General features: G+C 42.6%; 1 protein-coding gene and 1 long non-coding RNA gene across 2 annotated transcripts; both read left to right on the top strand.

The window, feature by feature from the left end:
• The first annotated feature begins 12,685 nt into the window (after positions 1-12,685).
• Positions 12,686-62,384, top strand: SH3BGRL2 (SH3 domain binding glutamate rich protein like 2). Its single transcript, XM_052781656.1, has 4 exons — positions 12,686-12,863; positions 35,228-35,413; positions 56,125-56,205; positions 57,340-62,384. Exons 1-4 carry the CDS (start codon positions 12,819-12,821, stop codon positions 57,352-57,354), a joined length of 327 nt encoding a protein of 108 aa, XP_052637616.1. The 5' UTR covers positions 12,686-12,818; the 3' UTR covers positions 57,355-62,384.
• Positions 62,385-64,855: 2,471 nt separating this feature from the next.
• On the top strand, positions 64,856-66,263 carry LOC128139382 (uncharacterized). Its single transcript, XR_008234355.1, has 2 exons — positions 64,856-65,754; positions 65,852-66,263. It is a non-coding gene; the product is annotated as an uncharacterized LOC128139382 (long non-coding RNA).
• Positions 66,264-72,089: the final 5,826 nt, after the last annotated feature.

The following is a 72,089-nucleotide window of genomic DNA, read 5'->3' as shown; positions in this document are numbered from 1 at the left end:
AGTGCACCCTGATCTGGGCTGCCTCCCAAACCATGCACGGGGCTTGATGGGGAGAGTGCTAGCTGACTAGGGGGAAAGCCATGGCACTGGCCACGGTCACAATTTAACAGTGAAGGAGACAGTTCCAGCGTCTGGAATGGTTTAAGTAAATAAACACAGTTTCCAAAAATAGAAACATAAAATATAAATATGGAAAACAAAACCACTGCTTTATTTTCATGCAAATGCTGTTAGCTTGTTCATTCCATTCATTTCATTTATGGCAATACTTACAAATGTGAAATCCTGGTCCTTCGCAGGCTGCATACTGGACAGGTATCACCAAAGGCTTGTGCACACCATTACGACTATATGCAAATCTCTTTTCATTAGCAGTGGTATTTCATTTGCCCTTTTGTAGACTGAACACCCTTTTTGAAACTGAAAACTGAAATTTCAGAGTCCAACTAAAGAGTTCTTAATGTTTGACTCATTTTCTGTAACAATATGTATATCTAATTATTAATTCCTTATTCCTGGTTAAGATCCAGTCATATGAACATTTATGAAATCTTAGAAATAAAAATATATCATCTATAAAAATTTTAGGATGGCTCATTTTTTCACATACAGAAGACAGTATTTACTTTATACATATTTTTAAGCAGGTTTTCTGGAAAAGCAGGAAGCTGAGAATCTTTCCTGTGCCTTCCAAGTTCACAGTGTCATTTCTGGGGGGGGGGAATATAATCCAAAGCAACTGAAAATGCCCTGCCATCAGGCTTTCCCTGTTTAATCTATTAGCCACTCAGCTGTATAATGTATTATCTGACACACAGTGATAAGCAGCTTAGCTGTCCAAGATCATATTAAATTTGTTCGGTTTAGCCTAATTCTGCAGCGCTCCATGAGGAGACACCCTGATGTCCATCTGGAGCCCTTTTGGAATCACTGCAGCCCTGCACAGGGATGGGGATCCTCCTGCATGGCTCATGGCCTTGAAGGAGAATATACTTTACGATTGTCTGGTCCTTCCTTCTTTTCTAAAACCCTTTCTTCAGCTTCTGTTCATGCACTTAAGAAATGAAACATTGAAGTGAGCCCATGCCCTAGAAAATAAAAATATCCCTATAGCAGATGATCCAGAAGTTTATAGGTTAGAATGGAACTGCCTTGATCTCTTGTTTAATGAGTTCTGCTGGAAAAACACATTTTAAAAAGAACTCCTACCCTGCATTTTCCATACTTTAAAACTACATCTTTTTAGTATTTTATTAATAGTTCATTGGAAGATTGACAATCACATCTACTCCTTATATTGTCTCTTTAATTACTTGTAAAATTCATGTCACCTTGCAAAAACCCCTGAATAATCAGGTTTCTCTTGAGTTTGCTGAAAGCCCCGACACTAATACACAGGTGGGGTAGTAGTCTTTCTTTGTCTTTTTTTGACACCCCTCTGAGGTCGAAGGGATAAAGACTCTGTAATGTCAGATCCTCTCAGCCCCCTCTCCACTGTGGCTCCAACTGTTCCTGGCACGGATGCGTGCACTCCGTTTGCTCTTCGGGGAGCTCCATCTGCAGCTCAGTGATCACAAGCTGAATTTTAACCAATAGATATAAATAGATTTGATGGGGGTGATGAATGTGATAGTCATCCCTAGACAGTCACTGCTAAGAAAACAGCGATATTATTAAAAAAAAAAAAAATCCAAAATGTTTGGCTTTGGCGGGGGGGGGGGGCGGAAATGGGGACAAACTGAGGTGGAAGGAGGCAGTTAAAGCAACTGTAGAACTTAAAAATAGTATTAACTGATATTAACATTGGCTAAATATAATAAATACAGGGCTGGCTAAAACGCAGGTCTACAAATATTGGTCGGTGACCTGAAGTAAGAATTGGTGAATACTGCTTGTGGTAGGAAAAGGAGAACAAGCACAAGTTTGTGCTTTTTTTGCTTGACTTTTCTATTCATTCTTTGCATGGTTTTAAACACAATCACAGCCCTCAGATCATCAGCTTTAAAAAAAAAAATCTGCTTAGGCTTCTTTTCCATATAAATTCTAAAATGCCTATTTTAAGGGGATTGCTTGTACTCCTTTTGGTGGGAAATTACATTCGACATTGGAGTTAAAGGTCATATGACCTCAAACAAGATGGGTGCCAGTGCTGAGAAAACTGAATAGAGTGGTACAATTTCCACAGGATTTAAAATTAACCTCATTGCATGATTGGCTTACATTTCTAATCCGATATATCAGGCTAAATATAGACTTTGAAGACAATTTCTTTCCATGCAAATAATCACTGCAGGCTAAAAATGAGTAAAAATGTAAATTAAGAAAGAAAAATGTTAAATTAAATTATAAACAAACTGTCATCTTGCTAGAACATTGACCTGAAACTGCACATATAGAAGACACCTGCAAGGGAGAGAAGACAAAAGGGAAAAAATAAATAGAGAAATTAGTATGTTTGAATATATATTTATAGAGGGAGAGTTTCTGATGCTGTCAGCAATTTCTGTCAAAGATCTACCTTCAGAGGCATCACTGTTGACTTTCAAACACTTCATGTTTTATTACTGCACTTTAATCATTAACTATGAATGGTGTCCCTGGATGATCTGCAGGAGCACTGAATCATTCATTATAACTAAAACAACCTTTTTTTTTTCCATTAAAATAAACAAATACGAAATAGTTTCCAAAAAATCAGGACAGCAAAACCTTTAGAAAAGAACTAATATTTTAGGAAATGCTACAAATAAATACTACAAAAAACTCCAAGGTCAGAGAAGGAACCAGAGAGTGGGGAGCTGAGATTAAGACTGCATGCAGGGTTTTTTGTTTTCTCCTCTAGTCTCCTAAATTCCTGAAGAATGAAATGTCATAAAATGTATTATGTAGGCAGATGCCATTCCAATTTAATAAGTCCATACTGATGTTTTGTAGATAAGAGAGCTGCTTCTGTGCGAGAACCAGCTCTGCGGCACTAAACCCATTTGGGAACAGTCTTTCATTTCCTATATTAGAGCAAGACATGAATTTCCATGTGACAGACAAAAAAGATTTGCTTCACTGACAACGGTTCCTATCTCTGTTGGAATTCAGCAAGCTCCAAACACAGGAGAAATATTATAACCCAGTTCACTTGGTTTTATTTATTTGTTAGTGTAACTTGTACAAAGTAGTATAAATAGCCCTTAGTTCCTGGGGAAGCTCATGTCACTGTTTTTGATCAGCATCACAAGAAATTTTCTCTGAATCCCTAAGGGGTTTATTCTTAATACATGAATTCCAGCCTCTGCGAGAAACTACATCTTCAGCCGTGATCTTCATTATATCCAAGTCCCATAAAAAATCAGTCTCATTGGTTCAGCATCTAGATGCAGGTTTCAGATAAACAGGTGAGACAACCCAGGCTTGGAAGTGACAGGAACATGGAGATATAGCATAAAGATACCACAGGTGAAGCTGAATCTGAGCAAGATGGAGATGTCCATAGCTATGGAAACCATGACTAACAATTATCTACTGCTTGCCATGCTTAATGGCTGCATCCCAGTGAGTGACAAAATGGAAAGATCCTAAAAGAAATATTGAAAGGGAGACTGTCTCTCAGAAATTGCTTTAAAGAAGATATACCTGCTACACACTAGGTCGGCTGCAACACTCAGAACCAAGCCAGGTTTCTTGGCTTGTAGGCCAGTGTCTCACCACTGGGTCATGCTATGGAAGGTTTGTAAGGCCCTCACCAGTCATATCCTAAAAAGAAGTCTGCTGTTTGGGTTCATGTTGATTCACAGTTGCTATCTCACAGCCTGAACCTGCAACCCATTTTGCTGAGTATCATTCATTCACACAGACAGTCCCATTTATTTCACTGAATGCTGTCTGAGTAAGGTCTGCTCAATGGGAGTAAGGACGGCAACCTTGGGCTTTAGTGATTAGATGGAGAGGCAGGCAAGTGAATCGAAATGAAGAAGCTGAACTGGCTCTGTGGGCATATGAAACAATATTTTTCCTTTCTGTGAAGCCTTCTGTGAGGTCTTTGCTGGACCCTTGCTAGTCTTTGACCCACTGATGATGTGAGTGATCTCAGGAGGAACCCCTCACACTGGCCTCCAGTGCAGCCTCTTCTGTAGTCCAAAAACTCTGAGAAAGGGTCTGTTGTTATGTCCTATTATCTAGGTTCCATTAAGAAATGCTGCATCCAGTTATGATACCGAAGTATCCATTTGCTGAGTTTAATATTTCTCAGACTTTCCTAGACTGCAGTCATCAACATTAAAGTTAATATTGAGTCAAAGTTATCTCCTGTTATTTTAAATAGAACTGGTTTTTTAAGTGTAGAAAGTAGACTGGTCATCACAGATACTTACCCACTCAGGGTCTGATACAGCTGTGGTATCATATTTGTCCATTTGTGGTCAAAAGACAACTTTCTTTATACAAGTAAGGAAATAATTCATTAAAAAAATAGGTTTTTAAAAATTGTAGCTTCTTTTTCAGGAGTTATCTAAGAGCAGCCTATGCTGACCAATTCATGGCTAAAATAGCTTATGATTGAGACAGGTATGCTGCCTAAAATAGGCTAGTTTGCATGCATTGCTCTTGTAAACCTTAAGACCTGAGGTGTATTTCTACTTGCCAAACAACCTGCTTAATAATTTTTTCTTTTAAAATTTAGTCCAATCTTCAGCATTTTTACAGAGACCAGGGTCATATTCTGCACTCAAATTCATCCCCAAAAGCGTCTGAGAGCAAAAGGTTGCTGTTAGGTTTATCATAATAGTCACTTGGCCATACCTTCATTAGTTATTTTATATCTCCTATTCTGAAAGTAATTCTAGTTCAGTCCAGCTGCATTTAGAAAAAATCAATAGCAGCTTTGACATGCTTACCCTTGCCATGCCATTAGTACAACAGCAGACTTGACCCTGCTGGCTGCATGATATGTCTGTTGCTTGGTGAAACAGAAAGTATGTTTCTTGAGAAGATGATTTTGATGAAACGAGCAAATAATATTCCCTGCAGCAAGATTAATTTTGCTAACCTCTCATAACTTCTCATTTGGCTTGCCATGTTTGTTTTACAGATTTCCGATGAAGACTGGTTGTGTGCCTTTCACCATCCTTTTCCAATTAATTAAAAAAAACGGGTTGAATTAGTTTTTTGTTCTTACCGTCCAAGTCATGCTCTGAATAGTCTGGAAGCTGTCCTAAGCTGTGCCTTTACTGGCAAAAGTAATACATACTTATTGTGTCAACCGGCAGTCCTCCCAATGGAAAAACATGGACAAAAAGAATGTAATTTGTTCTGCAAAGAAGAGCTGGTAAGGTCAAATGTGACCACGGGTAACAGTACTGAGTTTTGTAGCTAACTTTTGGGAAGTGCTAAAAATGTCACTTAGTATTTTCACCACTTTACATTTTAGAACTGAACAACAGTTATAGGTTAATTAGTCCTCTCTGGAAAATACTACTTCCCAACGGCTACCTCCCCAGTACCTTTATGGCAGTAGAAAATAAATCTCAGATAGCTTTGAGTAACAGCTGCACTGAAGATCTGATCTGGGAATACACGGTGCAAAAAATAGGACATGGAAATGCAAAATGCAACAAACTTTATGCTACGAATCTGAAAGGAATAAATAAATGTTAGCAAACTTTGCAGGGTTAGTTTACCAAAGAATACAAAAAGTGTATCATCTGCTTTGACAGGCAGGTTCATGCTTAGCACAAAAGAGCCCGGGTTGAGACTTGTAAGACTATGCATGTAATGGCAATGATTTGTCTATCCATCGCTTGAGACATTGTATGGTTTGTCATTTATTTATATTCTGTTTAGCCTGGCTTACATTGCCTCCTACATGCTCCTTTGCTCAGTGTGTTAGTTGCACATGTTGTATGTACGCTGACCTGTTGGTGCCAGGCCAGGCAGCTGGTTTCCGTCCAGTGTGCTCCTGCTCTGAATCCACATCTCTTCCACTTCTCTCCAGGCAGGAGAGGGTCCTCCCTGTTCAAACCAGCTCATGAAATTGCAGTCAGTTCCCATGTAGGTCAATGCAACCTGTCTGCAGCACATCCCTGATCACTGCTGCCACTTTTTCCTTTTCTGCCTTCTCCCTCCACCAGCTCCGGCTCCCACTTGCTAGCCCCTCTCCAGTTTGGGAAACAGGACCCGCACGCTTTCCCCACCCCTTCGTTCTCCTCGGCCCCTGCCCATGAAGCCTGCGATGCTGTCAGGGCAGCACTCCCCTGGACTAGAAGGATGCCAATAGGTTGGCTGCAGCCATCTGTGCTGCTTTTACGGAGTTAAATTCACATCGTTTACGCATCCCGTCTGCAGGGAAGGGCTCTGCCAGTCAGCGGCATCATGTCCAGAAAGACGGGATACACCCAGGACAGGGCAGGGACCAGCACAACAGTCCTGGCCACCCACACTGCAGGGGACACCCTTGGCTCTGAGCTGCAGATTAGTGTGGGACAAGGACCCTTCCCTGCTGGTTCCTAAAGGTCAGCTCGGACCTGTGCCTGAGTACAGTCCTGCGTCCCTGCAATGCGAATGCGGCCTCCATTTGTGGGCTTGAACCCGTGCTTGAAATGCAGTGCACACGTAATCGTTATCCTCAAATTTATGTCAGCTTTCCAAGTCCGAGATTTTTTTTTCCCCCTTTCTGTTCTGTAAAACATCTAACAAACTCCTAAGTACTATAAAAATAATAACTCTTCTTAGTTTATTTGGTGCATACCCTTTAGGAAAGTTGCCAGTATTCATGTACTCAGCTGCTTCTTATTCTCCACAAGATTATTCGCTCTTTGTCCTTGTATACATAAATATTATTGCTGACCCACTTCTCCTGCATCCTGCAAGAAATGAATCTTCTGAAGTGCCTTGTCAGAGTGGAACTGGACAGACATGGAAAACCAGCTGGAAAACAGCCAAAATGAATGTGGTGGTAGATTGTTTTTCCAAGGGCTTGGCAGAAGGTCCCCCCAGAAAAGGGCTGGCAGGAAGGTAATGCTCTATGACTGCTCCCTGAGTGCACTTCACATCTCAAGTGCTCGCTAATTTAGGTTTTGTTGGAACTGCAGATGGGGAAATGAGATTTGTGGGGGCTTTCATCCCTCATCCATCTGCAGTAATGTAGAGCACCAAAGGTTGTTCAAATTAGCAGAAATAAGGATGAATCCTTTCCCTAAATTGCACAAAACAAAGGAGAAAGCTGCTCAGAAGTTTGGTTTCACCAAGAAATGCAAGCCTACTGGGCTTGACGTTGTTGAGCCTGATTTGTTTGCAATATCTTGGGCTGAAAGAGTGGATGGGGTAGAAGGCTGGGCACCGACTGAAACCTGCCTGGAGTCCTGCTCATCAGTCAGAGCCACCAGCTTCAGCAACAGTGGGATCTTTAAAGACATGAGTAGAAAATGAACTCTGGCACTTCTTACACAATGTAGCTCTAAGTTTAAGGAATGATGAATGATTTAATACAGAGCATGAAAGATGTTTTTACCTCCAGGTTCAGTTACTGGAAGTCAGATGACTAGGCTACATCAGATGATGAATTTCACAGGGAAATGTTTTTCTTTTCAAAGGTCCTTAGTACTAGGAATTCATGGAGGGAATCAAAGCAGCCACAGATACTAACAACTAGTCATGCTTCAACTAAAGGGCAGCAGATTGTGACTTCAACTAAAGGGCAGCAGCTGAGAAGAATGGACTTTTATACAGCTTTGGAATTATATAGGTATATTTTGATTAAATGGCATGAAGGAAGATTTTCTCAGCTCTCTGTGCGTGGTTTGTTTTTTTTTTTGCTGTCGGTTATAAAGACATGGTGCAGAAATCATTCTGAAATCAAGAACAGCTGTACCTTTCTGCTTTCCTTAACATGCCACAAATTTGTGAATGCAAGAATCAAAATATTTTTCAAAATTGTTCTAGCTCTGTCTTTTCCCAAGAGCCTGCTTTAACACCTGTGCTTTGTACTAGCTTCAGAGTAATTCAAGTTAAAAGAGAAAAAACTTTATCTTGGGATGTTATCTCTAAGATCTGACTGTGGGGCAAGCGGTAAAATGCTCTGAATGTAAACCTCTTGCCACAGTCAAGGTTCTGGAAAGAACAGAGTCCTGCCTGAAACTGAGTTTGTTATTGGGAGACTTTGGTGTGATTTACAAAACCTCCAAAGATATTTTTGCAAAGGATAGGGTGATCTTGACTAGGAGCGGCTTGACCTGTTGTGCATGTAGAGGAGTCATAATAGTGTGCACAACCCACAACTGCAGGCATTCATGCAAAACTGAGGGAGTGTACCCTGGAGGTTCCTTCTGTGGTTAAATTGATACCTTAAAAATACAGTGGCTTCTAGGATGTATGTGGAGAATCAGGCTCCAAACAGCATTATCTCATACGCTTTCAAGCTGTGTCTAGCCAAGGTATTTATAGGCTGTCAGCCACCGCACCAAGTGCCATTACTCAACAAGTGGAACAATCCTGTACTTGCATCACATTACTTTGGCCATTTTGTATGTTTTAGAGCCTTTAAGTTATCTACTTTCTCTTGGGGTCTGCAGTGGGAGATCAGCTGATGATAGTCTGTAGCTCTATTGAAGCTGGAGCATTCTGTTTTCTCTACTATTTATCTTCTTCTTTTGCTGCTCCCTAGCATGATGGTCACATTTCTACCAAGGAAGATTGCTCAGGACCGTCAGAGCTTTTAATGACACTCTAAACCAGTAATTTTCAACATGTTTTGATACCTAGAATTTTTAAAAAGTCCTAAAGACCCCTTTAGAAATTTCAACTATGTGGATTGTTGGAGAGTCTATGTGAATTTACTACTTCTTAGCAACATTTCACGGAACCCAGAGAAATAACTGATGGGTAGCAACAACTCACAGACCAGAAAACTTCCAAAATGCCTCAGACAGACTGCTCCTTTCAGGTGACAGATGAAGCTATCTTAACCACTTTTTTAGTCCTGAACATAATACTCCATTTCTCCAGGATTTTTCTCCTATGCCTGTTGCATCTTGCTATACAAGTAATCTTTTATCATAATTAGAATCTTCTTTGTCCAAGGTCGTACTTTTATACTTCTGTTTTCACATACTTGCAAGCCTTGGTTTTGTGTGTTCTTTGTTACCTTAGCAGCAGTAAAGTTCTGTTTAATCTTCCATGAAGATCTGGCATAACAATGAATCATTCTCACCATTAAATCTTTAGAAACTACCCTCTGCCCCCCATAAATCTACATTTTCAACTCCAATCTCAGAATGCAGTGTTTCTGTACCTCCTGTAAACATGGAAAACTGCTCATAAATCATTTTAATGATGTTTTTAATTTATTACATTTCTTCTACTTAACTAAATGTTTGTGCCATTTGGTCTTCAAGCCTCTAGAACTGTACAATAGAAATGGAGTTAAAGGTATGGCCTCAGGACATTTACCAGCAGCGGCTGCAGGATGGAGGGTGACAGCCAGTCTTAACCTGTACACCACCTGAAAGTGCAAAATGTCATGTGGCGATGTCCAATAGGTTTTACCCTCCACAGAATAATAGTTCTCTGCTTAGAGCCATGTAAAGTAGGAGGCCGCTCTACAAGCTTTGAAATCTTCAACTTCTCAGTCTAATACTTCTTTTTCCTAACTTTCTGGATTACTTCCGTGACAGAACTAGCTTCTCTGTGTGTATGGAAACACTAGCAAAAGAGAGAAATGAAAAAGCTGTCTGGATTCTCAATGCCCATGCTACATCAGAGCTGATACTGAGAAGTTATAGGTGCAAGATTTTTAGCCCAAAATATTATAAAATTACTTATAAAAATTGAAGATTACAAGAAAATTCATTGAAATACAGCTGGAGATTGTTCAAAATCTGTTTCAAAGGGTGTTCGAAAGGACACATTAATTAAGTTGCTGCATTCGTGGTCAAGTAGTTGAATGCAGGCAGGAAGCCCCCTGCCCTGTCTTTGATGTTGTCTCTAAATATGTGGGCATAAGGATGCTGAAGCGTTGGCTTGAAGCTGTGTCAAGTGTGATGGATGGAAATTCTCCATGAGCTCTGGTGCTTTAGCTCAATTTGGTTCTATCAACTCCGGCCATGAGTTTGGCTGCTCAGGCTCTGTTTTGAAGTTCACGCTGTAGGAACCTACTGACCCAAGGGCTACAGGAACAAAAGGGAGACTCTAAAAAACAATGAAAAGAAAAATGTACATTGGCTTGGCTGGCTGGGGATCAGTTTGGGGCATTTGAAATGGAATGGTGGGTTTGGATTCTTCTAATGGGTGCTGGTTTTACTTGCTTTTACCTTTCCTGCCACCTCTTTTTTCCCGTAGCTTTTGAGAATTTATGCAGCTCAATAACACTTTCAAGTGAACTGAAATTAAAGTTGTTTGTTTTCCAGATAGGAAAGGAGACTAGATTTGTGGCTTTTGGAGCTGACAAAGTAGAGGACTCTTACAAGGAGAGGAAACAACCTTAAAAATACCTTAGTTACAGTTTTTACAGTTCCATTAGAATTTCTTAGTTTTCTTATTTACATCTCATGCTTTTTCCAGTTAGTGCCATTGCCACACGGTTTCTCTAGGTTACTGGTTATGTGTTAAGGCTCTCCCTGAGAGGTAGGAGCATCCTCTTCTTCCGTTTAGTGAGAGTTAAAGACATTCAGCACCCTTCAGAATCAGACTCTGCTATCTTTTTTTCTGTCTTGCTGTATTCAAGAAATACACCAGAAGGCAGGAGTTATTAATATTATAATTTAATGCTATATGTTAATGTTGTTAGAGAATCGAATACAACCAGCTCCAGTGAGTTGCTCTGATTTTATCTGTTTCATATAATAACAGTATGGCCAAACTAGAATATTAAACCCAATATTTTTTGTAGGGATTAAATAGGGAGGTAAGTCGGAAGTAAACACCTCCATCTTTTAAAGAAAACTTAGAGAAACACAGGAAAATGTATTGTCAGAAATAATCCTAGAGCGTGAAGGAAATTCACGGAGTAAGGTAATGGGGATTTTCCAGCAGATTCCTATAATCACTAACCTATCACAGAATTTTAACAAGTTGCCCGGAGTTACCTTACAAAACAACATTAAAAACGTTTGCCTCCTTTGCTCCTTTTGCTGATAGTTCAGTAGCAATTACAGTAAACACTTGTTGGTCACTGGTCTGTGGTTCCCATAGTAAGAGTTGTGCTGAGATGAAGACAGGAGCACTGAGCCAGAAAATCTTAACCTTTGTACCTAAGTTTACTCTGATGAAGTTTACTTTTTTCAACAAGCACTCTCATGAAAGCAAAGTAACACATAGTTATAAATCTTTGCAAGACTGGTATCTGAATTCCCATTACAGGATTGGACTTTATATTGCTGACATTGAGCTCTGCTCCAGAGGAGAGCGAAGTCAGTGGAAAGCCTCCCAAGGACTTCCACAAGATATAAATCAAGCTCAAAATGAGCACTGAGCGTCCTGATTCTTTTTTATGGCTCCTGCTAGGTACCTTCCACAAGACCTGCAGGATTTCAAAACAAATGGTCAATATTAAAATGTAAAGAAAGCTTTAAGGGCACATTTGGCAGCGAGTCGAGGTCTGGACGGTCGAAGGCTCACCGAGGGCGGTGGCGATGCAAAGGTGGGAGGGAGGCTGGCACCACGCGCTTCGCCATCGGGATGAAACGGTGGGAAGGGAGAGTTTAGTCAGAGGGAATGAGTAACCATCTGGCTGTGGGCGGGGAAGTAAGAGGATGAGGGTGACGACTGTAGTAACATGTGTAAGGCTGCCAGCCACGCGGTTCTGAGTCTTTAAATAAAGACAGGCCGCGTCCTCACAGACCCAAAAGCTGATGAGGGCCGCAAGGATTCCCCTCAGTCACTTGCAGATGAGCTGACTGATGAAGGGTTATTTGGGGTTATCTGCTTATCCTGTTGATTAATAACATCTGTTCCACAGCTGACAATATTGAGAACTGTACATCTCTACCAGGGAGTGAAAATAGACAGCGCTGTTTAACTCCTTTGAGATGCATGGGGTAGGAAGGCCCTCTCTCCCAACGGCCCACCTCCCTTGCGTTGTCCCTTTTGCCTGCCCCGGCAGGAACGCGCCTGTGTGGTCTGTCCAGCGCCATTTTCCACCCCTTCGCCGCCGTAAATGGCGGCCAGCAGGGCTGGACTCGGGCCGGGCAGAGCGGAGATGGAGGCTCCACGCAGGGCAGGAGTGCCAGGAGCAGCCAGGCAAGGCTGAGGCGTCAGGGAGGAGCAGCCCTGATGGCGGAGGGGACGAATTTAAGTGCGTTCACTGCTCATCGCGCGCCGGGGCCACCTTGACCTGAGGGCAGCGCACCCGGGGGGTGGCACGAACCCCTTCTCGGCCTCTCGAACGCGAACGGTGGCACTTGGCAGCCCCGGGCGTTGGGGGCAAGGCTGCCCGAAGCAGCAGGCTGCCGGCTTAGCTCGGTTTTGCTGGTGAAGCACGACCAAGGGCGCGCTGTCCCCCGCCCCGGGGAGAACTACAGCGCCCGTCGGCCCCTGCGCGCCGCCCCCACCTTTCCCGCCTCTCGCCGTTATCGCCTGCCTCCTGTCAGCGAGGAGCCGGACCCGGCTCGCCCGAGAGGGGCTGCTGCCGCGGGGAAGGGGGTTGCTGCGGGTGGCGGCCGCCCTCGGCGGGCGGCGGCGGGCTGGAGCGGGGCGGTCTCGTCCTCGTCCTCGTCCTCCTCCTCGTCCTCGTCCTCCTCCTCCTCCTCCTCCTCGACCCCGTCCCGTGCGGGGGAGCGGCGTCCCCGCAGCCTCGCTGCCCCGTCCCGTCCGCTCCCGCGGCTCATGAGGTGAAGATGGTGATCCGCGTCTTCGTCGCCTCCTCCTCGGGCTCGGTGGCGGTGAGTGAGGGCGAGCGGCGGGGAGAAGGGAGAGGAGCGGGGGCGAGGGGGGCTCAGCCCCCCCCCGGGTCCGGGGACAGCGCCGGGCGAAGCTGCCCGGTGGTCGTCAGCCGCCGCTCGCCGTCCCCGCGGTTGCCGAGCTGCCCGCAGCTCCGAGGGGGAGCAGGCCGGCACGGACCTGAGAGTCAGTAGGCTGCTGTGAAGCGCGGGTCTGAATTTGCCGGGGTTGCGTGTGCAGTGGGGGAAAAAAATGACAACTTCCCCCCCCCCCGGCCGCGAAAGGCCGCCAAAGCTTAACTTGTTCGCAAACTGCCTTTGGCAAATGAAGACCCCCAAAACCTCTTCGTAGGGGACAAGTGTTGGGTGTGTTTAAAGGGTCTTAAAGGGCATGAAAGTGGGCTAAACTTGCCTGCTTGGGAGGGGGGTTCAGCGCCCTGGTGTAGGGGGAGACGGCCCTGAGGCACGCTGAACCCGGTCAGGTGCGGTGCCTTGGTGCCTGCCAACTACCGCGGGTTTAAAAAAATAAGTAAAAGGAGAGCCTAGAGACAAACTTGAGGCCGCTAGCACCTCTCTGCATTAAGAAACACTCTGGAAAAGGTACAACTGTTTTCAAACTCGGTTTTGAAAGGCATCACTGCGTCCTCTGCTTAATTGAAGCTCTTATAGCTTTCTCTTGTTGAATTCATTATGCATGGACCTATGAATTTCCGTATTCTTATATATAGCGACAGCTCTGATTTCCATTAAGGCAATCTGAGCGAAAGCATTCTACTGAATTTGTTCTTTAATGAGAAACACCAGAAGGATTTAGATATAATTGCTATTCTTTATGCTTCAGCAGTGAAGGCAGTGGCATTTTTGTGTTGCAGAAGTATGTAGCACTGTATTTTCCCATCTGAAGGTTTATTGCGTGTTCACTTCCTTCAGCCTTTTCCTGCGTGACACTTGTTTTCAGTTCAGTGGCATGGTGACAGGTATGTGTTCTGATACATTTTGGCATGAAGTGTACAAAATGCTTAGTGGCTGCATTACAGCTAATAAAAACTAATTATCCATTTCAGTAGCCAACTGAGCAAACACAGAGTGTCTTCACAACTCTATAATCCATGGTCATCAAGCATCCGTAATAGAAACATCTCCTTCCCCACATGGGCAGTTGGTTCATGCTGTGGTAGCTCGGTATTGCTAGGTTTAGTTTGTTTCATGCTTCATAGCTTGAACAATAATGCATAGTTTTATATTTTGTTTTTGTTGAAGAGGGGGGAAAGGGCCACATAATTAGCTCACCCGAATTTCCTGTTCTGACCAGTCTGCAAATAGGTTACTGATTGGAGTTTTTCATTCTGTCCTCTCCTTCCCCTGTCTCTGCCTGCAAGGTACATATCCCGTCAGCAGCAGCAATATAACCCCCTTCACTATCTATTAACCCAGCAAACCAAATCTGAGGTTGACAAATAATTTAATTTGCACATCAGTTCATATGCTGACTTTTTTTCTGGGTTGGACAGCAAGAAGATGACATAAAATGCAGATCACAGTTTGCATACTGGTGATTGATAGTCAACTTTCTTCATCTAGACAGCAGTATGTCCGAGTATAGGCTAGCCAGAGAAGAATAGATAATTTAGTGATTGAAGGTACTGCTACACAGGACCAGAGCTATTGCATCTCTTTTCTGTCAGTTTTTCTTCATCTGTGTTGTCACAGCATTTAGGAACCTTCATTATGGGCTAGGTTCCTGCTGTACTCAGTGTTGTATCGCTGACGCTTTTTTTCTGTGGGCTTTGCAGGGGGTGTCCATAGATCATGGCTAAGTGATTGAGGAAAATGACAAAGAAAAAATTATTATCAGCTGGTTATATGGGAATCCACATCTGGAGAAAAGGGTGGTTACTGTATTGCATGTCTCTAAACAGGGAAGTTTTAAACTTATTTTCACCCTCCTTGAACTAAACATTAGTGAAAGGAGGCAAAAAGTGTTTGAGTCATGTAATTCCTTGTCGTCTCCTCCAGCCTTCAGCAAAACTACATCAGCTACTTTTTGGGATCCTGTGCAATTCATGAGACAGGATGATGATTTCCCTGCCTAGAGCAATGAGTATCCCTTATAGATCCTACTCTGTGTCCTGCTAAAAACAATGTCGGAATCCATGGTTTAATTTCCACCTGTAGGTCAGCTTGAATCAAATTGTAGGCTAGCTGCTTGTGAGAGTCCATGTGGCTGAGGTTAGTATCTGACCTGCTGTAATTGACCAAAAATGTCTATATGTAATATTTGGTGATAGACTAAAAGCATTGTCATAGTGACATGATTCACTTTCCTAATCTCACTAGAGATACTTTGTTAAATTACTCTTCATTTTAAAATGAAAAGTCCATCTAGTCTCTAGAGTAAGCTTTTGGTTTCGTTTGTTACCTCACTAGCAGTGTGCTGTTAAAGCAGGGACACTTCTCTTTCCTCTTTGTGCCTGGAATAAAACTGGTTTGAGTTTGCAGAGAGGGAGGGGTGAAGACAGTGATTTGTTTAAATAAAAATAATAGGTAGCAATTTCCTGATGTTAACTGGTGAAAGATGATATTACCTAGCAAATATAATGAGCTAAACTCTTTGTATATGACTCCTTTTGAAATCTTCAGAAAACTCAGGTCAAATGATAGGCATTTGGCTGAAACATTCCTGAGAAATATACTGGTTGTGTAGTCAGCAGAGACTTCAGTTTGCATAAGTATAACTTTCCCTGGAAACTTTTGAAATGTTTATTGATCCTGGTACTTGGTGTAATTTATTTTGTGCTAAAGAAGATAAAAATATGTAATAATCATACATAATTCTAAGAGTTCAGCGCATAAAATGTTTTGGGGGTCATTCTGGAGAATGAGAAAAGGAAATAATTGGAGTGGATGAGAAGAAAACAACAACAACATGAACCTTCCCTCCATTTGGTCATGGACTTCTACCTGCAGCATCTTCCTCACATGTGAAGGTTCTTAGACCCCTGAGAGGTTAATGGTAGTAATTATTTTTTGTTGGTTTTTTAAATAAAACTTGTGAATATAAATGCCTCATGAGCTTAAAAGAGCTCACAGATTCCCCAAACCTACTTGTTGCTTGTTGTCGTCTTCAGTGTTTATGGAAGCTGGACTGTAGATTTTTGCTGTAGGGATGTTGTAGACAAATTCCCGAGACCTTCTTGTGGGAAGGGAAGAGAGAGGCATTTTGTGTATGTGTACGTTTCTAAATAACCTTGTGTTGTTTTAAGCATGCTTTAGGCAGATCCAATTGAATCACAATGGGAAGCCTCTGAGTAGGCAGGCAGGCATGTTTCTACAAGCCTTACCATCTCCTACTTTTTCTGACCTGGATTTCTACTTGTTGGTAAGCTGTGTCTCGAATTCCAAGCACTTCTTTGTAGGACTGGGGAGGCACAGGCTTTGCTACTCCTCCCTGATAAGGACAATCAGTGTTCTTTTGTGCTTAGGAGAAAGGCTACTTCAAAATTAGCATTTACTTTTCTCCCTCAGCAGTGCTTCACTGTTGTCGGGAAATAGTTTATGCCCTCGTTTTTCATCAAATCATTCCAAGGTGACTGTAATTTAATCTGTTTCACATTTTCCAGTCTATCAATAAAAGTTTACACTCGTGCTACTGTACTATGTATTGACACAGTTCAATGGTTTTCAGTGTTTTAAAGCAGCTCTACCTTTGACAGGAAGCTGCTAGTAAGAGCTAAGTAACTCTCTGTCTGGAATTCCTACAGTTATCTAGAAATGCCACCAGAGGAGATTTCAGTCCTCTTGCAGGCAGAGGACTGAAGATCAGGTAAGGGAATGTCATTAGCATTCAAATAATGGAGACACTTCAAACGACTGTCTCGCTTGTACTTTCTCCTCTGTTGTAACAGTTTATTGCTTTGGAGCTTCATCTGTTAAGCTGAACAGATATTCTAGGGGAGTTACTGAAATAATGGAACAGCAGGTAGAATCTTCTCTGACCAGTGAGAGATGCAAAACACTTTCCTATTGAAATTTTTGTGTGTTCACAAGATGTGAAAAACACATAACTGAAATGAATTCCATTTAGTGTACAAGGGCAAGTGCTGCTCAGCCACATTCTCCATGAGACATGTTTAGGGGGATAGGAGGGTTTGGGGAGAACAGCACCAACCTGAAATGAATAGACTTTTTAAAATTACCAAAACTTGGACTTTGACTCTTGCCACTGAAGAGAATTATGGATTTTTTTACTAGGAAGCTTGATAAGATAGGTGCAGTTATAGTTAAATTGTTTCTATAGCAAATATTGGTTTTATGAGACCAAAGCTCTGCTTTTGTTTAAGCATATTATGGAGGTCAAATGAGTTGGAATTTTTGTTTCCTGGAATGACTTTAAATCACAGTATAAAACATCAGAATGTCAGAATAATTGCAGGCATGTTTATTTGGTTCACATGTTGTTGATAATGTAATGAAGACAAATACAATGCTAACATTCTTAAGGCTAAGCTTGTCTCCTAGTGATGATGAATTTCAACTCCACCCTTGTTTGTACCAAGTCATTGTAACTCAACATTTCTCATAGCACTTCTCAGGAAGAATGTGCTTCTTGTTGAGAGGCGTGGAATAAATTAACTTAGAATCTGTCACTTCTAGAATATCCACCATCTAACAGGTTTTTTTGCCTCTCTGCACCCCAGAGGCACTACAGTCAAAACTGAATGATTTGGTTGAGGGATACAAGTGCTTTTTGTGAAAACTCTCTTAGTTATGGTGGTCATTTGGAAGGATTTACAACTTGTTGTATGTGATTTACAGAAATTCAACTACCTATGATATAAAATATTAAGCTTTGCAAATTATAAACATTATCATGATTTTTTAATATTTGAAGTTTGTAAAATCAGATCATAGCAGCAGGTAAGTTAGCTTTTCGGAAGTGAGACAATAATCTTTACAATTAGAAGTGATCCTGCAATATTTCCCTGGGAAATAGCAGTATTTTAAATGCATAACCACAGTATTGTCTTAACATCTGTCAGCATGCTGAGGATACATCTGTTGGATTGGATCCTCAAAGCCTGATTTATGAATCTCACATGAACCTCGTACTGTGTCACTTCACTAGGTCAAGATGGTGGTGCTTTTGGTTGTGCACCTACAGAGTGGTGCTGTAGCAACAGTAGCAATACTGGGAGCAAAGCTCCATCCTTGCTCAGTCACAGGACTCGTCACGTGTATCCGTGTCTTGGACCTTAGCAATTATATTGTGCCCACAGGAGGGATTTGGGGACTTACTGGATCTAGTCCCTTTGACTCACAGAATTAGTTCCCTCATCCTTCCTCAAGGTTCTTATTGCCAGGTCAGATGGCTCATAGTCATCTTTGCTGGCTTCTGTCAGTCCTGTTTTGGAGGGTTCACATGGCAGAGGGAGCCTGAGCGCCTCGCTCACGGCTGTGAATTCTGCGAGGCAGGGAGGTCAGTGCTGAAGGCTTCAGCTATTTTTCTCCCTAAGGACCCTGTGTGGATCTAGCTGTCAAGTCTATATTCCAGAGAAGTCTAAATTCTAGATACATCCTCCTGCCTTATGATGGAGAGAACTAAGAGCCTCTGAACAGCGGTTCAGATAGCTTAAGGAATGTGTTCAGGAGGGAGCTGGGTGAGAACCCTGATCACAAGGATACAGGTGGAATTTAGACCATCTGTGTATGGTATTCAGTACCTAACTGTTGCACTATTCTTGTGTGCTCTAGTGCTTTTCAAATATTTACATTGCTTCTTGGCAGATAGATTATGTCAGAAATAATGCTAGCTTGAAGAACACACTTTAGACTGCATAGTGTCATGAGCAGTAGGACCATGTGATTACAATTGTAGCTGTAATAAAACTTCAAAGGAGGTATTGTTCTGACTGGGTTTCTGAAGAGTGTTTGGAGTGTGTGTTTTGATTGGGCTTTCATCCAACCCAGGTGGCTTCCATGCTTACTATTAAACATACCACAAACATTAACCCTAAATGGTGTCTCATGTGTGTGAAAAGTTCAGGACTTTAATAAATGTGTATTGTTCTAAATTTTTTTATTCATGCATTTAAATGGTACAATGCTGCTGGCTCCCACTTGGATTTGCTTGAGTACTGTCTGCAAACATAACATGTCCTCATTAGCAGTAAGGAGAAACAAACCTCAGGATATAATCTTCTACCTAAAATGAAAGAACTGGATTGTTGGTAGAAGGGTTGTATTGGACTCCTAAGCCTCTGTCCTTGGGCAAACCTTAGCAAGTAAGTACCAGTTACATGACTTAACAGGCCACATTCTAGGCAAGAGAGCTGAATTTCCTGAAACTCCACCACTCTGGTGGGCAGTGAGGCTAGAAACAAATAACTAGCTCTTGCAAAGTTATGTCTCTCTTCTATTCCTGAATACTTCCCCATTTTTAAAATTTAAGGACCTATAGATAAAATTCAAGAAACAGGGAAGACATACCGGTAGATGTGAAAGTGTACTAGTCAAAGTTACCTGATAGTACCAAAGCCCAGCAAAGCTTGCCAATATAATGGGAAAATATTTATTCAGAGTAAATTACCTTTCTTAGTACATGTAAGAGCTTAAAAAAAATTCCTATATTTTAACTGATATATTGAATATTCTGGTTCTAATAGTCTTGTCATTGGTAGAGTATACTGCTGAATAAGTCCATTTCACTTGCTATATGAATGCTTTTGAATTTAATTAAAATCCAAGCAAAAATTATAGTGCAATATGTTTCAGCTGACCTCTGTTAGATTCTCTCTGGTACTCTTCCGTACAATCCATCTTCCAATTTAATTATTTCAGACAGTTTATACTTCTGTTTATCCAAAGAGGAAAATGTAGAAGAAATTAGGATTTGTGCAAAAATAGTCAGCGTTTAAGGAATTTCTTTATTGTATAAAATCAGGATCACTTTTGTCTTTAGCAATCTGAGTGCAACGTGGAGATAAAGAATTGTCACTAAGCTGGTAACCCAGAGTGTATCATTTTACTAGCAAGTACACTAAGGCCAACAGTTTCCTCACCTGCAGCCTCAAGTGCTGGCCTCATAAGGGAGTCTATCCAGAAGGAAATACTGCAATCTTTGTTATGCTTGCAGTGTGAAAGCTTGGTAAGAAGAGTGATGAACCAGAAAAGCTGTAGTCTTTGGAATCTATTCGTAGTTGAAATCTACTGTATCCAAAACCGTGATCGTGTTCCAGTATCTCAGTGTTTTTTACCAGCTTAATGTTTTGATAGGTTTTACAGAAGATAGTTAACATTTTGCAAGTCCCTTAAGTTGGTGGATTTCCTTCTTGGTGGGGTGAGGGGAAATGTAGAGGTGGTGGTAGTGTTTCTTACCTGTGACTGTCAATGGAAACAGTCTGCAGTTAGCTGCAATAGCTCAGAAGAGCTTCTGAGTTCCTCAGTAGCCATGAGGTTGTTTCCTTCATCTTCTATCCTGGGGTTGGTATGTTGTTTAGTCAGCACCTGTTGGATGGGCAGGTGGAGTCAATTCAGAAACCTAAGTCACTGTTGACTCTCATTGCTAAAAACAAACATCAGATTCATTTTAGTGGGACTCATGTAGGTGTGCAAAGTGTGACCTGATCTTTCAAGGAATGACTCAAAGTTGTTGGTGAACTTCAGATGCTTTGACTGGGAAGAAAGGGTGACTGAGATACAAACATTGTGCCAGCAACTCATTTAACATAGTTTGTCTCCTAGCAAGAGAGCATGGATACAAAACCTGCTTTCTTGTCTTTCTTGCGCTTTAGGCCTCCATCTGTGAAGTATTTGGGGGTGAAATCTTTGTTTCTTCTGTTCAAGGCTGTGGCAGTCCCTCCATTCAGGTGTGCTACTTTACTGTAAGAGTTATTTATCACCACTCTGAAGGGGCTGAGTCCACCACTCTGAAGGGGCTGAGTCTAAAGCGTGTGGATATCCTTCTTTTGGGGTGAAAAGAGCTATAGTGATGAGGAACCTTCTTAAAACAAGTTATTTCTATCTCATTAGTGGGGGAAGAGAAAAACAAATGGATTTTACAACAAGTAAACAATCTTATTTAGTCTAAATTTAATATTGTACTTCACTATAAAGTAATTGAATTTGGGATGGAGGAAGGGGAGTAACTGTCTTATTAGCTGATTTATGAAGAGAAGCTCTTAGGAGATGCAGGTTGTTCAGTGATTCATGTTAATCATCGGTAACAGCATGCCCTTCGGTTGCTGCCCATCTGCCTTGGGTAGGATGGAGCTTGTCTTGACAGGTAAGAGTTCCAGGATTTGTTGTTGGTTTTGCTCTTTTACCTTTGGATAACTAATCCCCACCATTCCTAGTAAGACGAAGTGGAAAACTGCAAGATGCTTCTCATTTTACTGCAAGGAATAAACTTGCAGAAGTTAATGCCTGGGAGTGACCTTTGCATATGTGAATATACATATGTAGATGTGTAGTTTTGCATACATAGATATATATTGATACATATATTTATGTACATATATAGTGTTTATATGTTATTTATATTTATATCTGTGTATGTGTGTATGTTTCTTAACCTTGGAATCACTGATAGATGCTAATTATCACTCGGTAAAAATAAACCATTGATTTTTGCATCCCCAGAAGAGAAATAAAGATAATGTCCTGGTGCCTCACATTGGTTGCTCAAGATATGTCAGCATCTGTCGGGGCCCTGTCAAAAATGACTGCTCCTTTATTTGAATGGCTGGACCTTAGGGAATTGTAACCATGGATGTCTGTCTGATGTGTCAGCTGGAGTGCCAAAATCATGGTGCTTGCTCAGCTATCTTTGTTACTCCAGGTGTCTGGCCTATACTTAAGAGCTTTACTTATGTAACTTATTTCAGATAATGAGGAGCTTACAAAACATCAAAACAGTTATACCAATGTAAGATATCCACCCATATGATAGTGCTGGCTAACGGGGACATACGGTGGCATAAATATTTCACTTCCTACCTAGGAAAAAGGTAACATTGGTGTAAACAGTGCTGTGAAGATTTTTATCTGGGAGCTCTGACAGGGCTAGTGGAGGCAGTTGAAGACCTTACTGCTGATAACTGCAAAGTTGCTCTTCTGCCTGTTGCAGAGCTCCAGGACAGAACGTGTGCCTGCATTCTAGCCTCTTTGGTTGCAGCCTTGTGTGTTTGCGGCTAGTAATACATTGGACTGTGAAACTGAGCATCTGCAGCACCCGGACATGTCCAGTTTTGCCACTGTGCAGGGGTGATGATAACTTTTGGCAAGTTTCTGCTTGTGACAAAGCCTTGAACAGCCACAGTTTCTGGCTTTGTGAACATCCCATTTCATGGGACTGTTCTGCTGCAAACTCTGCCAGCGGGGTTACCCTCAGAGGTTTTGTTTGTAGGCAGAGCCCTGAAACTATGAACTTGTACTCCATATTAAATGCAAATCAAAATGTGATTGCGTGTGTTCCCTTCACAAATGCTGGTAAGTTTTCCCTGTTGGCTTTTGGCTTTTTATGCTTTTACAAAAAGACAGACCTTGTTTACCTTACTTAAGAGATACGGCCCGTTGTGATCCTTTTCACCAATCTGCCATGTAACACAGGTCCTCTGAATTCACTGGATAGATCCCAGTTGAAGCAAGAGAACGTGACTCAGAAGAAGAATTCTTCAGAATTTAATGGTGGAAATTCCATCACAACTTTCACAAATTTGTTTTATTTCCTGACATTTTCATATGCTGCAGAGGATGATATCGGGTATTATCTGTGCTATTAAAATCTTTATGAATGATTATTTGGAACAATTTAATAGTAACATTACAAATCAATTAAAGACTGGTTTCTTAATCATGGAATTGGAGTTTGTGTTTTACAGAGAAAGGCAAGTGAATTTTTGTGTGTTTTCATTTGAAAGAAGGCTTCCTTTAATCTGGTGAACAATAGAGCATCAGCAACTGAAACCTGTCATTATGTTGCTGCAGGGTTAGTGAAATTATCATCCCTGTGTAATCTAAAGAAACACAGTTCAGGTATGCATTAAACCTTTGATGTGGATCTGCATCTCCTAAGGTCAGACAGTCTTCCTGAAGCATCTCTAATTGAGTGATCTGTTTATATAGAAGCAGAGACAGGAGTGTTGAAGGATTTAGATATCATCACATTCTTCAGCAGGAACCTGCTAGGAAGCTAAAATTAGTTAGAAGGGAGATACAAAACTAGTCTTTGATCAGAGAAGACAGCTGCCATGCTGCCATGAAGGCCGTGATGTGCAGGCAGTCCCTTCCTACTTGGTGAAACTGGCTTGCCTGCAGCAAGGTCTATTTTCCAGTAAAGGTTCCCAGCATCAGGCCCCAGGAGAGTCTGAAAATCTGTGGGTTTATTCAGCATGGTATTCAGTGATACCTTTGGCTATGTGGAGGCGACTCCTGTTGATCTTACAGGAGATCTCTGCAGTTTATGGGATAATAATCAGGTGGCTGCTGTGTTTGGGGATGCAGCTAGTCACTAAGAAATGGGGCTGCAGAAGCATAAAAGAAAAGGTAATTTGTACGTACAGAGCTGCAAGAACACACAAGCTACACGGATATAGTTGCATTTGTTGAAAGACAAATAACATTGACATTTGTTAATAAAGTTAGAAGCCTCGTTCTGCTCTCAGTTGAGTCAAAGGTAATTTTGTTATTGATCTGAGTAATAGCAGTGGCAGTCAGCCCTGGTTTAGAGAATGGTATGAACAAAATCCATCATCCTCGCCTTACAAAAACATACTGATAGAACTTTGCAGTAATATAGTCCAATTTTATCTGAAATATGACATTTGTCTAGAGCCACAAATGCATTTTTCTGTTGCTGTTTCATGTACTGCTGGGAAAACCTGTAAATATCTGTAAAAACTTAACAAATTCTGAATTACTTGCACTGCTGTTACTGCTGTTACTTTAAAGTGCATTATCAAGGGTGTGTATATCTGTGGTTGGTAGAATGACACATCTGTGCTGTGCGGATAGTAGCTGTCAGGAGAAAATAGTGAAAGTATTGACAGCTTTATTTCACAAACTTGTTTTTCAAATTCTTTGGGGCATTTTGGAATCATGATATCTCTGATCCTTCAGGATAAGAAAACAAATAAATGCAAGCATAGTCCTTCTTACGGAAAGGCTAGTGTTTTTTCCAAGTGTCCAAGGGGACTTATCATTCTCCCGAATTCATGGAGGGGGATTAGCAGCTGTGTGGGAGAAATACGGATGTCATCTTGTGTTTATGTGGGAACAGGGTTCTCCATGAAACCCAGTATGCCACTGCTGGGCTAGGCAGTACTGCAGTTGTGGAGCTTGCCTTAATGTCTCTTAAAAACTCTACCATACTGTCAGGCAACTCAGCTGCATGTGGCATCTTAGGGCTCCACATCCTTCATCAACTAGCTCAGGCTTCAGAAATAGCTGGAGCCACAGTTGGGTGTAACTGGGTATTGGGCTGTGGGTCCTGAGTGACAAAATATAGAGAGTGCAGCCCTGTGGGTAAGGTAGGAGATGGCCAGTGGGACTTAACAGCTTGAGCTAACAGAACTGAGACCCCACCCAGATGAAATAAGGCTAATTACTTATTATGTCTCATGGGGTGCTAGGTGTTTTTATCTATTCTAATAGATAAATATTCCTATGCCACTGGGTTTTGATGCTTAAAGCTAATGAGAAGGAAGAAACATGACCTATTTTTTTTAGTGCCAAGAAATTTGCTTTTATATCTCATTTGCAGTAAGTACAGAAGATACAGCTGGGGATGCTTTATTCATTGTGACAAAACAATGTGACTGATAAATACATAGAACTAGTTCACAATACTTTCAGCGCTCTGCTGACTCACCATGTCACAAAAAAAAAAGAATTGTGTGTTTTCATCTTGAAAGTTTAGGTGATAAACATGTTAAATAATAGGAAATGTGTGTGAATTTATGGTTAGGGGCATTTTTTGTTTTTAAACTTTTATTTTTCTTTGCAGAATTTAGAATAGAATAGAATATTTCAGTTGGAAGGTACCTACAATGATCATCTAGTCCAATTGCCCGACCACTTCAGGGCTGACCAACAGTTAAAGCATGTTATTAAGGGCATTGTCCAAATGCTTCTTAACACTGACAGGCTTGTGGCATTGACCACCTCTCTAGTAAGCCCATTCCAGTGTTTGACCACCCTGTGAAGAAATGCTTCCTAATGTCAGTGTGAACCTCCCCTGACACAGCTGTCGTGTGTGTCCTATCACTGGATCCCAGGGAGAAGAGCTCAGCACCTCCCTCTCCACGTCCCCTCCTCAGGAAGCTGTACAGAGCAATGAGGTCGCCCCTCAGCCTCCTTTTCTCCAAACTAGACAAACCCAAGTCCTCAGCTGCTCCTCATAGGACATGCCTTCCAGCCCTGTCACCAGCTTCATTGCCTTCCTCTGGATGCATTCGAGTACCTGAACATCCTTCTTAAATTGTTGGGCCCAGAACTGCACACAGTACTCGAGGTGAGGCCACACCAATGCTGAATTCGTCGGGATAATCACCTCTTTTGACCAGCTGATTATACTGTGTTTGATGCACCCCAGGGTGCGGTTTGCCCTCTTGGCTGCCAGGGCATACTGTTGACTCCTACAAATATTACACCATTTGCTTACTTTCCAAAACCTGCTTATAAAACTGCTCTCTTCAGTGCTATTTCAGTGAACTTTAAACAATTACCAAATATTTAACACATTTTAAGAAAATAAAGAAACAAAACATAGTTATCATGTTTTTCTTCCCTCTACAAAATCATAACTCTACAAAGCAAGCTTGATTCACGTTAACAAAGTGATATCTCTAAACCCCTGCAGATTTTCAGCTATAGCAGTATTGGACTTCCATGTGCAAGACACCAAACTATTCCCTGCTCTCCTAACTCTGCAGGAGGAACTGTGAGATTCAAAGATCAACTCTCTGTTCAACTCTGCAGGACTGAGTACTGAGTTTCCAATAGTTCAGAACTTGACAGTTCTCAATGACCTTGTTGAACTGGGACTTTACTGGGAAGCAAAGGATATTCTTCAGAATCAAATAACTTAAAGAAATGAAAAGAAATAAACGTAATATAGCATGGAGATCAGAGAACAACTTGCATTTAATTAGGAGGTAGTAAAGAGGAGCTGAATTAATAAGGGTTGCTGTTATCATACTTGTATTTATGTGTAGTACACATTTTGAAAAGGAAGATAGATGTTGCTTGTTGAAAGGGTTTCTTTCATGATGCAAAATACTTGCTATAAATATGCCACTTTGACAAAAGAGAATAGTACGAGGAGGAGTTAAATGTAGAATGCTAAACAGGAGATTTAAATTATTCTCTGGCATCTTTGAGAGGTTTCTGTTGGAAAAATGCATGAAAATAACACTTTCTTTTTAACCACTCTCTTGAATTACTGAAACATATGGTAAATTACAAACAAAAACATCTATCTATTGAAAGAAGTTAGCTGCCAGCTAGGGTTTGAATTGTTAGTCTTTTGAAAGGAATTATTCTAGTCCTGCAAGCTGGTTCCGTCAGGAGAAGTTTTTGATAGCTTAGAGTATGCTTTATGAATCCCTGAGATCTTGCAGGCTGCTCAAAGTTTCTCTTGTCTTTTGTGCTAGCCACCAGGATCCCGAACCTTGTTTAAAAAAAAAAAAAGTCCTAACACATAATTCTAATATTTTTTAAACTTCTTGGCTCATTGTTGGCTGAGCTGTTTTTAAAGACAGAGCAGGTTACCAGCATGCTCTGGTAATCTGCCCTGTGTTTTAACTAGAGGCCCAGCTGAAGAATAACCAGTATGCCTTCCCAGTGTCCTCACAAGAAAATACCTACGCCTAGGAAAGATCCTGTATCTGTAGCACAAATAGAATTTCAAGCATGTATTTTGTCAAATAGGAATGTAAAAGTTTTCAGGATAGTGTAATTCCACAGAATGGAGCTCTTGCTGTAGGTTGCAATCCAAACTGGCAGTAGGTTTTGCAAGCTTCCCTACTAGAACAACCAACAGTGCATCCTGACCTTCAATCTGGCGGTCACTTGCTGCTTGCCAGGCTAGGCTGGGAGTCCTCTCGCTCCATTTCTCAGTCTGCATGGAGTCCTCTGGCTGCTAGTCTGTCAAGGTCTCTTTGATTTGGAGCTGCGTGCCTGTACGCTCAGTGGGACTTCCAAGTTCTGGTTCAGTTACTGTTACAGTCTTCAAGTTTCATTGTGTTTTAGCCATTTTTTATTTCCACAAGCGATGCTGGTTTTTTTGGTTTCACATTGATGCAACGGAATACAAATTCACATCATTAATTGGAAGATAGATCCAGCTTCAATGGCATTCTTATTCTTTTGATGGGAAGCAATGAGCCAAGATTTGGGTCTCATAGCATCTGCTTTCCTCCAGTCCATCAGAGACTCACATGGAAGTGGATTTTCAACACTGTAGGAACACACTTTTCCTACTGCAAGAAGAAAAAGATAGAATCACTTAATTTGTGGATATCATTGGCAAGTCTTGTTTCCTGAAATACAGAAGAAATCAAAAGAAGTAGACTTGGGAGTGACTTTAGAGGATTTCTCAGCTGCACACAGCTCAAAGGCGCCGTGCATGGCACACTGCCTGTAGCTGATATTTCTGTAGAACCTTCTCTTTTTCCGTTCTTGGTCTTTCCCATTTTTCTGTTTGTTCCATTTCTGTCTCTCCTTTTCCTTTCATGCTAACTGAAATACTACTAAGTAAACACCTGAGAAAACTCCCATCATCTCTTGTTTTGTGCAGTGATAGATGTATTTGTACTTGCTAAAGACTCCTTTGCGTTTGAGTGTTACCTTGTTACTTGCACACAGAACAAGGTTTCTTACAAACTATCTTAAATAAGAAAGTTTTCCCTTCAGCTTGTAATAGACACACATACACAGAAATAGATTTAAATGCATTTTACCATAGTGTAACATCTGACAAGGAAAATATGAGGTTAGCAGGCTTTGGGCATGGAGCAGTTTACTGTCTTCTGTAGCTTTACAGAAAAAGAAAACAGTATGTTTTCCTTTGCTGACTGCTTGTGATTAGGAGTCTTTAAAAAACAAACCTGGCTCAAATTTTACTTGCATTTCTTAAATACTGGACTCTTTCAAAGATACCATACATATATTGCACAGAGCTAAAGGTGTGCAGATTGCCTGGCTAAGCAGTCTCTCAGCAGCTCCCAGGGACCTGCAAACTTATTTTGCATAAAGCTGAACAGATTGCCCTCCCAGTTCAATACAGTATTTCATATGGCGTGTCCTTAATTATGTCTCTGTATGCAAGCGGAAGATTGCTGCTAGCAGGAGACCAGGGCAGTGCAGGCTGCGTGTGGCCACTGTTAGGGACTGTTCCATTTCTTTTCAGATTGAAAAGTTCTGTGGTCAATTTTTAGGATATTGAAACATTTTCTTGAGGATGAAGCGTTGAAGGTGTTTTTAGCTATTTGGAGGTCTGTTCTGAGGAGACTGTGTTTTCCTTCTGTCACATGTAATGCAATATTTGCTGTGGCAGGTAGCCACTTACTTTACTTTTGAGAATAGTTATGCAATGCTGATTTTTAAAATTTTTATTTTTTAAATTTCTTCTTTATTACCCTCCTTCACCTCACCACAGCTTCTCATCTCCTTTTTCCCTGTGTACATAGCTGAATTGTATTTTCCTATGCCAAGAACAATGAATTAATCATATGAACCTCTGTAAAGATCTGTCACAGCACTGCCGTCTCTGCAATAAAAATTGCCAGGGATCGGTTGTGCTCTCCTTTCCTAAGCCAGGCACAGAAAGAGAAATTTGGCAGAAAGTTTCTGTTGCTACAGGTTGCAAATGTAACAGGACCATAAGGATTTGCATGTCAGCCTTGTGAATGTGTGAGATGATTGATTGTTTTTCATTGCTTCCATATGAAAGCAGAAACACAGTGGAAACAGAAGAAAAGAATGCAGATGTTGCTTAGTGTGTTTGTAAGAGGTATTGTCTCCTCCTTGCTTTTCTAAGGAAGGTACGGGTAGGTTTGCAGTTAACACTGTTTAGAGTTCTGTTCATTTGATGTGGTTAGGGCTTGCATCTCTTTGTTAGAGCATAGTATCTCCTTATTATCTGGGAGTATGTGTTAAGCCTCATCTGTATGAGAAGTGAAGATTAATAATCCTCTGCAGTAACTACATTACATTTGCATTTTACACTGCAACAGTCCCTTTGGTTATGTTTGCGTGACTTGTAAAAGCAGAGGCTCCTGTTTGATGTTTTCAGCTGTGGGAGTGAGCTGGAGCTCGTGTTTATGTAACACAAACGCTGTTTATGCAGTTCATATTTCAAATACCTGTAGCTGGTCATGCTTCAGCTTTGCTGAGCCATTTTCTTAGGGTGCGGTTGTGCTACTGATACAAACTAATGAGACTGTGGTGCTGACGTTATTGATGCTCCTTCCCTTGTTCCCCTGGTTCCTGCATTATGCTTGTGCAAGGAAAGCTGCAGGAGCTGCTTGGCAGGAGGGAGGAACATTGTGTCATCTCAGTGACAGCCAACGGTGAGTTGTGCTTAGCTGTATCATTGAACTGCACCCTCAAGGTGTCCCTGCCAAATGCAATACATTGAGTTTTCAGCTGAGTCAATGAGCGGATAACGTGACTGCTGCAGTTCTGGAGTAAGGGCAGGCATTGGGAAAGAGTAATCAGGTTGAAAGAGAAGGAAGGGAACCAGCAGGACCATCTCCATCTTTAGAGGCACGGGTCTAGATAGACATATGCCAGTCTGTGAAACAAGTCTTTGACCTGGACTTAGACATTCATTCTGTTTTGTTTTTTTAAATGTCAGACTTCTAAAATGTGTTTGTGGTCTGACAAGCCAGCTTAGAAGATACTCATCATAAAGCCTTGTTCTCAGCATGTGTGGTCTGAATATTTTTGGGGGTGGGATTTTGTGTTAGAAAGCAGGCTATTTGTTCTTGGGATCTGTCTGGAATGAGCGGACAGTTCAGGTTAGGCTTCTGGTCCCTTCAGTTCCAGGATGAAGAGGCTGTAGGACAGTCAGTGCTATACATCTCACTTACCAGCCAATGCACTCAATGGTACCTGCTGTCATTCCCTCCACTTGCAGGCAGGAGGACTGAAGCCCAGGGAATGCCTTAAATCCAGAAGGTAGGGGTTAGAGTCCAGAGCAGAAGACCAACCTCCTGCGTCCACTTTGTGGGCACCAGACACTCAGCAACATGCCTGCTGACACCGTGAAGACATTTGAAACTGAGAATGTATCTGCTTTGTCCCATTTATATTAACTGGGCTAATGAGATAAGGCAGAGAAGTTCTCTTTAATCATGGCTATTTCACAGTTCCTATTAATACTGCTACTTGAGTCATCTTGCCTATAGTATAGTAGAAGTAATATTCATTTATCCTATCTGGGTTAGATAAATCCTGGACTACTGATATTTTTGCAGTGTATTGAATATCTTGGTTAAAATAGTGTAGAATAATGAAATGCTGCTGCCATTTAGTAATGGAGAGACCACCTGATATGCTCCTCTGGTTCAGCAGCTGTCAGTAGGCAAGCCTTTCTAATATCTTCTGAAAACAGGTTCAGGAAGCATAGAGAGGGAAAAAAGAGGGAAATTGTGACCTGTTCGAAGTGATGAGAAGCTTCCAGGGAATTTTGAATGGAGGACGTGATCTGATTTTGCTAAACTTCTGCTCCAGTCTGGACATGATCTATGATGGTAACATCCTCATTTTGTCATTCTGCTGTTAAAACGAGCAATAGGATTTCTCTTGTTACCGGAGATCACTGTTCAGGTTAGTTGGGAGATCTGTTTCTCCCCCATATTAGTTGTGTGGGAAACAGAAATCTTGTAACAGAAGAGTTTTCAGTCTGGCCAAAGATATAAAAAGTAAAGTGGCTGAAAGCTGGATGTGAGGCAAATTCTGAACAGAAGCAAGCAAGTATTTTAAGTGAAGGCAGTTAATTAACTACGGGAACAATTTACAAAGACTAGCAGATTCTCTGTTGTTATCAGTTCAGGAACAGAGCTTAGGGGGAAAAGAAATCCAGAGAAACTCTTTACTCCTAAGAGGAATTAATTCAGGGATGCTGAAGGTCAAAACAGATAATCCTGGTGGTCCCACCTGGCCAGGCCTGAGTATGTCTTTGAAGTATGTCTCCAAAGCAGTCTGAAAGTGTATCCTCCTGTTACCTGTTGCAAATCAGTATAAAGAAACGAAAACTAGGGCAGAAAGACAGGATACTTTAGCTACAATAGACTTTGTTTATAAATCGGGCTACTGAATAAGTGATTAGCTCATTTTAGCAGTTTTGTATATCAAAATGGATGTCCTATTTTTGCTGCTTTTTAATTCTAATAAGGAGACCAGCTCTAAATACCAGGATAAAATGAAGATGCCTCTGGGGATTTTCTCCTGTCTTACTTTTGAGAATGGAAATATAGATTAACAGTAAAACCAAACCTAGAGAAACGATGTTCAGAAAACAATCACCCTGCTAAAAATATGGGAGACAAACATCGAATTATAATAGTAGACTTTTAGCTCTATCAGAGTTTTCTTCACTGCATTAAAGATAGATTAGGATCGTATTATATAAAGATTTTCCTCTGAAACTTCACAATGGATATATATTTTGATGGTGTATCTCACAGTGTCTTCTGGCGTGCTGAAACATGAAAACCAAAATATTTTGATGATAAAGCAGTCTATCCTGTAAGAATACAGATGCTTTCCCAAAGGGGTGTATGAATAGCCATGAGTAAAGTTTTTCTGAATGTGGTATCTCTGATTATATGAATACTCTTTTCAGGTTCCTTTCAGTTGCATCACACTCTGGAAACCTCGGAAGCAGCAAGGTACAACGCTGAGTTTCACAAAGAGGACTAAAGTATCCACCTCTGTGGTTTGTCAAATGGGGATGTATTTTTCTCCACTGAGCTCTTGAAAGGAGCTCAGATCCTCTGCATAGACTGGTGAGGAAGGGAGAACTGACACTGCTCTTTGTGCCATGTTGTCTTTGCTCAGTGTTTTCGTGTGGTCGAACGCTAGAAGTTTTTAGAGCTCAGAGTAACCACAGATGAGAGCTGCAGGCAGGATTGTGAGGCTGACGCACTCCTGCAACACAGATCCAGTTGTAGAGGAAGACAAAGGTCCTGTGGTTTTCTTGGGGAATAATCAGCTGGCTTCTGTTGTGGCAGATGCTCTGAGCATCCATCTTGAACAATAAGGCATAATTTAATAGGATTTTAAATGTAACTAATGCTTTTGTTTCAGTTTACAGGCTTGAATCAAATCACTTAGGGGAGGAGAAGATGCTACTTTTTTGACTAAAAAATTTCAGGGCATTTTGTTTAAATTGATGCAGCTGGCACATCCACAGCTGATAACTCATGCACATGTTGTGGAGAATTGCAAGGCTTCTGGCTAAAAAAACCACCCCACAATTTATTTCGCTTCAACATCTTAATTAGTTTTATAAAAATAAAAAGGAGAGATTAGGAAATGTGGGTTTGTGGGAGAACTGTCATGGTGTGAGCAGTAAAATATTAGGGATCTGATTAAATCTAAGTTGCAGTTAAACTTGTGCCCAGTGTACAGACTACTGGAAGAGGGCAGATGAAAATGGATACATGTAGATACATGTGTACTGGTATGTGGCCTGGGCCTGAGCAATGGAGCGCTCTGGTACTGTGAAACTGCTAGAAGAATGGTTGCCAGCAGAGACAGCTTTGGGCAAGGCTAACTTACAGCCTCACAAACAGTTCATGGCCATGATTTAGAGGGTACAGCATGCCAGGGATCATTCCCAATGTACAGTTTTACATGCAGCCACTCTGAGAGGCTGCAGGTTTAATAGACTTGGTGTCCTGGTTTTGGCTGGGCTAGAGTTAATTTTCTTTCTAGTAGCTGGTATAGTGTTATGTTTTGGATTTAGTGTGAGAGTAATGTTGATAACACACTGATGTTTTCAGTTGTTGCTAAATAGTGTTTAGACTAAGTCAAGGATTTTTCAGCTTCACATGCCCAGCCAGCAAGAAGGCTGGAGGGGCACAAGAAGTTGGGAGGGGACACAGCCAGGACAGCTGACCCAAACTGGCCAAAGGGATATTCCATACCATGTGACATCACTCCCAATATATAAACTGGGGGAGTTGGCCTGGGGTGGACCGCTGCTTGGGAACTAACTGGGCATCAGTCAGCGAGTGGTGAGCAATTGCATTGTGCATCACTTGTTTTGTATATTCCAATTCTTTTATTATTATTATTGTCATTATTATTATTATTATTATTTTCTTCCTCTCTGTCCTATTAAACTGTCTTTATCTCAACCCACAAATTTTACTTTTTTTTCTGATTGTTTCCCATTCCACTGGGTGGGGGGGAACTGAGCAGTGCTTCATTGCTGGCTGGGGTTAAACCATGACACTTGGCTAGATGATGCCATTTGGCCTCAGGGCCAGAGGTCTGGCCCAGGCACTGTGTGGTTTGCTAGTTGCTCTGACCAGTGCAGGAGGGAATTCATGTTGGTTTTAGTAGTACTCCACTATAAAGAAATGACTTCTCCCACGTATCATTTTAGACATCTCATTTCTGTTTGAACAAATTCTTAATATCTGTGTTAAGAAAATCTCACTCTCTGTCTCTTTTGGGCCTCTCTTGCAGCTTTTTTTGGTGAAAGACAGAGGAAAATATTTTCATCTCTCACTTCTACATTGACTACAGAATTTGTCTTTGCAATTTTTAAGGAGATAGTAAAAGGCGCGTTGTCTTTGGTACCAGCAGTGATGATGATGTGGTAATTTTGCTGCTGTTGATAATGCATTATTGGCACACAATTTTAGGAGCTGCCTTCTGTATGAAAAGTGATCCTTTCACATACGCCTAAAAAACTCCACCAGTTTATGTAAGAAAAGGAAAAAGAATAAGACACTGAGACACAAACTTACTATGCAGCCCACTTCTTAAGACAGTAATCATTTAAGAGCTTTGTCTTTGCAGTTTCTTGGGATGGCTGTCCTCTTATTTCAAGGAAACAATGATTCCATTAGCATTACCTCCAAGAGTTATCTATTTTTGTGGTGCATTTAGATAGACAGACTGGGTTGTGTGACAAGAACAACTAGCACATGCATTTTAAAAATCCTCTGATTTCCAAATAGTATCTAGGTCATATGATACCCACAGGCATGATTCATCCACCTGGGCTTTATGCCAGTCAGCAACTGCATGGATCTGACACTCCAGGAATACTGTAAAATTATTAAAGCCATATTTTTTTTTTCTTCAAATAACGCTGTTGATGATAGCTATAAAAAATACAGCATATAGTTTATAGTTCCGTTCTGAAAGAATTAATTTCATTAAGTAGATGCAAAAAGTACAGCATAAACTGAAGAGAATGCAGAGCAGACCTAGCTGAATGAGCCCAGGTACCGTTCCTTGGCCCTACAGACTTTAATTTCAAAGGTTGTTGTCTTGATACAAAGTCCTATTTGAGGCAGAAGTAGTCTTCACCTAAGTGTATCTGCTTGAAGCCCAGCTAGCTGTTAAGCGTTGATCTTAGTTAGCTACAGTGAGCTAAAAACTGCCAGTGTTCTGCATCTGTTAGGCTTTTATATAAAGATGATAATCTCTTTGGGGGCAGAAACCCCATACATTTATTACAAACCTCATGCATTTTTTTTGCAATGAATTTTATTTGCCAGAGATGAGATCATGCTTATTTTTAGGGATGTGTATTATGCAGACAGACACTCTTAATTAAAGATTCAACAAGCCTTGCTCAGGGAACTGTCAAGCTGCATTTTAAAAGGTGTGTAGGTGTCTAGGAAAACAAAAATGTGTGTAGCCGGGGTGTTTTTTTTCAGATGTACTGACATGTTTATCTCAATGAACAGGAGTAGATTCTTTTGGGAATTGCCAGGTTGCTTACCTTGCATTTCTAGGTGCCTCTAGACTTAAAAAATGTAGCCCCTAATGACTTTGAAAACCAGCTGCCTCTTTTAACTCCTACTTCTGAAGGGTCCCGTACAGATTATTTTTTTTTTAAAGCATCTTTAGAAGGTAAAGGCTGAAATTCCCACAGTTAACTAAAGAGCCAGCCTTCTAGAAATGAGGTGAAGAAGTATAACCTTTGCCAACTTGTAAAGAAACAGCAGTGTTTAACTTTTATGAACTTAAAACTGAAGTCTTCCTGAGTCTGTGACTTCCCAACTTCCCATCCCATGAAAGTGGGACCAGAGAGGAGGAATGTTGTCAGGTTTGTAAGCATGTCTGGGTTATGGTGGACTTGCTCTGAGTATTGGGTTTTTTTTCTTTCTTTCATCTAGATAAAGAAGAGGCAACAAGATGTGGTGAGGTTTCTGGAAGCCAATCGCATAGAGTTTGAAGAAGTGGATATCACAATGTCAGAGGAGAAAAGACAATGGATGTATAAAAATATTCCTGAGGATAGGCAGCCTGCACAAGGCAATCCACTGCCACCACAGATATTCAGTGATGATCGGTACTGTGGAGTAAGTAGCTGTTACGTTTGTCAACAGACAGTATATTAGTATACCCTGTTGGCCATTTAAAAAGCTGGGACTTGCTGTTGAGCTTTCTCTAGTAGTGTCTGAATTAATGGTGACAGTTTGGGGCAATATCATCAGGTAATGATCATACAGTGAAAATTCAGATTGTTCACCTGTAAATCCTAAAGTTGTCTACAGCTAGTGGATTCCCTCCACAAATGTGAGAATTTGTAACATCACATGCTTCGTGTACAACCTGTTGATGGTAAAGTCCCTTGTGAGACCACTATAAGCTGGGAATTTATGTTTTTCTTGCTACTTGGGTCTAGTCCAAGCATACAAATTCAGAAGGAAATCTTTGGCACAGTAAATGAGAATATTGGCTAGATTGAGTTACATTGTCATTGTAATTAAGTCCCTTCTCTGCTGGTGTCATAGTGTAAATTTCATTTATGCTCAGAGAGCCTTTATGCAATCAGAATCTCTAGGATAAGTGAAAACTATTTTCTGTTTGAATTGTAGAATAGTTTTATTTTTCCCTAAAGCAAAGCAGCTTGAGATTTGTCCTCCTCTGCTGAAAGAGTGCTAAGCATGAAAGCCTGTGAATCTGACAACAGATTGATGGGTGGGCTGGTTTCTCTGATGGTGTAAGCTGCAATAACTTCTCCATCCACTACTGCAAGCTGAAGCGGTAGCCTTTGGTATGTTAAGAATGGCACCATATGAATGTTTTACTCTCTTGCTTAGACAGCATGGTATGGTGCAGCTCTGAGTCTTGGGCACTGTTGTAGTCTGGGAGAATCTTCCCAGAACTTTTACTCACCTTTGAACAAAATGTTGTAAAAAGACCACAGCTGGGCCCTCTTTGCCTTGCTGCATCTTTTCATACTTCAGCTGAGTGACTTGTACATCCTTTAGGAGACAGGTTTGAGGTACCTGTTAGACTAGCTGGTGGGAGAAAGGGAGGTTTGATGTGCCACCATGGCTGCATCAGGAAGTGATTGGGTAAGGCTTGCCTGTGAATTCAGTAGGAGAATGAAATGGGGAAGAGGGTCTCTGTGGTTATAATAACTGGACCAGAGTAAATGTGGGCATTGTGTAGGTTTCTGACTACAATACAGTGAAGATACATACAAACTGGTTCTAACTTAGTCCCTGCCAGACTCAGCAGTGCTGTAACAAAGCTGCTTCTGGCTGATGGATCATTTAGATCTGCTGAGAACCTGTCAACTGCAGTGCAAATGTTAGCTTAATGTAGGAAGCGCGTAAGAAGTCATTTAGGATCCTCTGCAACAAACAGATTGGGTATGATGCAGCAGCTAACTGGCTTCTTGAAGTGAGGTATTTAACATCCCTCCCATATGCTTTGTATTGGCCTTACTTGTTTACCTCAGCAGTGTAACTCATATCTTCCTACTTCCAGGTAAGAAATGTCAGTTAAATAAATGTATCCGGGACATGGAAGGGATTTTGACCCTCACTTACGGAGCAGCCCCTCCCTTACAAATAACAACATTTACATTGTTCTGTGTGAATTTAGTTTGCCTGGGAAATACAATGTTTTAAGCTGTTGTTTCTTACCCTTTCAGCTTGTCTTTATAGCATGTTTTAACCTAGTCTTAGAAATTGCTGTTTGGAATTAGCAAGGAAGAAGATGTCATGCAACATGTGAGATGATCTCGTTAATCTGTCTGCTCAGCTGATAGCTGTTTTGGTTGAGCAGAGTTAATCCTATTACTAGACCTCACAGTCTGCATGAACATCTTTAAAGAGCAAACACGCTTTGAAAGAAACTGTATTTTCTAGGATGAAGGAAGAAGTATGTGGAGGATCTCCAACATTCATCAGTTAGCCTGCTGCATTAGTTAATGAAGTTCTTAGGTAATAGAGTGGAGGGAAAACATTAGGCAAGAGGCAAAGGAGGTCAGTGCTGGAAAGGGGGTTAAAATATCACAATTAGATGAAGTCAGCAGACATTGCACATCTTGTCTCTCTTTGTCATTTCCACAGTGAGTGTTTTCATATATTTATGTTGACATAAATAACTAAAAAAAAAAATCACTATTAAATAACTCACACTGACAAAATACCCACTGAGTTTTCTGTTAGTTGAGTTAGTCAAAATTGTAGCTTATCATTCCTGATTTGTGTCCAGGCAATCTGTAATCCAATTTGCTCTATTAACAAACACTCTCCGTTTTTCTGCCTGCCAGTGCTACAGGCTCACCAGGAAATTGCCTATGTACTTATTGTGGCTTATACATTGTTACTGACAATACAGACTTAATTAACTTACAATACAAACTGATCAGATCCATTGCTGTTCCTCTAAAAGTATGAGGGCTAGACAAGGCAAAGCAAAATAGGTACACTTTTTATTTTGTTCATGTTATTTCAACAGGGGTTCAGAAGCATATGGTGTACAAGCCATGACTCAATGTCATGTTCATAGCCATACTGTTTTTTCTGTGTGAGTAAAAGCATTAATAGTTTGTCTTTTTTTTCTCCCCATTTTCTCTTTAGTAGAAAAACTCAGCAATGCAAACAAGGGTATTATCTGAGAATAGATTTTTCTAGCTAGGACATTACCATTTGAAATAATCACTTTTCAGAATGTAACTGTAATATAGAGGAAGTTTGTCTTCAGTGTTTTCAGTAAGTACCCAAAATAGATTGGTGTCAGCCAATTGAACATGGGATAGCTGGTGTAAGAGGGGAGAAAGGTACAAAAAGATAACCAATGCTTACTGGTTCACAAAATGTCTTGTACCACAGGGGGAAGGGTCCTTCTGGTACCAACAGACAAACTCCATGTTTTGAAGTGTGAGCAAGACCTTGAAATTTTTCTGAGTCGATGTAATCACAAATATAATCATCAATCTATCTTCTCCTTTTCTCAGTCTTCTGAGATGCACTCCCCAATTTTTCAGTAACAAGTTCTGCTAATGGGTTTTGAAATAAAGTACTCAGCAAGAACCATTTTTACTTCCTGCGAACAAGATAAGAGCTGTGAGCACACAAGAACACAAATCATTTTACTGATAATCCAGTGCTGTGTCATAGCACTGACACTATGATAATGTACATATTTTTATGACTTTACAATCTGTTGTTTCATCTTAGTGACATTGCTATAACATTGTAAGCGTGTGAGAAGGGAGTCTACATTTCAGACAAACCAGACACATGGACCTGCTCTTCTAATTTACAGTGGTGTAAATCTGAAATTACTACAGTTATCTTGCTCTAGTTAGTGCTATGTAAGAGTAAGGAAATGTTAGCGCCCAGTGCATGTTCCAAGAGGGAACTCGTGCACTTTGCGTAAAGAAAAGTAAAGTGGAGATAATTTGGAAAAGATAAAAAAAAACCAAAAAGGACAAGTAGAGCCTTAATAGGAGCTGGTGTGTTGGGTTGGGTTGTTGGGCATTGAAACCAGTTGTGTCTTGCCCGGTTCCTTACAAGGTTCATTCTCAGTTTTAGTGACTCTTGCTGTAGTACTTTGACATACAGCTATGACATACAGCTCAAATCATGGATTATTTCCCCCAAGGTTAAATCTCCTTGAGGTACACACTGGGCTTCCCCATTCTCCTGCATTACCCACCAAGTGCACCCTGGCCCTTGAGCAAAAGGAACCCCACGAACGGGTTCACCTTTTCCTGAGGGAGGAGTAACCCACACTGTCTTTTCCAGCCACTGTTCTCCACAGCAGAGAGATTTCACCCACTTGACTTGTTTGATCATGGTGCATGTTTCGCATTCATGGATAACCTGTTCAATGGCTTCAGTGGTCAGGTTCACCCCTCGATCATGAGCCCATCTATACATTGCATCTCTTCCTAGGTGCCCTGATGTGTCATGGGCCCACTGAGCTATGAATAGCTCGCCTTTACATTCCCAGTCCGGGTCCACCTTAGCCATTTCAGTTCTGACGGCCTGGTCTGCCTGAATCCTTGTTTCCATATTCTTCGGTGGCACGGCTCTTGGCCATGTGAGTATCTACGTAATGTACTTTGACAAGGTTCTCTACCTGGGCAGCAATGTCTTGCCACAATGCAGCAGACCAGATGGGCTTACCTCTGTGCTGCCAGTTAGTCAGCTTCTGTTGCTGTAGCCACCCCCACAGGGCATTTGCTGCCATCTGTGAGTCAGTGTAGAGATAGAGTACTGGCCACTTTTCTTTTTCAGCAACGTCTAGGGCCAGCTGGATGGCTTTCACTTCCGCAAACTGACTCGATTTGCCTTTGCCTGTGATAGTTTCTGTGACTTGTCTTGTGGGACTCCACACAGCAGCTTTCCGCTTCGGATGTTTTCCCACAATAGGACAGGACCCATCAGTAAACAGAGCATATTGTTTTTCATTTTCTGGTAGTTTATTATACAGTGGGGCCTCTTTGGCATGAGTCACCTCCTTGGGTGATGCTTCGAAATGTCTGCCTTCTGGCCAGGCCATGATCTCTTCTTCCTGCTCTCGCTCAGGAGGAGGTTCTGTCTCCTTTACTAACTGGGTTGACCTATGCTTCCATTGTTTCTTCTTGACTGCAGGAAGAACTGTTGTAGATGAGGGTTGGATTTCTGATTTATGCACAGTGTCTGTTTGTGTGTCCTCAGATCCAAAGACCCTCACAGTGTCTGTTTATGTGTCCTCAGATCCAGAGACCCTCTCATTCCTTTGAGCAGAGGCCCCAACACAGTGCTGAAACTTGTGTCTTTATGGTATATGCAAGGCATCCTTCCTTCAAGTGGCCTGCCAATTCAACAGGATTTCACATCTGTTCAGGAGTGAAGTCCCAAACCACTGGAGGTGAAAACTGCTCTAGGCACCTACCCAAATTCTCCCATACACCTTGCCAGCTGGGAATTGGTTGCCTCAGGGCACATTCCTGTGTGACATTCCCAACTGGTTGGTTAACCATATGAAAAGCCAAAATCAGTGTCACCGCACATGCCAATACAACCTGTGGTTACATTGGGATGTTAGAGAAACTGAAGGGCCATTGCAACAAGGGTGGAAACCTCTGTGCTGGAGGAGAAGAGGAAGATGCCATTTTGTCCACAAAGTAGTTCCTGGAGGAGAAGAGGAGAAAGGTGTGATTGCTAATTGTCTCCACGAGATGGTTCCCAGAGTACTTGGATGGGAGCAGTGCAGGGGCCAAATATGAGATTAGGCTCAAGGCCAATACTTATATCATGGCTCTCCCAGGCAGAGCAAAAGAAAGTGATAAACAACATGGCAAACAGCAAAAGCTGAAAACAGCCATTAACAAGCTCTTGAGTTTGATGTACAGGAAGAAGACGAGCAAGCAACAGAGCAACTGAAGGAAAAAACAAATCAGCATCAAGAACAAGTGAGTCAACATCATGACCAGCAACATGAATTAACAGCCTGCAAAGTAACAGCTAAACAGGTGTAACAGCTGTAAATTCAGTCTAGCACACCCATATCAAATCTGTCATTATCTTGAACCTTTTTGAGTCCCTGTTGAGGAGCCAAAAAGGACTGTTGTGGGTTGACCCCAGCCAGCAACCACACAGTTGCTTGCTTTCCCCTACTCCCCTAGCAGGATGGTGGAGAAAATAGGAAGAGCAAAAGCAGGAGAACTCATGAGTTGAGATAAAGACAGTTTAATAAGTGAAGGAAAGGGAAAAATCCCACGTGAGGCAAATGCAATCACTCACCATCTCCTAAAAGCAGACCAGTGCCCAGCCAGTCTCCAAGCAATGGCTACCTGGGAAGACAAACGCTCCCCAGTTTTTTATCAGCATTAATTTATATGGTATGGAACATCCCTTTGGCCAGCTGGGGTCAGCTGTCCCAGCTGTGTCTCCTCCCAACCTCTTGCCCACTCCCAGCCTACTCTCTGGGGGTGGCAGGGGGGAGCAGAGTGAAAACCAGAGGTGGCCCTGATGCTGTGCAAGCACTGCTTGGTAATAGCCGAAACATTGGTGTGTTATCAAACCTGTTTTAGTCACATATCCAAAGCACAGCACCATAGGGGTTGCTGTGAAGACAGTTAACTCCATCCTAGCTGGACACAGTAAAAACATGAAGATTGTAGTTAATTTTCTAAGTTTTCACTAACTAAATCCTTCGCTTTCAAGGTTACAGAAACATTTCTAAATACTCTACCTCCCACTGTAAATTTATTTAGACAGCCAGATTGGTGATTTTGCATGTGAGTTATTCAGATTTTTCTAAAGTACTGCTGGTAGGATCCAACATAGTACTATTAAGTATCCTGCAGGTTAAAAACACTATTTAAAAGAATGAACAAATAATTACTTATCCTTACTGTTACCTTTTTTACACAGACCATGGAAAGTCCAGGCAGATGGAGAGATCACTGCAGATTGGTGCATTAGGGCCAGATTCACAAAGGTAGTATAGCATAATGCCTAAGGCACTGAAATGCCTGAATTTTGGGCATGTGGCTTCTGGAGTGGAATTTGCAGCCCCCAGCTGGGGCTCTAGCTTCTTCACATGGTAGGTGAGGAGCCATAGGTACATGTATCCAAACAGGATCTGCAGTAGCGAGAACACTGGACATGGGAGTTCTTAAAGCAGAAAGCAAGAAATGCTGGAAAAGTGATGTCTGAAATTAGGCCTGTGCCTCACACCTCCCTCTTCTGCTTTCTCTGAAATGTCCACAACTGAATACACAACACTTCTTAGACTAGAAGTGACTCCTGGATTTTTCAGAAGATTGGAAATCTCCACTTCCTAGTGAAACTGCTCTCTTATTTTAACCTTACAAAGCTGCAAGTTAGCACTTTGAAACAGTAGCAGTTTTATATGCAGAAATATGCCACTGATGTGAGATCACCTGGAATGTAGTCCAATCAAAATTAAAAAGAAATCTGTTTCCAGGTGGGAGTTTGAGCTGAAGGGAAAATATTTACAAAGCAGGCTGACTTTTTTTTTCCCCTGTTTTTTTTTTCTTGGAACCTGCTCATATGGTTTAGAGTGTTAGGGTAAGTCCTGATAGAGTGCCTAGTGGGCAGCAGTAGAGACAGAGATATGTGATATTTATTGTCCTTCCCTGAAATGTAATATACAGCTATCAACTCCATCAAAACAGTGAAGGCCTATAGACAAGAAAGAAATAAAATAGGCTGTTGAAAGAGGTGCAGTGTTCTTGAGAAACTATTCAGTGCACAGGCAATTACTGTGGCACTGATTTCTTTGCACTGTTAAGTATCAGTCTCTTCTGTTGTTTTTAAAGATCCTGGAAAGATTCATACACATTTGTTTTTCTTCCTTTTTTATATGTGTCAAATGACAAATCAGTAACTACTCACTGATAAGAGAAAGAAGAAGAAAGAAAGGATTTAAGAAGACTGGCTAGAGGCACATCAGAGTTTCTGCCCTCTGTCATTATTCTTGTGCCTACAGATACAGAGAGCTTGAACTCTGTCTCTCTAGATCCTCAGTCAACGTGGCAGAATTCACCTTAGCACGCCTGCTGTGGTATGTTTACTTCAGGAGCTAGGGCAGTTGTGAGGCTAATTTGGTATTCAGCAAGTCTACATTCAGTTCCCTCCACCCTTGGAGATGTCTTACCCAACTCACTTAGCATCTTGGTGGTCTGGGTCTGTCTTTAGAAGAGGGATAATCTTGCTAGGTAAAAGTTAGTGTGAATTGCTCAGAGATCATATAACAGCTGTTAATGACTGATGATGCTGAAACTTTCTTGATTAATTATTTTTCCCATTAGAGGTAGAGTTTCCTGTATGGCCAATTTAAACTGTTGGTTTGATATCATTCTTAATTACCTTTTGCAGTTGTATTGGAGTAGTTTGTGGCTCACAGGCATCCGCAGACTAGGCTGAATGTGAGTAATTTGAGGCCAGTGACACAGCACTGTTTATCTTCCTGATTAAGCCCTTTTCTCAAACAAGGAATATAGAAGGCAGAGCTGGTGTTGGAAGGCAACCCCTGCCCATGTGTCTTCTTCATGTTGGCAAGACACTGTTCAGACCATTCACAAGGTCTGTATGGTTATAACTTACAGGCTGTGCCTATGCTTTAGCTGTCCACTTCTCCACTGCTTTTCTGTGTCCTGAGTTAAAGAGCTTTAGTTCTGTGTGATATGTACTTAATAAAGGGGAGTGTGGTACCATAGGCAAAATGTAGAGTAGCCAGCCTGCCAAGTGTTAGGGCTTAAAAAATAGAAGCTCAGGAACTCAATAAAAGTAAGATAATCCAAGAATTTTATCCTTCTCGGAATAGTTAGAACTGATATATCATAGGCTTGCCAAGCTGGTGAAGACAGCTTTAAACTGAAGTTGCTGGCAGGGGGTGAACCTCAGTCCATCCCACTCCTACCAGTTTGATGCCAGTGCCAGCAATAGATGCCCAGAGCCTGGAGGGGGATCACAGGTCAGCAGGGAGCACCTGAAGAGCCGCACAAAGGAATTCCAGACACTCCAGCCAGTAAAACAGCTTCACTGGGGGCCCAACTTAAATGTCTCTATGCAAACACACATAGCATGAGGAATAAACAAGATGAGTTAGACACGTGCGCACGCCTGCAGGGCTATGGTCTTATTGGCATCACGGAGACATGGTGGGATGGCTCCTATGACTGGAGTGTTGGAAGGGAAGGATACAGGCTTTTTAGGAAGGACAGGCAGGGCAGATGAGGACGGGGTGTCTCCCTCTATGTCAATGACCAGCTGGAGTGCATGGAGCTCTGCCTGGGGATGGCTGAAGAGCTGACCGAGAGCTCATGGGTCAGGCTTAAAGGGAGGGCAGGGACAGGTGACCTTATAGTGGGGGTCTGCTACAGGCCACCCGACCAGGAAGACCGAGCAGATGAGGCTCTCCAGAGACAGATGGGAGCAGCCTCATGTTCACAAGCCCTGGTCCTCACGGGGGACTTTAACCACCCCGACATCTCTTGGAGGGACAGCACAGCAGGGCATAAGCAATCCAGGAGGTTCCTGGAATGTGTTGAGGATAACTTCCTTCTCCAAGTGATAGAGAAGCCAATGAGGAGAGGTGCTATGCTGGACCTTGTTCTCACCAACAAGGAGGGTCTGGTGGGGAATGTGAAGCTCAAGGGCAGCGTTGGCTGCAGTGACCATGAACTGGTGGAGTTCAAGATCCTTAGGGCACACAGCAACCTCACTACCCTAGACTTCAGGAGAGCAGACTTTGGCATCTTCAGGGATCTGCTTGATAGAGTACCATGGGATAAAGCCCTGGAGGGAAGAGGGGCCCAAGAAAGCTGGTTAATATTCAAGGATCACCTCCTCCAAGCTCAGGACTGATGCATCCCAGCAAAGAGGAAGTCAGGCAAAAATGCCAGGAGGCCTGTGTGGATGAACAAGGAGTTCCTGGACAAACTCAAACACAAAAAAGAAGCCTACAGAGGGTGGAAGCAAGGACAGGTTGTCTGGGAGGAATACAGAGAAATTGTCCGAGCAGCCAGGGATCAGGTTAGGAAAGCTAAAGCCCTGATTGATAGAATTAAATCTGGCCAGGGACATCAAGGGCAACAAGAAAAGCTTCTATAGGTACATCGGTGATAAAAGGAAGACTAGGGAAAATGTGGGCCCTCTCCGGAAGGAAATGGGAGACCTGGTTACCCAGGATATGGAGAAGGCTGAGGTACTCAGCTACTTTTTTGCCTCAGTCTTCACCAGCAAGTGCTCCAGCCACACCACCCGAGGTACAGAACGCAAATGCAGGGACTGGGAGAATGAAGAACTGCCCACTGTAGGAGAACATCAGGTTCGAGACCATCTAGGAACCTGAAGGTACACAAGTCCATGGGACCTGATGAGATGCATCCACAGGTCCTGAGGGAACTGGCGGATGAAGTTGCTAAGCCACTATCCATCACATTTGAGAAGTTGTGGCAGTCCGGGGAAGTTCCCACTGACTAGAAAAGGGGAAACATAACCCCCATTTTTAAAAAGGGAAAAAAGAAAGGTCCGGGGAACTACAGGCCAGTCAGTCTCACCTCTGTGCCCAGCAAGATCATGGAACAGATCCTCCTGGAAACTATACTAAGGCACATGGAAACTAAGGACATGATAGGTGACAGCCAACATGGCTTCACTAAGGGGAAATTGTCCCTGACAAATTTGGTGGCCTTCTACGACAGGCTTATAGCATTGGTGGATAAGGGAAGGAGCAACTGACATCATGTACCTGGACTTGTGCAAAGCATTTGACACTGGTCCTGCATAACATCCTTGTCTCTAAATTGGAGAGACATGGATATGACGGATGGACTACTCGGTGGCTAAGGAATTGGCTGGATGGTCACACTCAAAGAGTTGCGGTCAACGGCTGGATGTCTGAGTGGAGAGCAGTGATGAGTGGCGTTCCTCAGGGGTTTGTATTGGGACCGGCGCTGTTTAACATCTTTGTTGGCAACATGGACAGTGGGATGGAGTGCACCCTCAGCAAGTTTGCCAACGACACCAAGCTGTGTGGGGTGGTCGACACGCTGGAGGGAAGGGATGCCATCCAGAGGGACCTTGACAAGCTTGAGAGGTGGGCCAGTGCAAACCTCAAGAGGTTCAAGAAGGCCAAGTGCAAGGTCCTGCACCTGGGTTGGGGCAATCCCAAGCACAAATACTGGCTGGGCAGAGAATGGATTGAGAGCAGCCGTGAGGAGGACTTGGGGGTGTTGGTTGACGAGAAGCTCAACATGACCCAGCAATGTGCATTTGTAGTGCAGAAAGCCAACTGTATCCTGGGCTGCGTCAAAAGAAGCATGACCAGCAGGTCGAGGGAGGTGATTTTCCCCCTCTACTCCGCTCTCGTGAGACCCCACCTGGAGTACTGTGTTCAGCTCTGGGACCCCCAACATAAGAAGGACACGGACCTGTTGGAGTGAGTCCAGAGGAGGGCCATGAAGATGATCAGGGAGCTGGAGCACCTCTCCTATGAAGACAGGCTGCGAGAGTTGGGGTTGTTCAGCGTGGAGAAGAGAAGGCTTTGGGGAAACCTTACTGCAGCCTTCCAGTACCTAAAGGGGGTCCACAGGAAAGCCGGAGAGGGGCATGTAGTGATAGGACAAGGGGTAACGGCTTTAAACTGAAAGAGGGTAGATTTAGATTAGATGTAAGGAAGAAGTTCTTCACTGTGAGGGTGGTGAGATGCTGGAACAGATTGCCCAGAGAAGTTGTGGATGCCCCATCCCTGGCAGTGTTCAAGGCCAGGCTGGATGGGGCTTTGAGCAACCTGGTCTAGTGGAAGGTGTCCCTGCCCATGGCAGGGGGTTGGAACTAGATGATCTTTAAGGTCTCTTCCATCCCAAAGCATTCTATGGTTCTAGGATTCTATATCAGTAATGTATTGTAGTGCTGCTGTTCACCCTGTAGTGGAGATAGTACATTCCCGTTGAGCACCGCAGTTGTTATTTGGACTCTTTCCTCTCTGCATTCTAAACTTCATGAGCAGCTGTTTCAAAGTGAAGTAGCAGGTATTTTGTAAACCATCCCACCATATAAAGATGATAGCTGTCATAGATTTGATACATCTCTAGAGACACCTTACTCTGTTTGCAGACTCTCTGTTTCCTAAATGTAATAATATAGGTGTTTATGTATTTTAAAAAACTTAAAAAGGTGACCAGTATAAAATCAGAATTGTCACCTTTACAGTTTGTAGGAGAAAATGGATAATCAGTAAGTGGACATAATTACTAACAATTTTGTTTGGGATCCTAATTCTCCTTTGCGTGGAATGGAAACTTCCTATTGTGCCATACTTTCTTGAATAAAAGGGGTTTATTCTTGAAGGTGTCATGACTACTTTGGTTGAAGTCTTTTATAAAGGGCCAGTTCTACTAAAATACAGGATACATGGTATATGGGATATATGAGGAAAGGATAAGAAAGTTTACTAAGTAGCAGTAATACTTTGAGGGCACATAGTATTACACAGAATATGGATGTAGCTGTATATTGGAACAATATCTGGAGAAGGCCATGGTTGTTGTCAGAACAACCAGGATGAAATAAGTGATTCAGTGTACCACTGTTCCACTTGCAGTCATGCTAACATAATTATCTTCTAAGAAACACTTTGAAGATACAGCGAAATTATAATCAATTTATAAGTAAAAATGGTGTTAATACATTGCAATGCCATTACAATTAGTGTGGCTTTCTTTCTTTACTAGCTTCCCATTTCTGTTCTTCTCTGAAGGAACCACAGAAAACAAAGGAAATGTTGAAAGGTGATTCTACCAGTGTCTAATTCCTAAAATAAACAAATGGAAGGGGAAAATCCATATTTCATTTAGCGCTCTGAGATATCACCTAATATTGATATGAGTAAAATGCTCTAAGAGGAAAACCAACCAACATGTGGTTGTCATGTCCCTTGTAAAGTTACAGCTACCTTAAAATGTGTCCAAGTTAAAATATGTGCATGCAGAGCTTCTGTACAGCATGGTCAATTTATGTCTTTTAGCCATGATCTGATGTAAAAGGATGACTACCGTAGTTAAATCCCTGACATTTCCATCCCTCCCTCTTTTCAAATTCCTGTTGTGGTCTGATTTGATAATATTCTTATCCAAACAATTTGTAAAATAACATGATGAGCTGGAATGTGCACAAAAGGGGGACGTGACACCTGTTATCATCCATAGTACATACTGATTCTGCCACTGACTCCCCTGAATATTCCCCTGCCCCAGGTGGGCACTATGCCAGTTTGAGGTCTTCAGTGCTTAGCTGGGGGAAGCCCTTCTGCACTTGGACTCCCTGTCTTAGAGGTGAGGGATATAGGTTCTTAGATAGTTGGTGTCTGTGTACCCTGTCACAGTTGCTGAATGAATGTCAAACATCACATCAGCCTGAGTTTTTCGTGTACTGTCCAAACAATACAGCTGTAGCTGACATCTGCTCCCTTTTATTAAAGCCTTTGTTTCTGGAAGCCTACAACTGAAGAGATTACTGAAATAAACATCTGGCCCTTAGGAGAGAAGTAACAGGTTGCTTTGTAGAGTCAATTGTATAAGCTCTTTAAAAATCCTGTGCAGAAATCTTATCAGAAGGTTAGGTAATTGAAAACTGTCATGTTTAGATTGTCCTGTGTTGTGCAGAAAAGATCTCCTTATTTTTGTGTATTTATATAATATCAAAAACCCCTCACACATGCACACACACTCATTCTCCAAGGAGAGATGTGCTGAGTAAGAGTTTTCCATTGTAATCCTAATCAGATCAGTAAATGAATGTCATCTGTTCTAGAGAACTGAACTGCCCTTTTCAGGAAGGATGCTAACAGCTCATTCTCAATAGCATACAGTATTAACTCAGTCAGTAGCAAAGTGCTGATTCAATGCATTTAAATTATGAGTTCCCCAACTATTACATTGCCCCTTATATTAGAAGAATGGAGAGATCATAATCATATATTAAAAAAATATTGACAAAGAGAAACAAATTCAAACAGCATGCCAATAGACTAATCTTTAAGTACTGTCCAATAAGTGCATTTTAAAAAACCTGTGAAAAGCAGTGCAAGCTACACTGGGGTAGGTTCCTTGTTTTTCTGCTTTTTAGTGTGGTAAGGATTGGTTTTCTGCTTCTTGGTGTGGTAAGCAATAAGGACTTGTCTGACATGTTTAACAAGCTTTCTCTTGTTGCAAACTAAAAGCAAACAGCAACAAAGCCAGCTTGCTCATTTAAAGAAACTTACTGGAAGGAATTTTATTCACAGTTACTGTCTTTGAAACTTCATTAGATATAATGTTCACCCAATCTCAGTTGCAGTAATGGATAGACAGTGTCTGTATAATTGCTAATTGTAAATGAAATCTACTTTGTGTTAATGTTTTACTTTGACCCAATGCCATCACGCTTGTGTTATGTTCTTTGAAGCACAAATAATTATTTATGCTGATCTGCAGTACTGCCAATCTTAACTTTGATGTGCAGTAGATAGTTTCTCCCAGCAGTGACAGTGTTTATTTAAACAAGCCTCAGTTTACCTGCTTAACAAAGTGCTGAGCCAAATTAATTATGGCAGTGTCTGTAATCACATCACTATAGTGATCTGGTTTCCCAGCACCAGGAATACAGCGCACTTAAGGTTTCCACATCACAGTTGGGATACAGCTACTGCTGTAGCCAAGTTGAGCTTTGTGAACTTGGCAGTTGCTGTTGAGAGAAGGAGGAGCTACCCTGGAAGTGTGATTCTAAAGAGGAAAGAATTCCCAAGGATCAACAGTTTTCCTACTGGAGTAAATTGGTGTAAAACCCACATGAATGCCAGAAGGACATAAGACATTTGTGTCATAATGAGGAGTTAAATCCCGATTTCCTGAATGCTTGTCCACTATCTCAAAGACTAAGCTGCTCTTAGTTTACTGTAGCATTTGGGCGGGGGATGGCTGTTGGGATTTCTGCATAAACTAGACATTAAGAGAGTTCTCCTGTCTTTGATTAATCTGGTTTTAAAGAGGTGCAAAGCAACCACAGCCCATTTTAGTTTCTGGAAAAACTGCAAGGATTCAGGTTTTGAAAACAAAGCTATGTAAGTGTGAGGCTTGTGTTTTGGTTTTTTTTTTTTCTTTTGCCAGCATACTAAGTGGACAGTATCACTTGAATTTGCTGATTATTTTAAAACTTTGTGTAAGATACACCTTAAGATAACATAAGTGGCCTTAAATGTGTGAGTCTGAAGGTCCATCTCATCCAGTTTTGTCCCAACAGTGGCCATAAGCATATGCCTAGGAAAGACAACAAGCAACTCAAGCATATAAAATACGTCTGTTGAGTATGTATGTTCCCTATCTCTAGCTATTTTTCTGAAACGAGTATCACTTTAATGTATTTAGTAATTCTTACTACATTTCTCTTTCATGAACTTCAGCCTTCTGGTGAAGCCATGTAAATATTTAGCATCTTTAGTGTGCTCTGGCAATGTGCTCCATGGGTCCACTGAGCTCTACATCTAGTACCAACTGTCCTGCCACCACAGTGAGCTTCATAGCCTTCCTCCCGTTACCGCCTGGGGTAACTGCTACTGAAGACCTTTGCAGCCATGGCCTGCCTCTCTATCCCGGTTTAGAGTCACTCAGCAGGAGCAGGGAAAGCAAAGAAGAGCTTTATGCCATGCAAGGCCAGCAAGATTTTGCTTGTTTATAGGTGAGCTGTTGAAACTTCAGTAGTTAGCTTTGTTTGTTTTCAACAAAGCAAGAGCTTACTAGGTCAGCTAATCCATTCCCTGGTAGCTCTTAGAGCATCTTTAATGATGAAACTGTTCTGGTGGTAAAACAAAGGGTCTGTATCTTGGTCAGACTACTTGGTGGGTGATCAAGCTGTCATTGACTTTAAGGGCGAGGAGCCAGGCCTAAAGCAGTCAGATGGCTGTTATCCTGTTAAGAAGCCTTTTCTGACTTGAAATAGCTTTTTACTTACCTTATTTATACTCCTGTCACTTATCTATCCCCTCAAACCATCCTGAGATATATTTTTTTCTCCTAACTGGCATTTGTCATTCTTTTTAACCTTTCATACCCTCGTCTTTGTGATTTATCACCTGTGTTTTTGGCTTTTCAACTTTTCCAGAGGGATTGAGCATCTATGTGTCACTGATGATGCATGTCCACTGTCTCTATGTCCCCTTAGTTTCAGTAGCCTTAATCAGCTACTGATGTTGCCAGAATTTTATACATTAATAATGTGTAATTAGCAGCTCTGGAAAGCACCAAGGATCATAATTTAAAGTGATACAGTCAAAATTATATTGTGCACATAGTTGCCTTTTGAAGTGGGGCAGTGGGTGGCAGTTTGCCGTGCTCCTATATTTTTAGGTTAACAGCTGCTTTCTGAATGCCTCCAGGGCGTCAGTGGGAGCCGCTTCCTTGCACAGGGGCAAGACAGCACTGCTCAGCTGATCCCAGCAAAGCCACGGTGCCCGCTGGCTTGGTAGAGCTGCTTGGGACAGTGACAAAGGGATTGAAGTAACTTGCTACCAGTGGTGAAGCCTGGTGCAGAAACAGAGAACTACGGCCTTGCCAAAACCGCGGATGGTGCTGCCCTTCCTCTGTGGGAGGCGGAGTGTCCCACAGAGTTTTTCTAAGTGGAACCCGTTGGCTCGCAAGCACGTTGGGCTCTTGCCTGTGTATGAAGCTCTCAGCTTCCACTGAGCTTGGCACCGTTTTCCTTCTTCAGCCTCAGCATCTACTGCGGGTGGCAGTGGGATGTTCTTTATGTGATACAAGAATTTTCATGTCCTCACCCATGGATTTAGTGTCTTTATATATCTGGCCCAAATCTGCACAGACTTTCTCTCCTTGTAAAGGTAAGGTCAAAGGCAAGATGTTTTTAGAACATTGTTATCTCACCTGTGTTACAGGGAAAGCCAGGGATGCCCACTTTGAACTCCTACCACATGCCAAAGCACAACAGATGAGTGCTTGAGATCATGCTTCTCAAAAATCTCTTAAGAAACTACCATACTGAAGTGATTTATTTTATCTTTTATAGGACTATTATGCGTTTTTATAACATTTTTTTCACATTTGAATATTTTGGGATCATATGTTTTCATTGCAGAGATTAGTAGGAAAATTCTCCTATTTAAAATTTTACTGCTACTTTATCTAAAAGCATCATGCTTCTTCCCCCCACCCCCATGAAAGTAAGAATGTCAATAGCATTTTAATATGTTTTGCAATGCAGATATTTCAAAACATTGGGGAGATTGCTTCTGGTGGATAATCTCTTTTGGTTATTAAATATTCTGCTCCTTTTAAAATCAATCAGTCCATTGGGTTTTGTGCTCTTTCAAACCTAGACTTACTCAGTTTAGCTCATTGTTTAACCTTCACGAGTTTTTCAGTAAGTGAATCCATGTTTGACGTAAAATGTGGAAAAAACACACTAAATCAGGCCTAGGTACTTCTGGAAGTAAAAATTGATAACTAGCATTTGCAGAAAGCTTTTTATGAATAAGTCTTAGATGACTTTACAGAGGTTGAGGTAAACAGATGTTCACAGATTGGTGGATTAGCTGAGTCACAAAGTCATTGTCAGAGCCAGGAATGCAGCCTTATTTCTTATGACATTATTTTCAGGCTGTGAATCCTTCCCTGCCCTGTTTTTCTTTCCAATTTATTAACAAAGAATGAAAAAACCATGATCTTAGAGTAGTGATGGTTTTAGAGCTAATTGAAGTGCTGGGATTAAGACACTTCGGGAGAACCTCAGAACAGCAATGAGAGATGATGACTCACCCGAACAAACAGAGAGCCTTCCTTGGACAAACTGTTGAGACAAACAGGTGTCTGGGGGTTTGTGAAAACTGCCTGTGTGCTTAGGAGGAACGGGTGCTCCTGGCAGGGAGTGAAAATTATGTCTGTCTTGAGCCACGCTGCTGCAGAAATGCTTGCAATAGCTGCCTGCCCACAGGTTGGCTGCTTACAGATGACAGGGCTGTAATGAGCAGCTTAAGGCAATTTAACCTTGCCCTGAAATTAAAGGGGAGGTGCCCTTGTTCTCACTGTGGGTTGTACTCATCCACTGCTCCCCTACCTTCAGCTCCAGAGATAGTGTGACTTGTAGATGAACCCAGTGGAGAAAATTAAGGTTATTTCTCAGTTAGATCAGGCGCTGTCTCCACATGTTGCTTATATAGCTTGTGTCCCTCATGACTTTTCATGTGCTTTAGCAGAGTCAGGCTGGACCTTTTCCAGGTTTAACAGCATCCATGCAGTTTTTGAGTCTCATTCGCGGAGGTCCAGGGTTTAATCAAACATCCTTCTGCAGACCTTCAGTACTACTTACTACTCCTCTAGGTATTCAATGATTACATTGTCACTTTTTAATCCATGGCATTGCTGGGGTTGCTTTCAGTACTGTTTCAGCTTATGGCATGGCTTAGTTGTGAGGTCTGTCTATTTTATTTGGATTTACTTTCTGGCTATTAATTGTAAATTTATGTTAATTCAGAAATTAGCACCAGTTCGTCACCTTTAATGATTTTTTTTAAATTGATGCAAAAGTGTCTATTTCCTCTGTTTAATTATATATTTAATTTCAAAGTTAGGTAAAACAGACCATACCATACCTAAAATTAACAGTGAGGGAACTTAAAATTGTGTCTAATATCTTCATATGTTAGCATTTTAAACAGTAATGGTAATAGTTCTGTGCTCATAATGATAAGCAGCATCTGTCTGCAAAGCCTGTTTTCCAGTCTATGATGCTGATTATTGCAGGAGATTCTACCTTCCTTTGCTCCAGAACTGCTTTATTCTTTGATGTGTTTCATTCCCCTGGTTGTGAAAGCAAATAAACTTGACTCTTCCCCTACAGTGAAGTGAGTAGTTGGTATTCCTTGGAAATTATGTATCGCACATAGAGAAAACCATGGAACTGAAAACCAGATAGAAAAAATGCATGTGCACTCTCTCTCTGTGTATATACGTAGATATACACATGTGTATGAAAACTGAAAGGATGAGGAGACATAAAGCTTAGTCCTGGAATGTTGACTTATTGCCCTAGTCTATAGCACAGCAATATGCCATATTTTAAGAAGATGATAACAAAAAGCCACCTTAAGAAGGTTTACTCTTTCTGCTTAAGTCAGCTAATATGTCTGGGGCCTGATGACTGTCATAGACTCCTGCTGGCCTCTCTGTGTCTTTCAGGGACGATGCTTTTAGTATAGAGGGTTAGGCTGGGAAACTGCCTCTGTGCAGCTATGTTTTTTTCTGGGCTGAGGGTGTTTGAATGATTACGCAAAGTATCACTTTGCTAGGGCAGTAGTGTTCACATTGGTATAGCAGTATATCATTATGGAAATGCTAGTAAAGCATCTTTGTCTAGTGCACCATAAAGGTTTTAAGAGAAATTCTGCACATCTGCAGGATGATTATGGATCTCGTGGGAGGTATATTATCCTTGCTATGGTGACTATGTATTTTCTGTCCAAACAATCTTTTATTTTATGTTGGTGGAGAGAAAAAAAGAGAACAAAGAGAAGTAAAGTATTCATCTACAAGCACATACTCTCCTTACAAAGTTATTTCACAAAATACCAACCACCCTTCTGCAAGGATATAATTTGGTATATCTTATAATTGGGTCTGGCAGGTGGGATGAAGGGCTGTTGAGGGATTCACACTGGATTGTGAAATTCTAGGAAGTAGAATGCTTGCCCAGCCCATTTTTGCTTCCTGCTCAAGATCTGAGAAGCCAAAATTTAAGCACAAGTGGATATTGGTTAGACATGAGTAAACTCTGGTTGGAAGATAAAAGAAGGTTCCTAATCTTTGCATATCCTATGATGGCCTTCCAGGAACAGCCAGGTCAGAGAAAGATTTCTGCTTTCCAGTTAGAACTTCTTCTGTTTATCTTACATGGTCCCCTGTGATTGTGGGGTGGTTTGTGAGGTTACAGGTTCAAGAGAAGGCAGGAATAGAAGGAGGCAAGTGGGCAAAGCAGCTGCTGCTGGGGAAAAATTGAGATCCAATTTCAGGGAAAGCACCTGAAACTGTAACAGTGAGAGTTGAGCTCTCAAAAAGTAATGAGATTAGAGTTTAGGAGCCAAAGAAGTGCTAACTTCGGGGGTTGGGTGCATTGGGAATGACTGTTACACAGATGGGAAGCATGTGGAGGCACAGAGATTGCCTGTTACTATTCTGTATTGAAAGCATGTATGTGCACAGTCAATATTTAAAGGGATTTCTCTTGTTGAATGCTTTCAAGTGTAACTACTAATCTTAGATATTTAGAGACAATTGCTATGTAGTGATGAGCACATACCTGAAATTTCCTGACATTTACAGAGTATTTTACATGTCAGAAGTGGTTAAGCAAGGATTAATATTTCCATTTTGCAGTTATGTGGTGGAGGAAAAGAGTCTGAACTGGGTGTTTTATTCTTTGCTAGCGGTCATAGAGGAAATCTTTGTCAAACCACAAAGAGAACCTGAAACTTCTTGGCTTCTTGCCATATGCCAAATCCATTCACTAAACTGTACTCTGTTTTTCTCTTTTTCCCTTGAGAACTGAATATTGTCAGCTCATCTGATGATAGAAGAGTAGCAGGTATCCAATGCAATAAACAAATCAGTAAAAGCAGTAGTAACACTTCGAGATCAGAACCTGATCATAAGCAGCTGAAACCTAAAAGGGACTTAATCATGATAATGAAGCTTGTTTTTTGTCCTTCTATACAACAAGTTTCTTTATGGTAACATTTTATATTTAACTGTGTGGTTGGTTGTCCAGGGCTGAGATATGATTGCTGATTTCAAAGGATACAATGATGATGAAGTCTCTGTTCCACCACAGAAGAAATAAAGAGTTCAGCTGCCTTAGGACTACTTCTTGGATGTTTCCATCTTAGGAAGTATTTTGTTAGCTAAAAAGCAAATTGGAAACCCGATCAGGAACTTAACTTGCATTGTTAGGCACTTAAATACCTTTAAAATATACCCACAATGGATTTCCTTCTAATGCAAGTCCATGTTTATATTTTCCTGTCAAATAAAGTAGTGAAAGGTGTTGTAGTTAGAGAATTTATGTGTTTTTCTTTGCCATTGTAGTCAGTGATACCATTGCAGTTTAGAATAGCTTTTAGGTTTGCATAGGAGTGTGTGGGTAAGTATCGGTGTTTTCCTGAGCATTGTTATGTATCACCCTCTAGTCTAATACATGGTGTGGTAAGATGAATCAGGAAAACACGAATACAAATGTTGACTCTTTTTTTTTTTTCTCTCTAGGATTATGATGGCTTTTTTGAATCAAAGGAGAGCAACACTGTCTTCTCCTTTCTTGGATTGAAACCTACTTTGGCCTCAAAGGTCAGTGTAGTATTGCAGACTTTTCATGGAGTTCTTGAAATATTGAGATTGAATTTTCTTTGAACCAAAAGAACTCTATGTGTTCAGATGCACCACTGCCCTGATCCATACCTTGTCCATATCAACTTCATGCTAATGAGGTAATTGAAACATTTATAATGAGAAGCAAAGCATTTTAAATGAAAACAAGCATATACTTGGGAGTTTATTTGAGACAGCAGATAAGTTAAGTTTAAAGAATACGTTCTCCTTCACAATATCAATCTAAATTGAAAGCAACTGACTTAATTATAACCAAAGACAGAACTAGAATCTTAATCACTGGAATATCTGCAGCTTATGTCACCAAAGCTTCATCTTACTGGGCTGGCCTGGCATAATGGCTCAACCAGGACAGCATTTATTCATTAGGCATTAGTTTGTTTTTTTTGTTTTAAATGTTAAAATGCTAAAGCAGTCAGGAGTTCTACCAACTTTTTGGGTAAGAATTCAGTTTTAACAAATACATATATACGGGTCAGAACACAAAGCCAGATAACATCTTTCTGTTGAGGGCAGTATAATAAAGGAGATTTTATTGCCATATGGAAGCCTGGACACTCGTTCAAAGAGACTGAAGTAGGTCAGACACATAGGGGAGGATTTTTCTTCCCTTGACTACTGTAGATATAGCTGTGTTTGGTAGTAGTACTGTTTCAGGCCTGGACGCTAGCTCTTGGGTATCTGTAGAGTTCCTCTTCTTCCAGAAATTCATTTGTGTCTGGACCCCCCATGAGGGACAGGAGTGGGAGGGAACCTCAGCAGGGAACCACAAAACCAGGTTATTTTGGCAGCTTGCCTCGCTTTGTAGCTTGAAGAACTAGTCCTAGGAAAAAGATGATGTCCTACTGCAATCAGAAATAGCAGCTTCTATGCAGCTCTGTTCCTGGGAAATAACCTGTTGTGGGCCTGGAGGAGTGTCTCTATAAACTTGGCCAGATCACTGCTTCGCTCTGGTAGTACTTCAGAGTGATGCATCCTCAGCTGCTGTGTGAACCAGGGTTAGGGGCACCTTATGTGTGAAGGTCACTGACACAGGAGATGAGAAAGTATTCATAGCATTAATAATCTTTTTTTCTCTTTTCTTCTAAATAGGAGTCAGAACCCTAGAAAGCCTATCTGAAGTATGGACAAGCACATCTCCTGGATGAATGACCCTGTTCTTCAGCACACAACAGCTTCCCTAATGGATCACTGTGATAGAGCAAACATGCATCATTAGTAGTAGTCTGCTTGCCATGAGATGGTGCTCCTCAATAATGTGGAGTTAATAACACGTATATGAACCAGGATTAAGGCCAGGCTACTCATCTTCCTTTTAAAAATACTCATTGTTGATGTTTCACTTTTGTCTTTGGATTGCTTTCGCAACTGGCACTGATACCCTAACAGACACGTATGTCTGAGAATAAGGAGTGGAGGTGTAGAGCTTCTATCATTCATGGATATACTTATGTAGTCAGATTCCTTATCTTTTTAATTCTTTCAACTACTGTAGTTGAAGTTAGCTCATCATGATAGTTAAAGTGCTGGTGGTTATTAGAATGTTTGTGCTGGCTATGATCCAGAAGGTAAAAATTGTCAGTCTTAAGATCTCAGTCTAAGCTGATAACTGCCGTATTTTTGCTCTACATGTATTTATTGTGATGTTTATGCTAGATCATGTTTATTGTAAGAGACATGGGCTGCTAACCTTGTTCGTGAAAACCTGATTTGTCTAATGATGCACATTGCAGCTGACTGTTTAAAAACAGTTGTTATCATGGAGGAGGTGCCAAAATAAAATATTTTGGCATGGTTCCTGTTCCAAATGCAGGTGAAATGTGCAGGAAAACACTTGATGGAAAATACTGGGTAGTTCAGAAGAAGAGGTCTCATAGCTAATGATAATATTAAGTTATCTCTTAACTGAGAAAGACTCAACACCCAAAGTTGGAGCTCTATAGTTGGACTGTCTTAAAATGAATTTTTGCCAAAACCTTGAGTTTAACTTCAATAACACCCACCTTCAAGCTCCACCATTAGCCACTTGAGAGTCAGGGGGATACGTTGAGAGCCAGGGCTCAGTCACATGGATGGTTAAACACTCTGCCATGGTCCAAGCACACACCTAACTCTCCCAGCTGTTGTCCTGGTTATATCCCCCGGTGTGGAAATGTGGAGGTGCCTCAAGGACAGTGAGAAAGCTGAGTGTGTGCTTTGCTGGATGAGGCCACAAGGGTCAGCTCAGCTGAGGAACAGGAGCCAAGTAAAGGAACTGGAGATTGTTCCAGTGGGACTGCATTGATGCACATAGCAGAACTTAGGCCCGTGACTTGCCAATAACCATGACAAAATGCATTCTAGGCAGAAGTCAAATTGCATTATGCATTTTGAATCAAGTCTGGCTAGGAAAATAACAGCTATGCTGTAATGTAGCTTTTACTCAAGTGATTTCATAATGACAGGGTAGTGCCATTCCAAGAAATGTCCTTATGTCTTTGGGTAAATGAAAGACAACCGTTATGTGGGTAAGTTTCTTTGCAATCACAGCATCACTCAGACTGTGTGGCTTGAAGGAAGCCAAACTTGTAGAAAGTGTCAGAAAGCAACACTGCAACAAATCACATGTTCTGTTAAAATCAGTATCCGAGACACGTTAGTTGGAATGGACAACTGGAGGTCATCTGGTCCAGCACTGTCAAAATCAGGGCTAACGGCAACACTAGCTTGGATCAGATATGGGTTTGTCTAGCAGAGTGTTAAAAATATCCAAAGATGAAGATCTTATAACCCTCTAGGTAACCTGTGCCAGTCCTGCAGTACTCTCCTAGTGAAAACTTTTAATGTCCAGCCTCAACTCCTAGGCTGTAATTTGTGGCTGCTGCCTTTGCTATGTTTTCTGGTGCTGACAGGAAGAGATTGGCACCATCCTTTTTGTAACTGCCCTCAAGATAGTTGTAGGCTACCATTAGATCACCTCTTAGCCACCTTCTTACCAGACTCTTCACAGGCTGTGTGCTTTAGGCCCCTGGCTGCTTTGCTTTGGTGGAGGGCAACTCTTCCCAGTTTGTTCACATTCGTCTTGAACTGGGAGAAGGTCCCAAAACAATATTTTGGATGTGGCCTCACTGGTGCTGAGTAGAGGAGATAAGAACTTTACTCCGCCTGCAGGCCACACTTTTCCTGAAGTAGGGCATTGCATGCTTTCCCCTATTTACAGTGAGTACGTTGCAGGCTTATGATCAACCTGGCATTCACTAAAATCCCCAGGTCCCTTCAGCAGGGGTATTACTCTTGTCAGTCAGTTCCCAGCCCACACGGATGCTTTGCCACCCCCAAGGACAGAACTTATCCTTATCACACTTCATGAGGTTTCTGTTAGCCCAGTTCTCAAGGTTATTGAGATGCCACTGGACTGAAGCTCTGCCAGCTGTTACCAACCACTGAAGCAGGTTCAGGTGTCGTTCACAGATTTGCTGAGGGTGCACATGAGGTCATCATTCAAGTCCCCCCTGAAGATGCTGAACAATAGGGGAACTGTAGCCTCTCAGATTTTGGACAATGGCTTACAACTACAGAGGTATGACATGAACAATATTCATGACTACCAGTTGCTGGAGTAAAGAACAGGTAACCTTCCTGTTCATGTTGTTTCAGCTACAAACTGCTTACAGCTGTGTGGCTTTTCCCTCTAGTACAAAGGCAAGAAAGCTTTAGAAAAGGAGATGTTAAAGGACTCCATCCATAAATCAGTTTCTCTTTGGATCCTCTGGTGCCTCCTCAGCTCAAGTTAAAGGGCTAGATGGAGCAAGAGCACACACAGATTTCAAGTCTATGGTTGTATTTAGTCATCGAAATCTTAGCTACAGCACCTTCTCTAGAGGAATCCTGAATGGGAGTTGATAACATGCATGTACATATATGTATGTGCATTTTTAAAAATTATGCGGTCTGTGGTAAGTTATTGTGACATTCTTGTCTCCAATCCCGTATTTCCATGAGACTTGAACCTCACTATAGGAAGGGAATGTGACATAAGGTGGAGCTGTACATTGTTAACTTCACCAAGTTCAATATAACTATTCCTAAAAAAAATTAAACAAAAATATTTAACTTTGCAAATGAATACAGATATAAATTTACATAATTACACAGTCGATGATTACAGAGAAGCCATCCTGGATTTATCATGTACTTGATATGTTGTAAACTTTGAGAACTGCCTGAAGTTCCAGTTCCAAAAAACTTACCTAAGTGTGTAAGTTTATACACATGAGTAATCCTGGGCGAAATCGCAAGCTTACTGATGTGAAAGGCAAAACCACACTGATTTCTCCAGGGATGAAATTAGTTTCACAAAACTCCTCTTGAATTTTGATAATTGTAGAATAGAAGTCTCCCGTTCAGTGGAGAGCTAGTCCTGTTAGAGCTGTTAGGTAAACCTAGCTTATTTCAGAGCACACATGTGGGCATAATCAGTTGTATGGAGGACAACACTAGCTCCAAAGATATCCTGCTTGCTTGCATGGATTGGCACTGTAAGTCCCTTAGAATACGTGCTTTTGAATTATAACTGGCTAGTTAAAAAAAAAAAAAGTATATATTTTGCTTGAATGTGAATTTGGTCTGTTGTCGACAGCCTTATTTTTGTAATGAAAGCAAGTAGAGTTCTAGTTTGTTACACAAGATGATCTGGAATTTTTTAAACCAGTTTTGTAATAATGAAATGTAACTATCAGGTAACTGAAAAGGTCTGTGGAAGATAGAGCCATTTATTGAAAGAAATAACAAATTCTTAATTCTGTTTAAAATGCTTGCATATAAAGGTATGCTTGAGAACCAAATGATCCCAATTTTTAGCTAATACTTGTAACTACCCCACTTTTTAAAAGGGAGAGCAGTGTGAATTAAACTGTAAATCTTTGTACCTAGCTAAAGTTGCTGTGTGGGCTGACGTGCACATGCACATTCACTGTATCAGTGGCTTTGATAGAGGTGGTTTTGTTTGTGCCACACACTACTGGATAGTGCCTTGCCAGAAAGAGGTCTGTTTCTGTAGGGTCTTCCTAGAGGCACTTAAACTTTGAACTGAGAAAGGGGTAGTTTCTATACTCCTATTTTTTTAATAATGCAGTAAATGGATTTTGAGGCCTGAGTCAAAAGACACATGGTTTGTAAGGGTGAAACAGTTTTTGATGAGTCTTTTGAACTCTTGATTTTTCTTAGTGTGGCTTTCTCTTTTTTTTCTTTTTCTTTCTGTTGACTGTCTAGAATCAAATCTTCCAAGGGAAGTAGACCTGGAGTAAAGCCCCTAAATCCATGTTTGCACTTTAAAATAACTATCTGATTCAAGTGTTGAGCAGCCCGAGTGCTATCGCTGAAATGAAGAGGAGCTACCAAGCTCTCAGTGGATTTCTTGGTTGTCCCTCCCTGCCCTGTCCCCCCATCAGGCCATTTATTTAGGGAGTCCAGTTCTGGGAATACCACGATTCAGAAGCAGGACCCTGAGATTTTAGGCAGTGCCTTGTGGCACCACAGAGGAGTGGAAGAGTGGGGTCACCACCAGGAAAGTGCCAAATCCCCTTAGTCTTCAGTGACTTGTCCACTGATTTCACTAGATCTTGGCGCGAGCGGTGGGAGGAGGAGGGATCCCCGCGTATTCGCCCGGCACAGAGAGCGGGAGTGGAAGACTCGGTGCAGAACGGCCCACGGCTTGCTGGCGGCAGCAAGTTCTCACAGGAGCCCTTGGCCGGCCGTGCCGTGTGTGAAACCACACAGCACCGCTCTCCACGGGACTCCAGCTGCGTCATGGCCTGTCCTTCACTCTCTTGCTCCCTAAGGAATTTGGGAGGGGAAACGGAGAACAGCTTCTTGAGAGCAGTCCTTCAGCCAGGGCAGATCCGGCTTACTCCCTTCATCCTATTTATCCCTTCCTCATGTGCTTCGTCCTGTCCTGCGTAGACCTACCTGCGTGCAAAGCTTCCACTCCCGGCCATTTGTGACATCCCTGTGAGGTCGCAAGCGCAGAGCTGGTGTTCACCATCACGGCATCAGTGTCTCGTAACTCGGTGGGGGACGGAGCACGTTGCATCCTAGGCCGTGTACACGTTATGTATTAAAACCGTGTTCGTCTAATAAAAAATGTAATTCAAAAAAGACGTTTGGAATGTGCGGTACGTGCCAAAGGAAACAGTGAAAAAATCCGAGTCTTTATTCTTGCTGCAGCTCCCTCTGGTGACAGCCTGGTGCTTTGGCAGATGAAAGCACTGCAGAGCTCTTCGCCTGGGATGGGTGAGCCTGATGCTGTAAGATGCTAAGTGGCTTTGATCCCTGGTGGCTCAGTGGGAATTGCAATGTGCAGAATACCTGCTGGGTTAGGGTCTAGGTCCTCCCCAGGTAAATAGTAGTAAAGAAAAAAAAAAAAAGGGATGATTTATTGCCTTCTGGTTTTGCGCTTGAGTTGGTTGATAAATACTGTGGAAAAAAAGGATGCATCCTCTGGGGTGGCTTGGGCAGTGAGGCCAGGGAGTTTTCATGTGCTGAAGTTTTGCTCCTAGGGCTAAAATCTTCAGGAGTGCTCCTTTTTCTTGACTGAAAGGAATGTGAGTTCCTGTTTTGCCTATCCACTTTGCCAATCTGTATTTAAATATGTTTTACACAGTTAAGTGACTGACCAAAGGTACAGGTTTGCAACATTGCAGTCTTCCCTTGATTCTCAGTCTAGTATATAATTTTTAATAGCTTACTGCTCCTGTCTGAAACTTGCCCATTGTCTCCCGTGTGGACACTGCTATGAAAACTCTACCCATTTGTGGCTTCTTCTTGTTGTGGTGTGACCCCAGCCAGCAACTAAGCACCACGCAGCCACTCACTCACTTCCCGCCCCTGCCGCGCAGTGGGATGGGGGAGACAATCAGGAAAAAAAGTAAAACTCGTGGGTTCAGATGAGGAGTTTAATAGGACAGAAAGGAAGAAAATAATAATGATAATAATAATAAAATGACAATAATAATAACAAAAGAATTGGAATATACAAAAAAGTGATGCACAATGCAATTGCTCACCACTCGCTGACTGATGCCCAGTTAGTTCCCGAGCAGCGATCCACCCCCCCCAAGGCCAACTCCCCCCAGTTTATATACTGGGCATGACGTCACATGGTATGGAATACCCCGTTGGCCAGTTTGGGTCAGGTGCCCTGGCTGTGCCCCCTCCCAACTCCTTGTGCCCCTCCAGCCTTCTTGCTGGCTGGGCATGAGAAGCTGAAAAATCCTTGACTTGGTATAAACACGACTTGGCAACAACTGAAAACATCAGTGTGTTATCAGCATTCTTCTCATGCTGAACCCAAACCACAGCACTGTACCAGCTACTAGGAAGAAAATTAACTCTGTCCCAGCCGAAACCAGGACAGTTCTGTACCCTGGAGCGAGGTTCTGTGCCACCTGGTCTAAGACAGGACGGGTAAAAGAGATACGGGTGGGGAAGGCAGGCCTGAAATGCCTGAAATGAGATCCTCAGCTGGTGTAGGATCAGTAGCACCTCTCTGAAGTGAGCGGAGCTGTAGCAGCTCAGCTGTTGTGTCACGGTGGGTAGGAGCAGCCAGATTTTGCTGCAGGGGTGGGTGGAAACTTCTTGATTTCCAGAGAGGAAGATGAAGAGATGTTCCGTATCAATTTGCTCGTGTAGCATCACTGCCTGCGCTCCGCATGTAAACCCGTGGCACAGCTGTTCCTCCTACGCGGCTGCCAGAGAATACAGTGAGGGCAGTCAGCGGGCAGAGGTTGCACGGTGCGGGATGCTTTGCCTCTAGCTGTCATCCTCCCATGCATCCCAGCTCTGCGTGGGCTCCCTGTGCCGGGGGAACATCAGTGGGCAAAAGTGCTTGAAAGTCATTGCTGTGTTTGCACGCATGCGTGCATGTGTCAGTCTGTCTGCATCTCCTCATTCCTATCCCGGAATGCAGCTGGTCTGGCCTGTGAGAAGGTTCTCCTGGACTGGCTCATTTGCTTTTTAGGTGCCAGAAGGACATCCCTTGTTCATTCCGTAAACCTCAACGGAGCTGTTGCTGGAGGTGCCGTCACGTTCTCATCTGAAGTAACTTCCCTCAGGCTGCATGGTGTGGCACAGGCAAGTGTGGTTCTAGGAGCAAGTCCTCCACACATGGGTCACTTTAAAGGTGACCATTGCACGTAATTCAGTCCCCTGATGAATTTGGGAAACATTAGAAAATGACAGGATTAAGGAACTAGCACCCTAAAGAAAAGGTCAGCTGCAGCCTTGAAAAAATGTGTTTAGAAAGCAAGAAAGAAATTGTTAGATTCTGACATGGAAAAAGGGGGTTCAGAAGCAGAGTCCTTGAGAAATGTGTGCCAATCTCTAGCTGCTCGGTTGCCCCATCCAGTTTAGCTGTCCACAGTACATACAGCTACGTTCGGGAGAGGAACCTCACTCTCCAGGGAAAGCACACGCTTCCGACCATGACTCATTTCATTCCAGGGCAATATTCAGAAGTCAAATGATTCGTGTCTTAAAAATAATGCCACCTGTCCCCTCTAGAGGAGCTCAGGTGCAAAGCCAACGCAGGTAGGCACAGTAGAAGAAAATCCTTCCTTCATGTCTGGGGAAGCAGGCAGACCCTGAACACCCCATCCCTCTCCCTGCACCCCAGGATGGCCCTATATGGGGGTCCCCCTCTAAGGGAAAGAGCCCTTACGTGCTGCTACTGCCGTCCTCAGAAGAGACCTGACATCACGCAGCAGCCCTGCATGTGCCTGGGAATGCTTCCTGCTCCCTGCTGCTTGAGAGAGAAGGTATTTTTCACATAACGGGAATAAACAGCACGCTGGTTTGGTGCCTCTCAGGTCCCAAAGATTATACGCCTCTTCCAGGTCCAGGTGCTATCTCCCTTAACTGTGCCGCCCACCAAACTGCACTTACCTTTTCTTTGCACCTCTTTGGAAATGAAGAGCAATTCCACTGAAATCGATGAACATCAAGATGTGTAAAACAAAAGATGAGCCTACAGGTCTCTGCATTACAGCACCTTTCATAAATAAACTCAGCAGGGTGAGTTATTCTGCTGGGAACCAAAAGAAAAAAAATCAGTAGCTTGTTTTTTTGCCTCGTTTCTTTGGGCGAGGCGCTGCGAGGATCAGCAAGATTTTGCAAACGCCTCACTGTGAAGTGCCAGAGCTGCGAGCGTAGCAGGACTCCCAGCCCCGGCTGCCAAACAAAAGCCGTGACTGCTTTTCCCTCAGCCTCCCAAAGGGACCGGGCCACTGCCAGCTGCACCTACGTGCGAGGGATTCGTTTCACCGATGTGTGACCGAAGGAGTGAGAAGCAGATTGGCGCTGGCAGGGAGAGAAACCCGCAGAGGGCGATCAGGTGTCCCTGGGCAAGAACACGGGGCTGTAGCGGCTGAGATTTGCTGAAGATAACAGCTCGGGTCTGTCCCAGCTCGCTTCTCCAGCCACTGCTAGCCCGTCCCTCCTCTTCTTTAAATACTTCCAGCTCACACCTTCCCGGTAGGAAAAGGGTAGCTATCAGATTTGATGCCTTTGCATGCATTTCCTGGATAATTTCAGCCAATTTTCTTTCTTCCCTGCCAATTCTCTTCCGCAGGGCAATGCTGCAAGGACGGCACGCACGGTGCTGGAGATGGCGTGGGTGCAGCCGCCCCAGGGCTCCCGGTCTCGCAGCAGGTAAACAGTGGTCTGTCCTTCTCCCTCCTTGTGCAAAATCCGTCCCGTGGAGCCTGCAGCCAGGGTTGAAACCGCACTAACAGCTCTTTCCGTCTTCTTTTTACTTAGCTTCTCTTAATTTCATGGTTTTATAGCCTTAATGGGGGGAGGAGGGAAGAATGTAGGTGTGAAGAGGCAGAGATGGGTGATGTACTGACCAGCCTTTCCTATGTGAGAACTAAGAAAGCTGAATCGCTCTTAAGCATGATACGAGCAGCATGCTAACGTGTTCAAATACATAACTTTTATCATTTAATTATACATTGTCTAATTAAAGCTGTGTCTGGACAGGAGTCCAGTCCTTTCTGCTTCAGCTTCCTTTGCCGACATACCCGTATTGTCCTCTTTTACCTATTGCCTAATGACCGTCTCTGAACGGCCCTTGCAGAGCCCTTTGGTGACGTCACCTGTCTGCAGCGGTGACATGGCCATATGTCATCTCCAAAAGACAGGAAAGCTGCTTGCTGAGCTGGCTGTAGCCCCCCGAGCACTGCCCCTGGCCGGCACCGTGACCCACGGCGGCCGGGCATCCCGCCGCCGTCCTGCCGTGCTGCACCCCGTAACGGCTGATAATGACTTTAACCTCCGACCCCCGAGCTAATGGTCTTCCTACTCCGAGACTTTTGTAATCGTTGGCACCGCTGGTGTTATTTTCCTTCAACGCATTTTCTTCTCTGGGTTTTCATAGCTTTAAATTCTTCTGTTTCTCTTCCTGGTTTTGTTGGATATGCTTTTTTCTTTTAGATGTCTTTTGTGAGTGGCATAAATTTGAGTTTGAGCCATGAGAGGGCTTTTAGGTCAGGACAGCTATACAGCGTTGCTGTGAAATACGCTCTTGAGTCATTAAGGTAAATTGCTGTAGCATCAGTACTGCTCCAGCCGGGCTGTGATACTTAAGCCCTAAGTGGCCATTTCATGTCCCTTGGAGCACTCTCGCTCTGAGCAAAGTGTGGGTATCCATCAAACCCGCTTACACCTACAGAAACCTACAGAGGTGACGGCATTTCAGTGCAACAGAATTCATGGTCTGCATTAAATAGTCAACCTAGAGGAGATCTCTCGGGTTACAGACCCAAATCCTCTGCCCTTTCTGTTGTCACAGAGGCTGTCTCATAAAACTACCCAACTCCAGCTAAAAGCACCAAACTGGGTCTGGGTTGATATTTTTTCCTGTGTTTTTTTGGCTCTGCTACGCCGGTTGGAAAATTGTCTCAAAATCCTGCTTCTCTTGCGCCAAAAAATAAACCTTCTTCCAAATCCCGGCTGAAGTTTATTTATGACTAGCTTATCTCCATCATCCTTGTTGTCCTTTCATTTAAAAAAGTCTCCCACACAGGAATTACCTGTCGTATGTACTTACGTAGGGGTTTTCTCTACTGCCTTAGCTACGCTTTTGTCAGGTGGAAGAGGCAGCTGAGCCGGCACAGAGTCCGGGACAACTGAGATCCCTGGGATGAGGAGGTGTCCCCTATACAATAGCATGGAGTAACTCCATGAAGCAAGATCAGAATGAGCTCTTTAATTACTTCAGCTAGCAGAATTTGTAATTTAGAGGTGTAACGAAGACAGAGATGATCCTGATGCTTTCAGGATCTTGGCAGCAGTCTTGCCATTTAACAGTTTCTCATTTTAGCCCTGACTGAGCTATTGCTCCAATTTAGCATATTTCCTGGGCATACTGTGCGGGCAGATGAAAGAACTGTGTTTCCTAAATACATGAATTAAACATTCTCTTGACAGACTTTAACCTTTCATTAATTCAAAGGTGTCAGAAAAATCAATAGCCTGGGATATGCTCCTTGAACTTACACCAGCTGCAGGAATGAAATACAGATCTTGGAAAGACCATGAGTAGCCAGCCATCTTTTAAAAATTTATTTCAGTTTAATATATAGACATAAATATTAAAAAAAGTTGGTAAAGGTAGGTCCAAATTCCCCACTAATTTGAACAAGGACCATGACTCTCCATGGCAGACAGCAGTTACCCCGGCATAAGAACCTGTACGTGAGGGGCCTGAGACCTGTTGCGGTCATGGCTTTATTTATGTGTGCTGCAGTGAGTGGGATAAGGGCAATGGCCGCTTTTCCCCGAGCATGTACACAATCTGTCTCCTGCCTTTCAGCAGCCAAATGCTGCCTGCTGTTGCTGCACGGGGCTCAGGCTCTCCCCATTCCCTCTCTTCTGCCGGTTCTTGCCGCTGCCTCCCCTTCACCTCCTGGCGCGGTCCTGCTGCCTGACTTTCCTGCATGTCAAGCCAAAATCACCGTGTTTGCCCCCAAAATCACTCTTGTGGTGTTTGCTCCAGCCTGCTCCCTGCACGCATCCCTCAGCAGGCTCCCACAACTGACTTCTTCCCCCTTGTCGTACCGTCCTAGCTGGGCTTCCAGCACATTTATCAGTATATTTTCCAGTCTTCTCTCCTCGCTTTACTCTTTGTCGTGTCTTCAAACCCAACCTCCATGCCGGTGGCCTCTTCCCTTTGCCACCCGCCCCAACTTCACATCAGTCTCCTTGCCTTGCGTCACCAGCTGAGAGGTTATGAAGACGCGTGAGGTATTTTGGGATATTTGATAAGGGGAAATGTAACAAACATCTTGATTATCTTCTTTCCAGGGTAATAAATTGCCATTACAAAGCACCACCCGTCAGAAAACACCTCTCACTGTGTTAGCCGAAAGCCCACGGAGCAGATGCATCACTGCCCCAAGGGGTGCTATGGAGTTTGTGCTCTCCAAACCCCAGTGGGACGGATGCTCTTATGGTTAATAATAATAAGAAAAAACAGTGTTGCGTATGTCCTAAACCCACTGAGAATAAAACCTGAAATGGTGACTACTTCAGCAGTTTTTCCCAGTTGAAGACTGGGGAGAGTTTTGATCACTGTAACTTTACAGGATCTTCTTTACCATTAAGACCTGCTCGGCATCCTCTCAGGGTTATGTATGACCGAAAGTTTAAATTAATCTGTTTTCAGGGATGGTGACGGTTGAAACTAGAAATACATTTCAGGTTTTCTTAGCTTCCTCTATCCCACCTAACCGTGCATCCCAATACCTGTTTCTTAGCGATGTCTTCAACCGATCAGAAACAACAGTCCTTATAAAAGATCCTCTTACAGAGACTTAACACTGTAGGGGATCAATAAAGGCAGACTAAATGATGATTGCACCTTCCCGAAGACCATTTGGACATCCTGCAGGAATAAAAAGAGGAGGGGATGAGAAGAGAGTGACATTAGAGAACGAGGGTCTGTAGTGAATATGGTTTTCACATTGTGCTAACTGAAGATCTTCATGTTAGAGATGTTTAGAAAAATGTTGTCCGCTTCCCTTGTAGAATAAAATGATGGAAAACAAGGCCACACAATAAAGAAATGAATTATTTTTCACATTCTCTTTAGAAGATAGAAACCTGAAGAGAGTAGGTACATTGACCATTTTTTGTGCACTTTCACCCACCTTATTTTTCACTGAGAAAGGCTTTGATGGAAAATTCTTTTACCTGCAGCTCCATTAATAATAAGTTCACCCTCATATAAATTAGCATAGCAAGTTGTTGAATAGTCTTTTGTTTCTCCTGCACCTCCGTATCTGTCCGTTGTTGAAGTTCCTCCTGTAACACCATCAGCACACGCTGGCATGGCGTTCCCCATCCTGATCAGGGGGATGCAGCAATCCTCCTCCCCTCACCTTTGAGGAGAGCATACTGGCTTTGGGAAATCACCCCCGTGGTAGCTTGGTGACCTGGGTGGCCTGGTCCTACCAACAGCAAGAAACCGTATTACAAAAGACTGGTAACCACAGGAAAATTGGAGCCTGGCCTTTTCAAAAAATTAGGTCACGGATTTGCATCTCAGCTTGGTTTGGAGGACCGTCTCCTTTGGTGCTGCCACAAAGGGTCAGTTCGGTACGGCAGAGAGAATGAAGCCAGGGAAGGGGAATGAGGGAAGAGTCTGGCCCAGCCGTGACGGGGTGTGGGTGGGAGTGGGGATGTGTTGTCTGTCACTGACATCTAGAGGACAGCACAGTGTGTATGTTGTGAAGCATTATAAAGTAACCAAACCTGAGGAGTCTTCCTTTGCCCTGGCACGGCTCACGGGCACAGCAGCCCTCGCAGCTGAAACTCGCTGGCTTTCCAAACTGGTGCTTGGGCTGTCTTTAAGCATTTTATCCAGTCCGGACACTGACATTGCGGTTTTTGTTGTTGGTGAGCCACCAGCAGTGCTATCTTCTGTGGGGCCCTTCTCGCCTTCCTCTCCCCAGCAAACACACAAAATTTGAGACTGACCAAACCAACTCACGGCGACGGACGTCGCCTAACGGGGAACGCACAGGCAGCTGCCATCACCCACCATGACCGTGAATCCCATGGGCTTTACTCAACCAGGGATCGAAGGGAAGCCAGGCTTTGGGAGACCCCCTGTGGCTCCAACGCCGGGGTCCGTGGGCACCTTCCCGGCACCCTGCGCCCAGCGTGGCATCGGCAGGAGGCTGCGGGATGCTGCTGGGAGCTGCATGGTGCAAGACCTGCTGCTGCAAGGTGGTTCTGCTGCCTCGCGGTGCTGGGGCTGGGAGGCTGGGTTGGGTCCCTCCCGGCTGGAGGAGCGGCCGGGAGCATTAGGAGATCCTGTTGTCATCCATTTGTAAGAGTATGTTGTTCAAGCCCCTCTTAATGCGAGGTAAGACAGCTTTTTAAAGCAAAGAAAATAAGTAGGGAGGCTCCTGGGAAATTAGTTTTAATTTGAGAGACAGATTTTCACAGTAGGTTCCTCTTCCTGGCACAGCTAGAGGATGAAGATGGAAGTTATAATAGACAGGCACCTTCTCTCCATCTTTATGCCAGCACCAAGCTTTTGCAGATGTAGGAAACAACTGAAGAGGCCGAAACAGCACTTCATACCATTTCCAGAAAGCTTTAGTGGGATTATTTTTAACTGTTTGCAGCTCTTTGGGCTGGGCTGGTTTCTTTTGCCCCAGGAGGTGATCGGTAATCACTTCAAGCCAAGGAGCCGCTTCTTCCTCGCAGGGTGGCTGAACATGTGCACAGCAGCTCTTCGTCCTGCTTAGCTCATGCCAAATTAGCACTTAATGGTGCAATTTCCCAGAATCAGAGGATTACCCCACACCTTGGTTTTCCAGCATTCCTGAACATAAATGAGAGCATGAGCAGAATTGTAAAAGGATGAGGAAACTCTTTTGCGCAAAGCTAATAAAAAAATTTTTAGAGGGATTTTAATTGAGCACTGCATTTAATTAGCTTTGCCCATGTGTTCAGCTTTGACCTCTGGATTTACAGGGCTGAGGTCAGCGAGGGCAGGTAATGTGGTAAGCATAACCCGTGCCACTGCTTCCCAGCAGCTCCGCAGGCTGGCTGGCTCCCATCAACCACCCCCATTGCTGCCTACTTTGCAGCCAGGAAGGCTCCTAGCCATTTGCTTTTGCAGTGGCTGACATTTCCAGGGGCTTATTTTATTTTATTTTATTTTATTTTATTTTATTGGATTAATGAAGGATCTCTGGTAGAGAGACATCATCAGTGAGCATGGTCCTCATGCCTGTGGTGTTGGAAATAGCCCTTTTGCTCCCCCTGCACACCGTGCCAGGAACAGTAGACAAACACAACTGGAAAAAAGGGAGAAAACCTGTTCATCTGCAATGAAAGCGTGTTATGTGTGGTTGGGCAGTGGACACCTGATGGTGTTTCGGTAGAGCTGGATGATACAGGGATTGACTTCTTCACAAAGCTTTAAGATTGCGAAGTTCTTCCAGTTGTGCCCTGGGGACCAAACCCCCAGGTCTTTAGCAGTTTCACTTTTTACAAACCAGCCAGTAGCCACTATTCTTAGACCAAGGGAAATTTTGTCAGTGGCTGGAAGGAGAAAGGTTACTTTATTCCTCCTCCTTACTCCCCCCAAACGAGGGGTTGTCAGGTATGGTTTCAGCATGGACCCCGGTGAAGGAGATGTACGTGTGAGGCAGAAATGCTCCTGTCTCGGGAGACAACACACCCCTGGCACAGAACCCACTTCTCCGGAGTTCTCCTGCGTGAGGACGATGGCTTTGGGGGCCGTTTTGCATCCCCTGAGACAGCCGGCGTGGAGGATGGAGCCTGTGTGC

The sequence above is a fragment of the Harpia harpyja genome, chromosome 3 (genome assembly GCF_026419915.1).
Source record: "Harpia harpyja isolate bHarHar1 chromosome 3, bHarHar1 primary haplotype, whole genome shotgun sequence".
NCBI classification, from domain to species: Eukaryota; Metazoa; Chordata; class Aves; order Accipitriformes; family Accipitridae; genus Harpia; species Harpia harpyja.
This window is presented reverse-complemented; position numbering and strand designations above follow the sequence as displayed.

Excerpts from the sequence above, each read along its gene's own strand:
- SH3BGRL2 (XM_052781656.1), top strand. The coding sequence starts at position 12,819 with ATGGTGATCCGCGTCTTCGTCGCCTCCTCCTCGGGCTCGGTGGCG. Across the intron at positions 12,864-35,227 it reads CCTCCTCGGGCTCGGTGGCG|ATAAAGAAGAGGCAACAAGA; the intron begins GTGAGTGAGGGC and ends TCTTTCATCTAG. Across the intron at positions 35,414-56,124 it reads GTGATGATCGGTACTGTGGA|GATTATGATGGCTTTTTTGA; the intron begins GTAAGTAGCTGT and ends TTTTCTCTCTAG.